We start from the raw sequence: 72,089 nt of genomic DNA, 5'->3' as shown, positions 1-72,089 counted from the left end.
CTCAAATCAAACCCTGAAGTGAATCCTATTAGAAGTTCCGTTGAAGAAAAAATATATAAAATAGAGGAAGGAAAAAAAATCCTGCATCCCTTTGTAATTAAACAGTTCTAATCCAAGGAGAAGGGGGTGGGGTGGGAAAGCAAGTAGGGTAGTAAGAATTAGAGGTTTAACTTCACACTTCTCAGGATTGGATTTCACAGGCATGCTTTATAGTTTTAGTCCTACCAGTCTTTACTGGTAGGTGGTAGTTGACATGCCATAAACTTTAATCCGGAAGAAGGATAGAGCACATGTCACAGGATATAGCATCCTCAAAAGTGTATACATTAATGAAAATGAATTGGATTAACCATCTGTGTTCCCATAACTTCCTAGAGACATTTAACTGATGCATGTTTTAAGCAACATTTAATCATTAGTTTCTTGAAACAAATGTGAGAGGAGTATTGGCTTTCTCCCCATACAGTTTTATTTTTTTAATATAACTTACTGTCAAACTGGCTAACATACAGTGTGTGAAGTGTGCTCTTGGTTTTGGGGGTAGATTCCCATGGTTCATCACTCATATACAACACCCAATACTCTTCCCAACAAGTGCCCTCCTCAATGTCCATCACCCATTTTCCCCTCTCCGACACGGAGGACAGATTCCATATGTTTTCACTCCTATGTGGATCCTGAGAAACATCAGAAGACCATGGGGGAGGGGAAGGAAAAAAAATGGTTAGAGAGGGAGGGAGCCAAACCATAAGAGACTCCTAAAAACTGAGAACAAACTGAGGGTTTGGGGGGGGGGGGGGGAGGATGTGGGTGGGTGATGGGTATTGAGGACGGCACCTGTTGGGATGAGCACTGGGTGTTGTATGGAAACCAATTTGACAATAAATAAATAAATAAATAAACAAATAAATAAATAAATAAATAAATAAATAAATAAATAAATAAATAAAATCATCAAAAAAAATAAAAGAATGAGGACAATTTCTATAAAATGATATGAAGTGATTTCCAGGAGGCACGGTTAAAACAACAACAACAACACTGAACCAAACTGCAAATACAAGACTCATGCTTCTGAGAATAACTTTTTGTATAGTTTTGACTTCTGAAAGCATATTGATGTCTTGTTCAAAAAAAAACATTGAATCAATAAGAATGGGAAGGAAAAAAAATCCCTGAAATTGAAAGCAAACTGAAACAAATAAATCTAATTGTATTTCAAATGAAAAATACAGCCACACTGAAGGGGGAAAAATAAACAACGAATGCAGGTGGTTTATGAACACAGTCTGGCAAAGTCTTTGTTATAGCCCCTCAGTCTGAGGCAGGTTAAGGTTAAGATACCCCGTGAGGAAAAACTGCAAACAAATTCTCCACTTTTTTTTTCAATGTTTATTTATTTTCGAGAAAGAGAGACAGAGCATGAGCAGAGGAGGGGCAAAGAGAGAGGGAGACACAGAATCCGAAGCAGGGTCCAGGCTCTGAGCTGTCAGCACAGAGCCCAATATGGGGCTCGAACTCACAAACTGCAAGATCATGACCTGAGCTGAAGTCGGAGGCTTAACTGACTGAGCCACCCAGGTGCCCCGAAATCCTCCACTTTTTTTTTTGTAGATTTTCTTATGGTAGTGGTGAGGGCAAGACACTACTGAAACAGTTTTGGATGTATTATCCGACTCATCAAAAGACTAAGTATGTTCATATTGTTGAAATACAGGATCCTCATTGTGGAAGGAAGGACATACAAATATTGATTTGGATCCAAAACAGGACTCTGAGGACACCTGAGTGGCTCAGTCGGTTAAGCATCTGGCTCTTGATTTCGGTTCAGGTCATGATCTCACAGTTCAGTGAGATGGGATTCTGTGCTGACAGTGCAGAGCCTGTTCGGGACTTTCTCTCCCTCCCCCACTCTCTCTGCCTCTCCTCTCTCTCTCTCTCTCTCTCTCTCTCTCTCTCAAAATAAATAAACTTTTAAAAAATGCTCAAAAAAGCGTTCTGTGAAATGGTGACCATTCATTCCTTTCTGTTGTCACCTTGAAGAGGTACATTTTGTTGGGCCACTTATGCTTTTCATGGGTCACTTTACATCTATGTCACTGTTCGACTTAGAAAATCTAAAGCTTAAATCGAAACCTACACCTTTCCTGATGCCCCCAGGGCATCTGCCCACCTCACCACACCGTGCCCTAACCATAGCCTCATCCATGTGGAAACCACATTCTAGTAGAAGTAGAGACTTTTCCTCCCCTTTTCCCCTCTCAGCTCTTAAAATGGCAGGGATCTTGGTCCTGCTTGTATCCCCAGTTCCCACTAAAGAATCTAGAACTTGACAAACGTTGGTTCGCTTAAACCGTACTGCGCGTCTTTTGCCGTAAGCCACCAAAATCCTTCTGTGGGATTATAAGTCTGAAATATGAAATTCAGTAGGCAGTAGGTCTACCTCTCAAGAAAAGGAATAATCCTTGCAAATGCCCTTTGGTGAATCTGAGGTGGCACAGTAGAAAATAAGGGAGGGATCTCTAGCCGGTGATGAACTAGCTGCTCTGACTTGTGGGAAATAAACCTCAGGTGCTGTCTTTCAGGGTGACTGAGATTTTCATGGGAGAAAAAGCAGCCAATTATTGGCTGCTTAATTATAAGCACAGTCTTGTTGAGAAACAGAAAAAAGCAGCATATTGAGCTATGTTGACCTAATGTGACAGCTTCCAGGAATATTAAAGCAAATTTTAAACACAAATCAGATTATCTGTAAGTTATTTACTACTGAAACTTGTGTTCTTTGCTGACTAAGGGCACAGCAGCAATGAACTGAACTGCTGGAGTTACTTCCAGCGAAAGACAGAAGACATCTCTTATCCTTGCAAATTCATGCGGAGATGCTCATTTGATTCTGCCACCTGTGAGGGGTTCCTGCCTCCTTCCTTTTCACAAGTTCTGATGTTCTTCCTACTTCTATGAGGTGCTGGCAGCTTTGGGGGGAATGTGATTATAAAAGCACTATCCAATGATACATTTGGTGTCGGAGTCCTTAGCCAGTATTCCAGCTTTGCTAGAGCTTACCACGCAGCATATTCTCCTTCGCACGAGTTGTTCTCACCACCTCCTACCTCGGGGCATAAAATCTACTGCTGGAGCAAATACATTTCAGTTTGGAGGCTTGAGGAGCACGCTCATCATCGTGGCTCCTCTGCAGATTCAGACATACTTTGAGTCTGCCCTCGGCTCCTGCCAACGTCAGTGAATGCTTGAGGTCTCAAGTCACAGACCTTTCCACTCCGGGAGGTTAAAGCCTGTGCATCAGCAGAGAAGAGCAAAAAGAATGTTGAAGAATAGAGAGGAAAGGTAGGCCACTGGAAGAAAAGAGGGGAAGGAGACGTGTCCCAGGAGCTGTCCCTGCCCAAGTCCTCCTGGAGAGGGGACACTTCTGAACTGAGTTTAGGGTTCTTCCAGAAACTATTATCAAATGACAGAATATTCTAAAGCCTAACATCACTTCCACTTTAAGGTCAGCAAGGTATACAGAAGGTATGTACAAGTGTGGTATGAATAACACAGGTTTGAACTACAAGACCCAGTTCAAGAAACCCATGGGGAGGGGAAGGAAAAAAAAAGAGAGAGAGGTTAGAGTGGGAGAGAGCCAAAGCATAAGAGACTCTTAAAAACTGAGAACAAACTGAGGGTTGATGGGGGCTGGGAGGGAGGGGAGGGTGGGTGATGGGTATTGAGGAGGGCACCTTTTGGGATGAGCACTGGGTGTTGAATGGAAACCAATTTGACAATAAACTTCATATATTTAAAAATTAAAAAAAAAATTAAAAAAAAAAAAAAAAAAAAGAAGACCCAGTTCAGGGAATAGGACTCCGACACCTTAGGCCACTCGGCCTTCTTTGCATCTCCTTATCTGCTCATTGTCCTCATCTGCTAAATGGGGACAACACCTGCCAGTGACATTGTAGTGAGCACCGGACAACGATACACATGAAAGAATTCTGGAGACTGATGCACCGAGCAAGGGTAAGTTTTCATTTCAACCATGGGTGGAGGGCTGGTTAACAGACTTCTACTTCAGGGATTCTGAAAACTAAAAAATACACATGACAAGCACAATCAAGATCCCACTGATTTACACTGTTAACTTACATCCACACTCTCATGGATCTATGCATATTTCTACACATCGAATAACAAAATGGGGAGCCTTAAAAGGAACGTGAGCAGTTTTCAAATATTTGAAGGGCTGCCATGTGAAAGAGGGTTTAGATGTATCTAGAGTGGCTCAGAGATAGACCCTCAGACTGGCAGAAAAAAGCTATAGAGAAACAGATTGGGATCAATACATTTCAAATATTTAGGACTGATTGAAAACGGGATGGTTCCCAGTAAGGGAACGAGCTCCCTGATGTTGAAAATGTTGAAGTTGAAAGGAACATAAGTGAACTCATCACATCTGCTTTGTTGGCTTATGTCCCTCCTGTGTCCAGAACAGTGTCTGGCATGAAGAAATCACCCAGATAGATATGTTGCACAAAGGCATGAGCATACCCTGTGATCACTTTGACTCAAAGACTACGATTTTGTGATAGATGTTCAATAATAATTCTCCATTCTGCCTAGTCTATGTCGGTTCAGCAGCTCAGCTGGGAGTTTCAAAAGCCATAATCATTTAAAGATTTTCTTCAGGTCAAATTCACAAACCCAGAAGGGCAGCTCTGTATCTTCAGACAAATGGGTACCAAAAGGCCTGAGCTCATTGTTACACCAAGAGTATGGGATGGAAAACAGATAAAATAATCAGGCCTACACAAATCTACCAACAAAATCAAATGAGATTAAGGAGAGGGAGAGGCTGCTCTTCAGGTACAGTTCCAAGAGACTCTGCAGTCAGGAACATTCTCCTGCCCATCTCTGTATCTCTAATACTCCGCACAGTGTCTGGGACAAAGTAGGCACTTAAAAACCATCTGCTGCATTCAGTTGAACTGGAATTTATATCTGACCATCATTAAACTCTTTGTCATCTCTTTTCACATTAGGTTCTCATTCAGTTCTGTTTATTCATATGCTTATTTTTATTTCATTGTATAATGTCTTTCTCCCCAGCTACATTATGAATACCATGAGGGATGAGGCCTTTTATTTATCGCTGTAGGCCAGTGTAACCTTGATACATTGTATGACACATAGGAGGTGCTCTATTAATATCTGTTGAAGGAACTGAATGAATACTGGAAGTAGATCCCTGAAATAATTGTGTACATGAAAGAATTCTAGAATCACAGAATCTTTCCATTAGAAGAGACCATGGCAATCCTTTCAGTTACTTATTATCAAGTATTCCCATTTAGGCTGAACAATTTAAGAAATGAAACAATTTAATCTATGTAAAGTAACACTTAATGCAATAGTAATTAATATCAAGGATATTTCTTCTTTTTAAAAAAAAATTTAACATTTATTTATTTTTGAGAGACAGAGAGAGCATGAGCAGGGGAGGCGCAGAGAGAGAGGGAGACACAGAATCCGAAGCAGGCTCCAGGCTCCAAGCTATCAGCACAGAGCCCAATGTGGGGCTCAAACTCACAAACCTTGAGATCATGATCTGAGCCAAAGTCAGACTCTTAACCGAGTGAGCCACCCAGGCGCCCCTCAAGGATATTTCTTCTATAATGACGCTCAAAAGTATTCATTAGAGTCCCAGCAAAAACTCAGCTTCAAAGTTCCTTGAGGGAAACATTTGACTCATCTACACTTCCATCCTCAGATTTCAGTCAATCCAGGAGTTGCAGATTAACTAAGTTAGTCCTCTTCTCTGGGCAACATTTTTTGGGTTTCTCTTCTCATTGCCACCTCCACTGGAGGACAGGCTACGCAGGGAAAAGAAACCAAGCCAATCACGGGGCATGAGTTTCGGCAGCTTTTATAAAAGCCACTGGTGAAGCAGTGTTGGTATTTGGTTCCTCTGCGGTTGTCTCTTGGGAGCTTTTCCACTCAGAATCTTATCTCTTCACTCAGAGTGGTTTGTTTTTACCCCCCGAAGGTTCAAATGTCTATTAAGGCAGCGCTACTCAAAGTATGGTCCCTGAATCCGTTTGTTACCAGCAGGTGACAAGTTAAGAACTTACACCAGCTCATAAATCAAAACACTGAAACTTCCTTCATTGGAAAAATATTGCTGCCAAGACAAAAATATTTATCAGGAGAACTAGACTGTGTGTGTAGTGAAATAATTGACTTAAAATCCTGGCAGAAGATCCTTACCTGGTTGCAAATCAGTAACAAATAGCTCAGAGACTGGCACTTTCAATAGTATTATGGTAGGCATCCAATGATGGCTTTTTCCTGGGGTATCTAAAGGACAATAGGAAACTTCAAACCAAAAGGGACAATTCCCTAGGTATGGGTCCTAACACACACATATATTATTTCTAGACCGGGTGAACAGTATTTGAGGTTTGGGAGGGAACCACCGAAATGAGGTATCCTGGCATGACCAAGTCTGGTACACAGTAGGTGCATAAAACAGTATCAACTCATCTTCTCCTACCCCTGCCCCAATCCATTGTTTTTCAAAGGACCACCTGCATTAGAATCACCTAAGGAATTTATTAAACCTGCATGTTGCCAGGTCTCCTGCATTAGAATCTCTGGTTAGGAGACCTAGGAAACCACCTGCTTAACAGGCATCCGAAAGATTTTTTTATGTACACCAAAACCTGGGAACCACTGGATGAAGTCAGCTGAGACTGCAAAAAAAAAGACCTTATTGTTCACACGATTTTACAGCTGCCAAAAAAACAAAAGCCAAAAGTAGGCATTAAGAATTTTTGTCCTTGCCACGTTTTCAGAAAGTATATAACCACAGTGTAGCTGACCAGCTAATGCCAATACTGCTCTATCAATAAACAGGCTTTGCCCTCCAGTCTGTCTGTCATTTACTGTTGAAGCAACCCAGTGTGTGGTGTAGGGAAGGATAAATTCTTCCTCTATCCTTCAAGGTCTTCCAGCTGGACTGAGAATTAAATTTACATGAGACAGATTAACAGAAATAAAAAAAAAAAAAAAAAGCTTTATTGCATGTGTGTGGAGCCCTAATAATGAAATTGAGACCTCAAGAAATGACCAAGGCATGCAGTTTTTATACTTTTTAGACAAAGAGACAATAAATTTGTGAGGAACTGACCTGATAAAGAAAACAGGTGTTTGGGAGCTTTAATTAGTAAGAAATTCTAAGCAGAATTTGGGCTGTAGATTAGTTAAAAAAAAAAAAAAAGTAGCAAGGTTTGTTTCTACAGCTTTCTTGGCTTTAAAGTTCCTGTCTCTGACAATAAGGATGTCTTTTTTACCACTTAGTTCAGGGAGGGTACATTTCATATGGAAAATTGATTTTTGCTTTCAGGGGAACAAAAGAGGATCTAAGGGTCTCTGTATGGACGGTTTCTTAACTTTCATTTAAAGTAATCAATCAATATGCCAAGGTGGCACATTTTGGGGCAGCCTGCCCTTGGCCCCTGTTTAACTGCCATTAACCTCATAGGACTCTTGCCTCTGGGTAGCCCGTTGCTCAGTACAATACTGAATTTTCAATTATGTTGACTTGAGGAACAATGGGTCCTTCGGTTTTGATTTCTGATTTTTTTTTTTTTTAATTTTTTTTTTTCAATGTTTATTTATTTTTGGGACAGAGAGAGACAGAGTTTGAACAGGGGAGGGGCAGAGAGAGAGGGAGACACAGAATCGGAAACAGGCTCCAGGCTCTGAGCCATCAGCCCAGAGCCCGACGCGGGGCTCGAACTCCCAGACCGCGAGATCGTGACCTGGCTGAAGTCGGACGCTTAACCGACTGCGCCACCCAGGCGCCCCTGATTTCTGATTTTAACAGAACTTCCTCATCTTAGAAATAGCCGGGATTTCAATCAACATTTTTCTCAGTGAGGAAATTTCAACATAACGGACTTTCTTCAATTGGCATTTCTCTCACAATCCCGTAACTGACTGGCATGCCAGAGCCTGCTCAAGTAAGCAGGTTCGGGGACGTGGCTAGAAGTTAAATCACCTGGCACTGCAGTGACAATGTAAAATGGGCTATCAGTTTTTAAAATCCCCTCAACTACAGTGCCTTATCAACAACGGTACCTCTAGGGGCGCCTGGGTGGCTCAGTGGGTTAAGCGTCTGACTCTGGATTTCAGCTCAGGTCATGATCTCACGGTTCGTGGGATGGAACCCTGAATCCAGCTCTGTGCCTACAGTGCAGAGCCTGCTTGGGATTCTCTCTCTCTCCCCCTCTCTCTGCCCCTCCCCTGCTCATGCTTTCTCTCTAAATAAATAAATAAACATTTAAAACACAAACAAACCTCTATAAGATGGGCACTAGGCCAAGTGCCATACCGTAAAAATTACATTTGCCTGTTGTGGCATTAATGCTCAGCCAAGCAACTGATCTCAGTACACAGTCAAGTACACCAGAACAGGCATCAAGGGCAGAATCGAAACCACAGGGTGAACACCAAGGAGGCAGAATAGGCACCACAGGTCAGGAATGCTGGGTCTGCCAGTGGAGAGGAGTCGGCTACAGCTTCTTACCTGTTCAGCGGTCTCCACAAGGGTGAATGTTTCACACTGACATGTATGATACCAAACACATGAGAACCGACAGCCTGGGCAAGTGAAGTCTCTGGTTTTTAAAAAGTTGACTCATAATGAAAAAGCTCTCACAAGCTGAAAACATGGTCCATATCAGTTGAATCACACTTTTGAAGAAAGCCATGACCCACTTGTTTATACCGGTCCTTTGGCTATCACTCTTCAGTATCCTTCCCAGAGTAAATGGTGGATCACAAACTGACTCCCAAACACAGAGGGACAAGGAGAGCCTGAAGAAAGGGACAGGCCACTCCAGACTGGTAGGAGGCTGTCTCAATAAGCAAGGGGACTTACTTACGAGGTTTATCTTGGGCAAACAAGAGACAAGTAGATGTTCACACCTGCCCGCCATAATCTTAAGTTTATATAGAGGCCGGCGCTGGGTTCAGTCACATATTTAGTCCAGATGGTCTCAATTACATGTTACGCTTTCATGGCGGCATCCTTGAAAATGGCTCCAGCTGAGGGAATGGCCAACAGGCAGAAGGTATCTTTCAAAGATGGGGAGCAGGTGAGGAGCCTCTGATGGCTTAGATCTAGTTCAGAGATCAACCAGTGGTCATGTCCTTTCGTTGACCTCCTCCAGCAGTAAGAAAAGATAAGATAAAAAGACTGAGATCTATGCCTTCTCACTTCACAAGAGTTATGCCATGCCAGACACAAAGTGGATCAACACTCAGACCAATTATTTCCACTTCTTCCTTATCAGCCCCCACTGTCTTCTACATCTGATGTACTGTAGCTTAGTTTTCCTCCAGTAGAATCTGAATCATCAGAATGAGGAAATTTCAATTTTTCACACACAAACGCCGATAGCTTTGATAGCTAAATGACCGAAGGGGGAAACGGGCTTCCCCTGCCACACCCTATTATGGTTTCAACACTTTCCTACCTCCTAGCCCAAGTAAAAGTTAAATAAAAAGTGTCCCTGCAAATGCTAACTTCATATACACCTAGGAACATACCAGAAATTGGTACCTGAAAAAGATGGCACTCCAAAACTGGTAGGGAATGGGTGAAATAGCAAACAGTGTTTGGGAAACTGGCCAGCCATGTAGGGAGAATTAAAATCTGCATTCCCATAACTCAAGCTCAGAACTAATACCAAAATAAGTGCAGCCTTTTAAAGTATATCATGAAAACCATAAACCATAAATGTTGGTACATTTGATTGCATTAAAGATGACATATGTGAAGGATAAATGCTATATGATTCCACTTATATGACGTATCTAAAATAGTCAAAGTCATAGAAACAGAGATTGGAATGATGGTTGGCAGGGGCTGGAGGGGAGGGGAAAACGAGGAAGTGCTACTCAATGGGTGTAAATTTCAGTTATGCAAGATGAGTAAGTTCTACACATCTGCTGTACAACCCTGTCCTGTAGTAAACGATGCTGTATGTGCACTTAAAAATCTGTTAAGAGGCTAGATCTCATGTTAAGTGTTCTTACCACAATTTGTAAATATCACATATGATAAGACATGTAATATATAATAGGCAAATGGTTAATCTCAAATATGCAAAAAGTTCTTAAATATCAATAAGAATGAACAGCCAATAAAAAAATATTCAAGGGGGACCGCCTGGGTGGCTCAGTCGGTTGGGCGTCCGACTTCGGTTCAGGTCATGATCTCACAGTTTGTGAGTTTGAGCCCCGCATCGGGCTCTGTGCTGATAGCTCGGAGCCTGGAGCCTCTTCAGATTCTGTGTCTCCCCCTTTCTCTGCCCCTCCCCTGCTCATGCTCTGTGTCTATCTCTCAATAATGAATAAATATTAAAAAAAAAAATACTCGAGGAACATGAAATGGAAGTTACACACACACACACACACACACACACACACACACACACGCTCGAGCTCCTGCACAAATGACTAGTAAACAGATGAAAGCCTCATCAACATTAAACAGGAAAGACCTGTCTTTTGCCCATTGGAATTAGCAACGCACTGTCGTCAAAGACGGAAAAACTGTTATGCACTGTGAATGGGAGAGTAACCAGTACAGATTTCTTGCAAAGCAGTTCAGCTACTGCCATGAAAATGGTAAGTAGAGTTATGCTTTTACACAGCTAACCCACTTAGGGGTTTTTATCCGAAGGACAGTTTATGCACCAGAACCTTCACCTCTTTCATTCAGAACATTAAAAATGTGGAAAACAAATTTCAACAGTGCGAGACTGGGTATGTAAAACAATGGTACACGCATTCTCTTGTGTGTGCGGTCATGAAAAATGATGTAGACCTCTATTGGATGTGACGGAAAGATGCCTAAGTGTTTACTGAAGAAAAGCACGTGGTACAGAATTTGATCCTATTTATGTAAAAGTACATTCATATATCTGTGCACATATGTTCATATGTAGAGAAGACCAGAATATTTACCAAACTGCTAACAGTTGTTATCTCTGGGTTCTGGTGTTGCAACTGAACTTACTTGTCTTTGTACTTTATGTATCAGTGGAGTTTTTATTTGTTTTTACAATGACTGTGTGTCATTTTCGCTGAAACGATGGTCTCTTTTTCCAACACGAGGGTGGTTTCGTCACACACATATATCAGAAACAGAATAAAAAGATGCTTTTCTGCTTTTAGAACTGAGCATAGGAAAAATTCTAAACCATTTAAGGTTTGTCTCTAGTTCCCAGATGATGAAATGTCCATCCCATCACCCTGGAACTATCACTCTGAAATGCATGACTGCAAGGTCTGAAGTGGTGGTCGGTCAACTCCTCCCAAAGACAGTGACCATGTTACTGTTCAAATTAGCAACATACAACCCAGACATGAAGCTCGGGCCACCCTTTCATTGCATACCCCAACTTGCCCAACTGATCTTCTGTATTGGCATTGACTAGACGCACCAGGGTACACAGCCGTCTGTGGCTTTTTTGACTGATGGAAATTGCTTCACAAATTTAGAAAGCTGTGAGTACTATCGTATTGACTACAAACTATTCAATGCTGAGCCTCTCAACCCTAGATGTGTTTACATCCTCCTGCCAATTCGAATGTTTACATCCTCACAACTGGATGTGAGGGAGCTTTTCTCAGTCCTACTCAAAATGTAATCTGTGGACTGATGCTGATCTGGTCCACTAACAGTTCACAAATCTGCAAGAGAAAAGCGGTTAAGACTAAACACTTGGACACTTTTTAGCAATTTGAAGTTTTATGCTATCGAATAAAAATAAAGAATTGGGGCTCATGTTTTGTATGTAAAAAATTCATTTCTTCTAGTAATTGATTTTATTTTATGAAAGAATCAGTACATGACAGATTAGAAAAATTTCTAATTTTTACAAAATGGCCCTTCACCTCTGTTTGAGAGGAGTTCTCTTTTATAACTAGTATGTACTAGTATGAATAGGTTAGCATATTAAGTTTCCTACTGCTGCTATAACAAATTACCACTAGTTTAGCAGCCTAAAACAACACATATTTATTATCTCACAGTTCTGTAGCTCGGAAGTCCAGATAGGCTTTGCCTGGTTTCTCTGTTCAGTCTCACAAAATCAAAATCAAAGTGTCAGCCAGCTCTGCTGTCATAAGGAGGCTCTGGAAAGAAGCCACGTCCAAATGCATTCCAATTGTTAGCAAAATCAAGTTCCTTTTAGCTGTAGGACTGAGATCCTCATTTCCTTGCTGGCTGTCGGCTGAGGGCTGCCCTCAGCTGCAGGCCTCTCTGTGGTCCTTGCACACGGATTCCTACATCTCAGAAGCAGCGATAGTATACTGAATTCTCCTCATGTTGGAATCTCTCAACGTCCCCTTTGGCCACACCTGTCTTGCCCCCAGCTGGAGAATGTTCTCTGCTTTTAAGGACTAGCGATAAGATTGGGCCTTGCTATAGACTGAATATTTGTCCCTCCAAAATTCCTACGTTGAAACTTGATACCCAATGTGGATATTATGGGGATGTGGGACCTTTGGGAGACGCTCAGATTATGAGGGTGGAGCCCTGAATGGTATTAGTGCTCTTTTAAGAGACCCCATGGAGTTCCCTAGCCCTTTCCTTCTACCATGTGAGGATATAGTGAGAAGGCATCGCCTATCAACTAGGAAGCACGCTCTCACCAATCACCAAATCTGCCAGTGCCTGGAGATCTTAGACTTCCCAGTCTCCAGAAGTGTGAGAAATAAGTTCCTGTTGCTTATAAGCCACCCAGTCGCTGGTATTTTGTTGTAGAAGCCCAAACAGACTAAAACAAGCCTACAGGGATAATCCAGGATAATCTCCCTATTTTAAGGTCCACAGCCTTAATCACAGCTGCAAAATCCCTTTGCCATACAATGTAACGTACACATTGTTTCCGGGGGTTAGGGTGTGGATAACTGTGAAGGGACTGTTATTCTGTCGAATGGACAGGGTCAGGTGAAGTCCAGGAGTCCTCACATATTTGCTTGTTCGTGTAGGTAAAGCCTAAAGCCAGAGGAACGAAAGCAGTAACAATGGATGACACAGGAGGTGATGTGGAAGTTTGCCGCTGACTGCACCATCAGTGAGAAGGTCAAGAGAAGGAAGGGAAGTGGGGGTGGCTTGCATGGCGGTCCCCCCCCCCCCCCCCCCACGAAACATGTAGGGGAGGCAATACACAGGAAAGCCACCGCGTACACACAAGATTGAAAGACACGAAAAAGAGAAACGGCTGGTTACTGGGGAAGAAACAGAAGTTGTTCATAGTCATCTCCCTCTGAGGCCAGGTCATGAATAACAAAGACCCTCAAATTTCCTCAAAGTGGAAAAGGAAGCTGACAGAGCTAGATTTTTTTTTTTTAAAGGAGAACAGAGACTGCCCTAGAGTCCATCCTGAGAACACTCAGGCGGGTAGGGGCGGTGGGGGGAGAGGGAGGAGGAGGGCATAAAATGCTGGTGCCCCGGGATGCCTGGCTTTATTACCTCAAGTCCCTCCCTTGCCCAGGCCTCTCCTCGGGCTGTCACTTGGGACACCAACTTTTAAATAATTATTTTATCCCTTCACCTTCACCTCTTTGTTTTAAATCAAACTTTAGACAACTGAATTACCAACCTTTTGTTCTTTCCTCATTTTACAGTGCAGACCTCTAAATCTTTAGATTTTCTACTACCACCCAATAAATCACACAAATCTGGTAACTGATTTTTCCACAGGTCTTATCTCACCCGCTTCCTTGTGTTTCAACAGGACAAAAGAGCATGATAGTAATTACAGTACACTTGCCCCCTAGCCTGCTAACATTTACGCCCATGCTCTTAACATTTCTTTAAGCAGAATTCTTTCTGAGTGCCTGGGTGGTTCAATCAGTTAAGCGGCCAACTTCGGCTCAGGTCATGATCTTACAGCTCGAAGGCTTAGGAGTTTGAGCCCCACATTGGACTCTGTGCTGACAGCTCACAGCCTGTGTCTCCCTCTCTCTCTGCCCCTCCCCTGCTCACGTTCTGTATCCCTCTCTCTCTCAAAAATAAATAAACATTTTTAAAAATTTTTAAATAAAATTCTTAGCCAGGCAGAAACAACTCACCAAAATATTTTTTAAAAATTAAAAACTTCAATGTCCTGCTAAGGTTGTTGGGGTTGTACTGTTTGCCTGCCTTCCTTTTTCTTTTTCTTTCTTCCCTCCTTCCCTTTGTTTTCATTGTAACATGTCCCCCTCCCCCCCCTTAATGTGTGGATTTCTAAAATCCCATCTGCTGCAAAGTATGAATATCTATCAGGCTTGGTATCCTAGGTTCTGCTGTAAGGCTGATATCATAGTCAAAATTGGTTATGTTCTTTGTAGAAAGTAGTCGTTTATATGGATTTACTCAACTGTAACAGAAAGAATTCACATGTTAAAGTAGGCTTTTTTTTTCACGCGAAGCAGGTAGGGCTGTAGGGACGGAAGTATCAAGCCTGTAAAAAGAATATTCAAGGGTGAAGTGACGCTTCGGGGAAGCAGTGGGAGGGTGTCCAAGTAGCTACCAGGCAGTTGTTTCAACTCCCACATCCTCCACACCATTACACTGCAGTCATTCTTACCAAGCTGTCACATCCTGTTTCCACTAGATACTGTTTCAATTCCACAGACTTCTTGGCTGTATTTGCCACCGTTGATCACTCTATCCTAGAAACAGTTCATTCCTTGCCTTCCCTGATAAACGTTCCTGTGGTTCTCCTGGGACCACCACTGAGGCAGGGTTTCCCCATGCCAGCCAAGGCACTCTCCTTATCAGGGCCGCAAGCGCCAGAAGCCTTCCCAGCTCCCAGATTCTCCTCACTACCTCAGTCTTAGCTCCAAGCAAGTTAACTCAGCAACCAACCTGCTCTTTCAGGTTCCCAGCGTTAAGTGGTGATGGTTTTTTTTTTTTTTTTTTTCCAACATTTATTTATCCTTGGGACAGAGAGAGACAGAGCATGAACGGGCGAGGGGCAGAGAGAGAGGGAGACACAGATTCAGAAACAGGTTCCAGGCTCCGAGCCATCTGCCCAGAGCCCGACGCGGGGCTCGAACTCACGGACCGCGAGATCGTGACCTGGCTGAAGTCGGACACTTAACCGACTGCGCCACCCAGGCGCCCCAAGTGGTGATGGTTTTAAAATATGTTGATAAACTCTTTGATACTTCTCCCTTCAAGAATGGAGCTGAATTCCCCTCCTCTTGTGGACTGGACTCGGTGACTCATTTCTAACAAAGAGGGTGGCAGAAGTGACAATGAAATGAGAACACAAAAGGGGGACACCTTGGTGGCTCAGTTGGTTAAGCAGCCAACTTTGGCTCAGGTCATGATCTCCCCATCTGGAGCCCCGCATCAGGCTCTGTGCTGACAGCTCAGAGCCTGGAGCCTGCTTCGGAATCTGCATCTCCCTCTCTCTCTATCCCTCTCCTACTCATGCTCTGTCTCTCTCGCTCTCAAAAATAAACAAACATAAAAAAATTTTTAAAAAGAACACAAAAGGCATCGTGGCTTCCAACCCTTGTTCACTTGGATCACTTGCTCTGGGTGAAGCCAGCTGCCATGTCACAAGGATGTTAAAGCAGCCTTGTCAACAGGCCCACGTGGGGAGAAACTGAGGCCTTTGGCCAACAGCCATGTGAGTGAGCCATCTTGTAAGTAGGTCCTCTAACCCTAGTCAAGCCTTCAAATGACTATGGCAGCAAAACCACCTAAACTGCTTCCAAATCACAGACCCACTGAAACTATGAGGTAAGTGTTGTCTGAAAATCACTACATTTTAGGGCCATCTATCATGCAAGTCTAGATAACTGAAACACTAGTATTACCCACAGCCTATGTTATATCCTCTCCAAAATACCAAGCATTGTTTTAAATTCCTGACTAGACCCCAACTAATACAAAATGCCAATCTCTTCTCATCACTGGCTAGCATTCTTTGGAGTATTTTTTTTTTAATTAAAAGCCAAAGTTTTGGACTTTTAATTATAACCTTATCACAACTTTCAATAGTTTTATGGCTCTAATTTAGTCTCTTAATATATGAGCAAGAAAGACTAATAATGATATATGTATAGTTACCTATTCTCTTTATATAATTTTTCTCCTTTCTCCTTCCCCCTCCACCACCCATTGTCCTTCTCTATGTCTCCCTTTCCCCACTAAATAATTCTAGTCAGGATGAGAAAGGAGCTAAGGAAACTGAGATACACTGAAATTTAAAAACTTGTCCAAAATCTTATAGGTAGTAAGTAAGGGAGCCAAGATTCAAACCAGACAGACTGCTTTCAAATTCTGTGCTCATAATCACTATGCTATGCAGTCTCTCAGTGTGTGTGTGTAATGATCACATATTAAGAACATCAAAATAGGTAGAAGTCCTTATATTCACCAGTATGGTTACATAGTCATTGCTGGACTGATTTTTCCTTCCATGGTATCTACACAGTTAATCACATGATATGAACACTGTTAACAGTTAAATATCAACTGTTCTAAGCAATGAACAAAAGCCTGATACATACACACACAAGGACACAAAGGAAAACATGTTTGTGTTTTTTTTTTAAAGAAAGTACTAGATGATTCACACATAAATATCAGAATTCAAGGGAAATATTTGTAGGTAGCTCCATAATATGTAATGTCATGCCCCAGTACGTGATCTACAAATCAGTTCCTTGGAGATGTTTAGTGCAATGATGAACACATCACCGTCTACTGTGTTTACTTAGAAAAGGAAAAAGAAAAAAAAAAATTAATCCGAGTTACACTGAGAGATTTTTATTAACTTAAACTGACATTATTAATTTTGTCTGCCAAGTCCTTAGTGAATATACCTTTTATTTGATATAAACCTACAGGTTCTTATCAATACCACAGGATCATGAAAACATACAGTAATCAGTGTTTTGTAATGGTTAAAACAATGTTCAAATAACAAGTTACTTCACTGAAATACTTAAAAAGAATATTTTGGGGAGTGTTTGAAGGCTCTGTTTATAAATAGTAATTGATATATTTAGATAGGTATTTGGTTCTGAAGATAAACACTTCTTATATAAAACATTGTTTTAATACATTGCTCTACTAATGAGGCTAAATTACATATATTTCTAAAGCTAAAGAATAAAGCTTTATCTTCATATTTATTTTATTCATAGGACTCTTATCAATGAAGAATGTTGTATCTAACAATAAACTGGCATACTGCGAGTGACATTCCATAGAAGTAAAAAAGAAGGTTGCAACAAAAAAAAGAGATCACTGCGTTACACATTCTTTACACAAAGAGCCCACTCTGAACAGAGAATTAAATGCAGAGCAAATGCTTTTAAAAGTTTTTGTGCCGAGCTGGCAATTACAATCTCCACACAATCAAGAGAAAAGGAACAATAATAATACAGAACACAGTATTTTTAACGATTATATCACATTTAAAACCTTCAGCCATCCTCTGGGTTCTCGGATCAGATTGGCAACTGAAATTTCACGTCCACTTGGGCTTGCTTGGCTAAGGTCACTATTTCAGAGAGCTTTACAACCTGAAAGGAAAATACAAAGCATCTTTTATCTCTTCACGAAACCATAAAATGAGAACTACTGATGAATGTGAAATTAATGCACATTAAGTCTTTTTCATTTAAAACATCTGGGCTATTCTGACATTGTTATAAATCACTTCACACTCTTACAAGCATTTGCCACTCTTGAAGGATAGTCAAATCTGACACTATTCACAACTCATGCCTCCGTTCAATACTTACTGATTTTATATATATTCTGATTGAAGATGTATATATATTTTATACATATTCCAATTGAATATATATGTGTGATATATGTATAGAAATTTTTTTTTATTTTTTTTTTTTTTTAAATTTTTTTTTTTTTTTTTCAACGTTTATTTATTTTTCGGACAGAGAGACACAGAGCATGAACGGGGGAGGGGCAGAGAGAGAGGGAGACACAGAATCGGAAACAGGCTCCAGGCTCTGAGCCATCAGCCCAGAGCCCGATGCGGGGCTCGAACTCACGGACCGCGAGATCGTGACCTGGCTGAAGTCGGACGCTTAACCGACTGCGCCACCCAGGCGCCCCTAGAAATTTTTTTTTATTGCTTAAATTTTTTTCTCTTTTAAAGATAGAAACTGTAATTGTCTTAGCTGGATGCCACACAGTGCAAAGCACATCTCAATAAAAATCTGTTTAAATAATATGTACACACCTTAACTTGCAATATTGGGATAGCAGCTTGGGTTTAGGGAGTTAGTTAGTATTTTACTTTTTATCAAGCTGAATTGCAATGTTGTCTCTATAATCTAAGACTAACCAGCTGGTACCATACAAAACATTACACAAAATAAATATGTCAAAAAACAAACAACAAATTCAGCTTCTCTCCTGCCCAAGAGAGTAGTAAAGAGAAGGTTTTGAAGTTAGGCCCCTTGGGTTCAGATCCCATTCCAATACGTATGATGTGATCTTGATGAATAATTTATTTAGCCGCTGTTTCCACATCTATAAAACCAGAAATTATATAACCACATTTGTAATGAGATAATACCTGTAGAGGAAGCTTAGCATTGCATGCACAAAAAGCAATAAATGGCAGCAGCTGCTACTATCATCATCATCACCATATTATCATCTATACTATTATAACCTCCATAATCTCATAGTCAGAAGAAAAACACTAGTCACAAATTAAACCACCTGCTCACTTTTATCTGTCAGGGGTCTATTTAATCAAGATTCTATTGATTCTTCTACTTTCTTTCCATGTCCACAAAGCTTTCTGGAACACCTTCTGTCTACCATTTCTTTGCTCAAAATCTTAAACTCAAGATTACGTGTAAGTCCCTGTGTCACTAAAGTGCAACTGATTTTTATTTACCAGTGAGTACTTTCCCAAAGTATGTCCCAAAGAAGGACAAAAGACCTTTATTATTTTTACAAAATGGTAACATACTAACTTAGCAAATCTCAAAAGCCTATTGCTGATTAAACCATTTAGCCCCAGAGTATTCCGTAAAATGTCCACAAAGGTAGGAAAGAATCAAAGGTTCTCATTTTCAAAACACCTTTATGTCTACTATGGAGTGTGCTTCAAGATAGGTTATTAAGTAAAAAAAGTGAGGTAAAATACATATTACCATCAAATAATGTGAGAAATGTAGACAGACAGATAAACACACACAGATACATACACACACACACACACACACACACACACATATACACACACATTATTTGCTTATCATTTTAAAAATTGGAAGGATGAACTAAAGACCTCTTTTAAAAAGTGGTTATGTGTGGGGAAAGAAGAAACAGGGAATGAGTATAAAAGCTAGATTCTCTGAATATACATTGTTTTATAGTTTTGACTTTAGAACCACGCAATATCTATATAATATAAAACAAAAAATCCTTTAAAAATAAATTAATTATGGGGGCGCCTAGGTGGCGCAGTCGGTTAAGCGTCCGACTTCAGCCAGGTCACTATCTCACGGTCCGGGAGTTCGAGCCCCGCGTCGGGCTCTGGGCTGATGGCTCAGAGCCTGGAGCCAGTTTCCGATTCTGTGTCTCCCTCTCTCTCTGCCCCTCCCCCGTTCATGCTCTGTCTCTCTCTGTCCCAAAAATAAATAAACATTGAAAAAAAAAAAATTTTTAAATAAATTAATTATGGGTGCCTGGGTGGTTCAGTCAGTTAAGCATCCAACTCGACTTCAGCTCAGGTCATGAACCAGTGTTGTGGAATTGAGCCCTGGGCTGACTGAGGCTCAGTGCTGAGCGTGGTGCCTGTTTAAGACTCTCTCTCTCCTGCTCCCTCTATCCCTCCCCACCCCCACCTTCCATGTGCATATATGTGCGCACTCTCTGTCAAATAAATAAATAAATAAATAAATAAATAAAACTTAGATTCTAAAATGAACAGGCTAATATTGCTAATAATGAGTGTTTTAGCTGCATATTAGGAGCACTGGACCCCTTACACCTATCATCCATCTTACGCACTTTGCAAATCTGTCCCTAGATTATCATAGCCTGCTTACCATTTTAGCAGCTTCATCCAAGTCATCACAAGCAAGAATTTTAAGTCCACTGTCTGTTATCAGGGCCTTAGCATCATCAACTCTTGTACCTGGAAATGATTTATGCAAATATAAAGATGTTTTAAATATTTACACAAAATCATTTATAATGTCTGTCACAAGGGGCGCCTGGGTGGCGCAGTCGGTTAAGCGTCCGACTTCAGCCAGGTCACGATCTCACTCACTGTCCGTGAGTTCGAGCCCCGCGTCGGGCTCTGGGCTGATGGCTCAGAGCCTGGAGCCTGTTTCCGATTCTGTGTCTCCCTCTCTCTCTGCCCCTCCCCCGTTCATGCTCTGTCTCTCTCTGTCCCAAAAATAAATAAACGTTGAAAAAAAATTTAAAAAATAAAATGTCTGTCACAATATGAAATTTCAACATAGGAGTACTTCCATTATTTAATATAAATGCTTCTAAAACCAAAGAAAATACTGTAAAAGTCCAGAGTTACCTCATGAAATATCTTGGTTTACCATGTCAATGGTAACTCAGGAAAGTCAGAATTCAAAACAAAGCACAACGAATAAATTATGTGCCAAATTATACCAAGCAAAACTATAAATATTTTTGCCCCAATGTCAGAATTTTTTTTAAACCCACATTTAAAAAAATTCCTATTACATAACATTTTTATTTGAAAGACATAGCTATTTGAAAACTGTATTTTAAATGAACTGAACTCCTTGGAATTAGGAACTTTTAAACAATTCGAGTTCAAGGAACAACTGCAAGATATCTTTTACACTCACCTTGTAACCGTACCACAATTGGTATTTTAATTTCCAAATCCTTTACTGCCATAACAATACCCTGTGCAATAACATCACACCGCATGATTCCTCCAAAAATGTTAACCAGAATAGCCAGTACCTGTGAATAAAATGCTTTTTGTAGATTAAAACTTAAAAACCAAGGAGTAGGTATCCTTCCTTCCCAAGAAAATACTAGTGTCTGTGCCTTAGGATACAAATTAATTCCATGGTAACATTTTCAGATCAAACCATCATACTCTCCGTACTCTCATCACTAAAATTTATGCAGCCTACTACTCACCAGAACTTATTCTCTCCAAGCTGCGTAATTTCAATGCCTGGCTCATATTCTCTAGTCTCCTCCCATATGACAAAGACTTCCGGACTGCATTTACTCGTTTTCTATTAAGCATAGCCATACACCACACCAACAAGACTGCCCCAGATCATGATTTAAGATAATGTCACATGCAAGATCTCCAATTTAGTGTTCACTACCTGACTATCATTCGTTCTTCATTTATCCCCATCAACTCAACCAATTTCTCACACAAAGCAGAACCTCAAAATCACTCAACTTCTCCTGAATACCCACTCCTGGCTACACTTCACATCCAAACCTCAAGGCCCGTTTGGATCAGCATTCTTTCATCATCCCTGATAAGTCTGAATCACTGTTCTTTGATCATTTCCTCCCCCCAAATCTTTTTTATTTCTTAAAGAGTCTTAGTTCAGGAATACCTGGGTGGCTCAGTTGATTGAGTGCCAGACTCTTGGTTTCAGCTGAGGTCACGATCTCACAGTTCATGAGTTCAAGCCCCCCATCGGGCTCGCTGCTGTCAGCATGGAGCCTGCTTCAGATCCCGTGTCCCCTCTCTCTCTACCCCTCTCCCACCCATGCTCTCTCTCTCTCTCTCTCTCTCTCTCTCTCTCTCTCTCTCAAAACATTAGAAAACAAAAAAAAAAAGTCTTCATTCACCTATACCAGAGCTTCCCACTAGTGAGCTACAAGTGATACAAATGGGTTACAGACATACCAAGATATTGTTCCCCTCTACCCTTTGGGCAGCTAGGAAGGTTCTGGGACAGCTACTGCCTCTGGGCCAGTGGTCTCCGACTATAAGCAACCTTCTCTATTTATCGCCTATACCCCTTTGAAATATCATCTTCTGTGAATGACAGGACATTAAAAAGGTTAAAAAACACTGAACAATGCTATCCATTCCTTATCTTTACCACTCTTATTTCTAGACCTTTAAGAAATGAAGAAACAGACTAGAATTCATAATGACCTTGGCATCCTCTTATCTCCCTCCCTCCCACCTCATCCTGCATAGCTTCAATGCATACCACAAGCATCATCTAACACTCTGGACTTAAAGTTATTAGATCTCTACTATGTCACTTTTACCTCCAGTCCATTTCAACTAATTACCACCAAAGCCAAATCCTTGACTTGACCAGAATGAATGTTTCTAGAATATCAGCTATGTAAATCACACTCTGCTTAACCTCCTCTCCTTGTGCCTATTATCTCTAACTCCATCAAAACCCAGTCTTTTCCTCTTAAAGGCCTCTACTCCCTGAACCTTGTTCTAATTCCCAGACTCTCAGCAGATCTGACTTTCTTCACTACCGAGCCCAGAACCTGTGGCTGAGCAGTACAATGATACTGTTAGCTGCATGCTTAATTCCTCCATACCCTACCTCTGTCAAGACCAATATGCCTCTGCCATCCCTTCAAAGAGTGCACCATTGGATGATTTCAACCAATCAGTTTACTCATTCCAACTTCAAGGAAAAGCAAAAAAATGAGAACAACAACAACAACCCTGATACACTAGCATAACCTGAAGGGCGGCACAATCATGACTCTTCATCAGCAACCCTTTCTCTAGTGGTCTGTCTCATACATCTCACTTCCCTCATAAGTCTCCTATCCCACTTCAAGGACTCTAATTTTTTAAAAAAAAATTTTTTTTTCAACGTTTATTTATTCTTGGGACAGAGAGAGACAGAGCATGAACGGGGGAGGGGCAGAGAGAGAGGGAGACACAGAATCGGAAACAGGCTCCAGGCTCTGAGCCATCAGCCCAGAGCCTGACGCGGGGCTCGAACTCCCAGACCGCGAGATCGTGACCTGGCTGAAGTCGGACGCTTAACCGACTGCGCCACCCAGGCGCCCCTAGGACTCTAATTTTTAACATGTGATCTTCCTTTCTCCAATGACACCTCAAGGAGAGAGTTAAAAACTAATCTCATCCCCTAATTACTGTGTTGTATCTCCCCAGGCCTTCACTCTGTTGACTATACTCACTCTCTTCTTCATCCTCAAATCTCTTCTCTCCAGCTAGAAACAGCTCATCTTCCTGGTCTTCTAAACAAACAAGCAAATAAACACACACTAAATAGCTCTCCTCGACCCCACCTCCATTCAACTGCTAACACTATGTTCTTCTGTGCCTTCAGAAAAAGTACCCTGAAAACGTAATCTCACCTGGATGTCTCCATTCCCTCAATTCCTGATCACAGTTCAACCCATTACAACCTGGTCTCTGCCCCCTTCTCCCCTACTGTTCTTGCTAGGGTTCCCAATCATCAGTTCAATCCTTACTCTGCCTGATCACTCCTACAGATGGACACTACTGCCCATCCCTTACTTCTCAAAACCCTCCACCTTGCCCTTGGATGTCACCGCTTTCTCCTGATCAGCAACTATCTGTTGGTTTCTTTTTTTCTCTTTTATTGGGTCTTCCTTCTCTATTCAATCCTTCATGCAGGAGGGTGGGGAGGGGAGGAGAAGGGGAGAAGGTTCCACTCTTGGTTTCCTCATCTCACTCACATGGGTCATGTTACCAACTCCTAACACTTCAACTTTTCTCACAGTGCTGAGGACTGTCAAATATACATCCAACCATTATAGGAAGTATAGTATCCTTACCACTGCCTGCTAGATACAGTCACCACAACCCAAAGTTAACACATTCATTCAGAAACACCTATTTCTCTACTTTGCCTCTGACAGCACAAAAGGTATCACCACCCAATGATTCCCTCCAACCAAGAGTCTTAAAGTTAACCTAACCAACCCTTCTCCATGGCCTCCCAACACAAAAAGGGGGAAAAATGAATTTAATGATTCTATTTCAGAAATGCCTCTAAATCAGGTTTCTTTGCTTTATTCTTACTGACACTGCCTTTGTCCAGGACTTCTTAATATTTTTGAACAAGTAGGTATAACAACCAAATTGATCTCTCCTGACAGTGCCTCTCTTCTCTCCATTTCACCCTATAGTAGCAGAGTTACTTTCTTTTAAACATATATTAATATTACATGTTTAATATAATTATTATATATTATATAACTATAACATATAATATATAATAATTATATAATTATAATTAAATGTATATTAAGTCATATATACAATTAATAAATAAATAGGAAGGGGATGGAGATATATACATACACGCACACACACACATATATATATATGATATATATATGATATATATGGACTAGGGTAAGGGGGTTAAAATCCAAATTCCCTAACTACAGATAACAGAGATCTTTACAGTGTGGTCTCAATTGCCAACATTAATCATTCATTCCAATAATGCTATATTCTTATGCATAAGCATCTTCCCATTCCATAAACACAGTGGTCTTCTTTGGACTCTACATACCTTTGTATTTTCTTCCTCTTGCCTAACTCATTCAATTTCTCAAGACAGCTCAAGGAATCATTCATTCAGTGAAGGCCACCCTGATTCTCCCAGTTACCGGCTCAGTCTTCTGTTCTTCCACAGCACTACACTCACTTTATCACCCCAGTCAGACTATAAATGCCTTGAGCAAAGTAACCATGTATTCCCAAATGCCAAGTACAGTGTCCAACACAAAGAGACATGGTAAGTATACAGCTACTTCAATGCTATCTACATTGTCTCCCTAGGTTCCTGGCCTGTTTCCAACTCCAATGCCCTTCCTGTCAGCCCACAACACTGGAAGTCTTCATATGCTTTATTCTTGTCCCTAGGCCCTAAAAGCCATACCTAGAAAAGTAATTAGAATTTTAGTTCACGTTAGTAAGTATTCAACAGTTAAATAATTAGGTAATACTCTGCTTTTTAGAGTTTATGCCAAAAGAAGCTAAAGAAATATAGTTCTAATAAGATTTGTTTACTTTTTTGAACAGTTATTATACAAGGGAAATACAGCACTTTTATTTCTCATTTTAGTTCAATGCTTTTTGTAAAACTAAATATGGCAAATAATTCTATAGGCTCAAAGAATGGTAAATTAAATTTTTAAAAACAATTCTAGAGTCTAACATCACAAGTAAAATGTACATTGTCAGCATCATCAATAATAAATATTTATCAATGACCTCTGTGTACTAAGCATTATTCCAGCCACTGGAAAAGGAAAGAGTAAGAAATTATCCTTACCAATGAGGAATTCTCAGTTCTAAATTCAGTAAAACTAGTTCTAAGGTAGCCACTATCTTATTTTTCTATTAAGTCTTACAAAACCCACATTGGTCACATAGTAGATATACTTCTTTAAAAAATGATCGATAATATGTCTATCTTTTGGATCATGTTTCACATCTCTTGTGTTCTGATAATCATTTATAAAGTCAGAGTTCTAACTTATGGCATATCTACATATGACAGATTTATGCAAACATTAAAATGAGTGTTTTACAAGCACACCATAGTAAATGGAAAAAGTGGCTCAAAATATGTTAGCCAAAAAATTCAAAATATGTATTTTGAAAGATATATATGAATGAGTGAACTTGATGGCATGTGAATTATATCTTAATAAAGTTTTTTCTATAAAAATATATATGCAAATAAAGTTGTTTCTATAAAAATATATATGCAAACAGGAAGAGAGAGAAAGGAAAATAGGAAGTGTGTGTATGAGAAATTTTGTGTGTGTGTGTGTGTGTGTGTGTGTGTGTGCACGTGCGCATGCGTGTGAAATATACAAGAATTAACAAGTCAAGAAAAAATGATCAAGTCAATAGTAACAAAAATTACCTGTGAATAGAATTTAAAATAATTTTAATTTTCTTGTTTGTAGCTTTGTAGATTTTTGAGATTTCTGGGCTTTTATGGTCAACTAGCATCTCCAGAATTTTTCCACAGGAATGGCTTCTACACCAGATCACTACCATTTATAGTATTACCTAATACCATCTAATATATCTTCATCTTGTTTTCTAAATTAGAGTGGGAATCTTTATCTTTTTTTTCTAGTTAACTTTTATTGCATTGATTTCAGGAGCTTTTTATAAACTAGTGATGTCTTTTTGAATTATAACAGTATACTCTTGTAATGACCACATCTACTAATTAATCAAGTTACTTCTCGTCATTCGAATTTTACCTTTTTATCTGAAGTGATGAGCTTAAATGCTTCTGTTACTTGATGGACTGTAGCACCACCACCAACATCAAGAAAGTTCGCTGGAGTCCCTCCATGAAGTTTTATTATATCCATTGTGGCCATAGCCAAACCAGCACCATTTACTATCAAGAGGGGAAAATGATTTGTATAAGCAACAGACCCAGAGAAAACAAACTAAGCTCAGCCAATCCAACTTTAACATAAAAACACACAGTACCTAGACAGCCTATATTTCCGTCAAGGCCAATGTAGTTCAGATCTGCCTTAGCTGCATCTTTGTCCCTTTCGTCTTCCTGGGTCCAGTCCTGTAAGTCAAAGATTTTCTTCTGACGATAAGCTGAATTAGAATCAAAATTAATCTTTGCATCCATGCACAGCACTGTGAAAGGAAGAAAAAGAAAGTGATCTTAATTTCAAGACAGACACAATAAACTAACCAATAATAGTTCTTAGTTTAGAGGAAAATTAGGTTTTGTTATTTATTGAAAGTATTTCAATTTATGTTCACAATGCATTCAAACTGTTTATTAAAAAAGAATATTTGGGAATTAAAACTGCCCCATCAAAGTTAGTAGTTCCACACCCACCCTAGGCAGATGATAACAGATAAAAGAGAAAAAAAAGTCCACTTCAAAAACACTTAAAATTTGTTTTAAAATTGCCAAAAATTAACCATCCATGCACCTGGCTAACGCCGTCACTTGCACCCTGGACCCCACTCCCTCTCACTTACTCAGACACATTCTTCTGGCAATTCTACCTTTCCTGCATTATAAAGTGCCCCCCCCCCTTTACCTACTGGCTAAATCCCAACAACTTGCAAAAATGCTGTTATTTTTCCCACCTTAAAAAAGAAAGAAAAATATATTTTGCAACCTCTTCCCCCTTACCCTTCACTTCATGTACAGCAAAAGTCCTTGAACAAATTGTCTGTTTAAACCAAGGGTCAGCAAAAAAACAATATGGCCCATGGCCCAGATATGGCCTATGCCTATTTGGTATTGCCTGTAAGCAAAGAATGGGTTTCACATTTTTACATATTTTTAATGGGTTGTGAAGAACAAAGAAGGGAAAAGAAAGAAGGAGAAGAACAAAAATATGAAGAAAAGCACCATTCGTGGCCTACAAAACCTAAAATATTTACATCTGCCAGCCCCTTTGCCTAAACTCATTGTACACATTTTTCTCCTGCAATCCTCCCTTAAACCCATTCTAATCAGGTTTTACTTCCAGCACTCTACCAAAATGACTCATATGAAGGTCAATTCTCCCAACTTCACCTTTCAGTGCTTTATCCCTTCCTCACCCCAATATAACTGCAACATTCTCCTTGCTGTACTTGATAAAAGGCTGAAAGAAGTGATCGGTTTCAGCCCAGAGGCCTGCCCAACATGAGACAAAGTTTCAAGTCCTGCTAAGTTAACTACAAATAACAATAAAAATCAACATTCTTCCAGAGGAAAATAAAAGAATTTCGTCTCTACACCGTATTTTACAAAATGTCCAGTATGCAATTAAAAATTACTGTATCCATGAAAGAAAAATAGGACAATGTGACCAATGGTAAAGAGAAAAAGGAGACAAGAAAAACCAAACCCAACACGATCCAGATTTAAAATCAGAGGACTGTGAAAGTTATTTTAAATATGCTGAAGGATTTAAAAAAAAAAAAAAAAAAAAAAGAGGTTAGAGTGGGAGAGAGCTAAAGCATAAGAGACTGTTAAAAACTGAGAACAAACTGAGGGTTGATGGGCGGTGGGAGGGAGGAGAGGGTGGGTGATGGGTATTGAGGAGGGCACCTTTTGGGATGAGCACTGGGTGCTGTATGGAAACCAATTTGACAATAAATTTCATATATTAATAAATAAATAAGTAAATAAATAAATATGCTTAAGGATTTAAAGAAAAATATGGCCATAATAAAGGACTAGATAGGTACCTCAGTAGCAAATAAAACTATAAAAAAAAAAATCTAGAACTAAAAAGCACAACACCTAAAATGATAAATTCACTGGGTGGGCTTAACAACATATTTATTAGAGATGGGTCAATGGACTTTAAGATAGATAAACAGAAGTTATCCAATCGGGGGGGGGGGGGGGGGGAGTGACCTGTTAAACAGTATCATGTTATCTAACATGTAATACTGAAGTAGAAAGAAGAATGGGGAGGAGAAAGTATTTGAAAGGACAAAAAAAGACATATCAACCTAGATTTCTATGTCCAGTTTGTAGTAATTTGTTACAGCAACCACTGGGAACTAACACAGCTGCCAAAGGACATCAACAGAAACTTTGCAGTCTACTGAGGAAAATGTATGTCCGATAAACATGAAAAATTCTCAACATCACAAATAATCAAAGAATTGAAAAATAAGATACCATGTCCTGATTAGCAGTTTGACAGAGTTTAAAACCAAGATAACAGCCACTTCTGGCACAAGTAGGCATTGAAATGGACACTCTGTAAGTTAGAACAACTTTTCAAGACAACAATCTGGCAAAATACATCTCAAAATGTTATTATCCTGGCCCAATAATCAAACATGTTAAAATATCATTACTCTTCAATCCCAAAATTCTACTTCTAAGAATCTATGCAAAAGCTAATCAAGGCTGCAAAGACAAATAATATACAAATAATATACAAGCCTTTAAAAACTGAAAAATATTTAACATCAAAAATTTTATCATGTAGTCTTAAGTTTAAAAAGGGAAAGATATAAACTGAATAGACAATATGATCCCAATTACAGAACAGGCTGAAATGAACTAAAATATTAAAAAGGATGTTTGTGGCGGGGTGGGGGGGGGATCTGGGTGGCTCAGTCAGCTAAGTATCCAAGTCTTGACCCCGGCTCAGGCCATAAATTTCACGGTTCGTGAGATCAAGCCCTATGTCAGGCTCTGTGCTGACAGTGTGGAGCCTACTTGGGATTTTCTCTCCCTCTCTCTCTGTCCCTCCCTGCTTTCTCTACCTCTCACTCCCAAAATAAATAATAAATAAACTTTAAGGAAAAAAAAAAAAAAAACGATGGTAGGTAATGAGGTTATAGGAAGTTTTTCCAACCTACCTATGTTTCTTGGTACTTTGCAAATTTTCTGTAAATACAATGCCCTTAATCAGAAAAGGAAAAAAAAAAAAAAAAAAAAAAAAAACTCCTTCAAAATATATAGAAATGCATACAAAGAAAAGATAAACTAAAATACAAAGGGAACAAAATTAGTTTTTAAGAGAACAAAGACATTCCCTCACCAACAGAATATGGCTGTAGAATTTCACAGCTGAAAGTAATTCAGGAGTCTTGCTTTCAATGTTATTATTACAGAAGCAAAACAAAACAAAAAAACTTTTATACAAATAATTCTCCTTCACTGAACATTTCATTTTGAAAATGTGCATCAGCCTTTACTCTTTATAAAAAAATTTTTTAGTTTTATAAATGACCTCTATGATCACAAGAGAATTTACTCATTCTTCTTTACACAATCATATAAATGACCAACTAAAAATCCATTTCTATAATAAAGAATGTACCTAATTAAAAGTATACAAGTAAAAGATGATCTACAAATGCTTAAGAGATTAAAATATCCAAAGTGACTTGAAACAAAATCAAGTAATACAGTTAATATAAAGTATCAAGAAAAATTTAGGCTACAATAATGCAACTTATATTTTTAAAATGGCTATACATGGAAGGTGTGATCATTCAGAATCTGATTTTCCTTTATTTTTTTTTTTATTTTTTTTTTCAACGTTTATTTATTTTTGGGACAGAGAGAGACAGAGCATGAACGGGGGAGGGGCAAAGAGAGAGGGAGACACAGAATCGGAAACAGGCTCCAGGCTCTGAGCCATCAGCCCAGAGCCCGACGCGGGGCTCGAACTCACAGACCGCAAGATCGTGACCTGGCTGAAGTCGGACGCTTAACCGACTGCGCCACCCAGGCGCCCCTGATTTTCCTTTAAATACATGCAAAAGAAAAGGTGTCAAAGTGACAAGCTAATCTTACTTCTCTGTTGGATAGAAATATTAAAAGGAAGCAAGTACCAGACTCTACCCTTTGTATAATAAAGACCCATGACAACTCTAAAGTCTGGAACTTGTGGGAGACTAAGAGGGCTAGTTCCTCAAAATTACTGCCATTTACTCACTACCACACTAATTACTCTCATCAGCACTGCCCAAAAGAACTTTCTGCAATAATGGCAATATTCGGTATGTGTGCTATCTGATAAGGTAACTACATGTGGCTACTGAGCAGTTGCAATGTGACTAGTTCGACTGAGGAATATTCTAATAAATTTTAATTGCCACGTGTGGCTGGTAGCCCCCATACTGGACAGTGCAGCTTTAACCTCCCTGTGTGTACATAAATATACATTTTAAGTGTTTGTTTTAATAGGTGTTTATCCTTCATATTTGTTCACATTCAATTTATTATAAAATAAGTTTCTACATAGGAAAGAGTTCACTTCCTTATGAGTTCAACTTCCTTACTGAAGCATATAATTGGTGGATAAATACAGAATCAGTGTTTGATAAAAAGGAAAAGATCCCTTACCGGCTCCATCCGAATCCTCTACCATTGGATTTATTTCTACCATAGTTGCATCATATTTCAGGAAAAGGTTGTAAAGCTTGATCATATTTTCTGCTGCAGAGTCCACAATATTAGGTGGAAATCCCATCTTCTGTGCAAGCTGAAATCAATTTGTCTCTTTATTATATGTATGTTGCGTATGTCCAATCAACATTAAGTTACTGTAAATGAAAACCTTCTAGCTTATCACTTAAATAATAAGTATGAATTGTTTGTAGTCAAACATGAATGACTGGAATAGCAGCCACTACTACTAAATGGTTCAATAAAACTTTTTATTCAAAATTCCCACAAGACAAGTAGTATGGCCATTTTACAAATGAGAAAGATTCAGAGAAGTTAAGTCCTGACTAGACTCCAGTTCCAGTGTTTATTCCATTGCCTTCATATTGCCTCTAAGCCTTATGGCAAACCTAAACTGAAAGAGGCTTATATTTTATTAAAAGACATATAAAAGGTGGACTGACCATCCCAATGGTCCAAATGACGGCAAAAGTATTAAATCACTTGATTTTACCTTTTAAGTAATTTATGAACAGTGTCTACCAAGCAATTAGGACACATTCAGTCAAACCAGTATAACTGCATTCATTCAGAAATCTACTGAGTATCTAATATAAGACAGGCCCAAAAGATACAGTTACTTAAGCTTCTATTCTAATAGAGGGGTGTATAGTCTTGAGCAGAGATTCCTAACTAGATATATACCTGAAGAGCTTTTTAAAAAATACACATACCAAAGTTCCAAACTAGAAGTTCTGGTTTACAAGTCCTACAGTGGACCAAGCCTTTCATAATTTTTGAAGTTCCATAAGCAATTCTGAACCACTGATATAGAATCTACGTGTCTATATATTTATTCTAACTGCTGCAATTGGTCAAGAACACTATGAAGGAGGTTTTCCTCTTTTCTAACTACTATCTAAGGCTGCAATACATTTGAATTTTAATTACAGAAAATCTTAAATTCTTTGAGGGTGAATATGATTTTTGCAAAAAGTCAAATACCAGTAAGTAAAGAGGATAATCAGCCAAAAAAACAATGGCATTTTCAATTAAGACTTATTTCATATAGAGAATAATATGAAATAAATGAGAAATAATTAAATATTATTTCATTAAGAAAGATTTTCACTAGGTTATAATCTACCATTTTAGATCTAAATATTTGAGAATTGCAACAGAATTCTGATCAACCCAGAAAGACATTAATTTGCCAAACACTGTGCTAGGTAGCATTTCTGCTCTTCACTCAAAAAACTATAACCTGAGTAGATTATTCCTTCAAGTGTTATTCGAAATCAAGTATTCTTTCTCATCTAAATTTAACTGTCCAGTCATCATTCTCACATAACTACCTAATGAATCAAGTCTCTCTCTGTCCCCTTTAAACCTTTATGCCATTATCTTGCTTCAATGACTTTACCAAGGTAATTTCGCTATCTCCTTTAAACTTTTGTGCTAGTCAAAAATTCTTGCTCTACTGTACTTCAATATCATAAAGCTTATTTTGACAGAGTTTCCCACTAATACACATTAATTTCATTCAAACTTTAACATTCAAACTTTTCTTTTAAGATGGGTCACTTATTTTTCATATCCAAACTAAACAATTTAATAGCAGTATTCCAACCTTACCAGTCAACTCTCACAGGCTATGGTTTTAAACTTCACGGTTAGGTTTTTTTGGGGGGTTTTTTTTGGGTTTTTTTGGGTTTTTTTTTTTTTTTTGGAGAAGGTGGTGGACAGAAAGTGGGGAAGAAGCACACAAAAAAGGACAGTACAGAAGACTAAAGTATAGGCAAAAATTATTGTTTATGTGCAGACACTAAAAGCCCATAGCTTTCATCAGATTCTCAAAAGTATCCATCAACCACTTCCCTCCAAAAAAAAATCAGATTATAGGAATATATAAGACAGTGTCCCTACCATTCCATACAATTTACAGGAAACAAAGGGGAGATTGGAACACATTAAATGCTACCATGGGTATGTAAAATCCAGGCTATGATAAACAATAAACCATAATCACCCCAGTTGCTTCAACAAACGAAAGAAGGATGAAGAGAGCGAGGGAAAGAAAACCTATAAATTAGAAAAAGACCTATGAGACAATAACCAATAGCAATGAAAGACCTTATATGGATCCCAACTCATACAAATTATAATTCTCATACAAATCTTAAATTCTTTAAGGGTGAATATGATTTTTGCAAAAAGTCAAATACCAATAAGTAGAGGATAATTAGCCTGAGAAATTATATACAAATTATAAAAGAAAAAAAATGAAAAACTTAAGACAAGGGAATTTGAATGAATGGGTAGGTAATGATTATAAAGAATTATTAATTTTACTAGGTATGACAATGGTATAGGGGCTAATTAAAATAATCCTTGCCTTTTAAAGACAAGTATTAAAATAAGGAAAATATTGTAGATACTTCTAAAAAATTTTTTTAACATTTCTTTATTTTTGAGAGACAGAGCATGAGTGGGGGAGGGAAAGAGAGAGAGAGGGAGACACAAAATCTGAAGCAGGCTCCAGGCTCTGAACTGTCAGCACAGAGCCTGATGCGGGGCTTGAACTCACAAACTGTGAGATCATGACCTGAGCAGAAGTTGGATGCTTAACCGACTGAGACATCCAGGCACCCCTACTGTAGATACTTTAAAGGCTTCAATTTCAAACAAGATATTAACATGCATTGACACTAAAAAAGTTTTTTAAAAAAGTTTTGTCAATCACTTAACTTATACAAAGTTAATTCTCTTTCTTTTTTTAAGTATTACAATTATCCAATAAAGCTAGGTAGAAATTCTTCAGAATACAACATACCCGGACAGCTTGTTCCTTTTTAATGCCTTCTACAATATCAATAGGTTCTTTAACTATGGCCTCAGGAGTCTCAGCAGCAACATCTTCAATGTTGACACCACCTTGAGAACTTCCTATTAATACAGGACCCTAGCAAGAGGGGAAACAGCCAAAACATCTAGATTTTATTTTTGGACCCATCAATAAAATTTTAAAACCTATTTATGCACACTATCAGATTTATGTATCTGTCACTCCCCACTCCTATCTTTAAATTTCCTTGAGAATTTATCCTTACATCTCCTGCACAGTACCCCTTTATAAATGTTCAACTGAAATAATGGAAAAGAAGCGAAAAAGTAGAGGAAGACAAGAGCTCACCTGTGAGACAAAAAGATTAAAACTATACACAAAACTTATACCAAATTAAGTTAATATAAATATGTACATATAAAATATAACCTACAAATTTTTCCTAAGAACTGAAGGACAACTATTGTTTAAAGGACATTTTTAAAAATCATTTAAAAAGATACTGATATTTTTAAAAAGTCTAATAAATAAAAGTCAATTTTGTAAGCTCTAGCCTACTGCAAGTCAGTAAAAATTACTTGAAACAATAGTTATGACTATGATCATGAATGATATAAGATAAAAATAATAAATAATTAACTTTTAAGTCTCTTAAAATCAATCAAGAAAAAAACCTTAAAGCAAAATAATCTAATAGATTTGTTAATTTATGCACAAAACTGGAAACATGCAAAAACAAGGAAATGGTAAAACTATACTAATGAAGATTATTTAAGGTATAGGAAAATGATCTCAGTAGTGTTATACAGGAAAAAATGATATAAAACTCTAGATTCTATTCTCAACTGTGTGAGGTTTTTTTTTCCTAGTAGATTTACATTTTTAGAGGTTTTATGTAAATCTTTTTTATTTTTATTTTTTTTATTTTATTTTTTATTTTTAAAAATTTACATCCAGGGGCGCCTGGGTGGCGCAGTCGGTTAAGCGTCCGACTTCAGCCAGGTCACGATCTCGCGGTCCGTGAGTTCGAGCCCCGCGTCGGGCTCTGGGCTGATGGCTCGGAGCCTGGAGCCTGTTTCCGATTCTGTGTCTCCCTCTCTCTCTGCCCCTCCCCCGTTCATGCTCTGTCTCTCTCTGTCCCAAAAATAAATAAACGTTGAAAAAAAAATTAAAAAAAAAAAAAAATTTACATCCAAATTAGTTAGCATGTAGTACAACAATGATTTCAGGAGTAGATTCCTTAGTGTCCCTTACCCATTTAGCCCATCCCCCCCACACACAACCCCTCCAGTAACCCTCAGTTTGTTCTCCATATTTATGAGTCTCTTCTGTTTTGTTCCCCTCCCTGTTTTTATATTATTTTTGTTTCCCTTCCTTTATGTTCATCTGTTTTGTATCTGAAAAGTCCTCATATGAGTGAAGTCATATGATTTTTGTCTTTCTCTAATTTCACTTAGCGTAATACCCTCCAGTTCCATCCATGCAGTTGCAAATGGCATGATTTCATTCTTTTTGATTGCCAAGTAATACTCCATTGTATATATATACCACATCTTCCTTATCCATTCATCCATCGAAGGACATTTGGGCTCTTTCCAAACTTTGGCTATTGTTGATAGTGCTGCTATAAATGGGGGTGCATGTGTCCCTTCAAAACAGCACACCTGTATCCCATGGATAAATGCCTAGTAGTGCAATTGCTAGATCGTAGGGTAGTTCTATTTTTAGTTTTTTGAGGAACCTGCATACTGTTTTCCAAAACTATGTGAAGTTTTTTAACATAAAGTATGTTTAAATGTGCAACCACTCAATAATCACACAAACTGCAAAAAAAGATGGGAAAACATTAAATGGTAAGACTTTTGTTACCCTATGTGTCACTATTCTCCCCCCTCAAATTTTTTTACAATGAACATAGTATTCTTAATCCAGGAGAAAAGAAAGCATGACTTTCATGGGGAAAAAAACAAAAGCAAAAGATTATTTTCACTTTTCTATCCCAGGAACTAGTGTGTTTCAGTAACAAACTCATTTCAAGATTTAAAGTAAAGGATTCATTCACATAAATGTATTCATTACTGTTTGGAGAACAAAACAGTCCTTCAAATCCTCAAAATAAGCAATAGCCAAAGGGGGGAAAAACCTACTACTTTTTATGGGAATTAACTGTTACTTAGGTGAAAAAAAATGATTTAAAAAATAGTACCAGCCTCCATGGAGAAAAACTGGGGGGCTGAGAAACAGGGGTGGGTGGAAGACTGATATTTCCTTGTACATCTTCGCACCCTTTAAATTTTACATTATGTGATTAGATTTCAATATGCATGTGTAATAAAGAATTTGGCTGGCCTTTATCCCCAATGTCTGAAAAGCACCTTTAAACCATCCAGTACAACTTAGAGTTTATGCTAATGAGGTGACTCATGGTAGGCCCAAGTTAATACAAAGGAGATGACTCAGGAAGGCAGAGGCATGCAAAGGACAGAAAGGCAAACAATGTGATTTAGAGGTTTGGAGCTTTGAGCCACATGATATCAGCCCAACCTTCTGGAAGGAAAGGGGTCCTGGAGTTTAAGCTCAACAAAGTGGTCAGTGATTTAATCCACCATACCTATTTACTAAAGCACCCCCAAAAAACTGTGGACATCAGATTCACCAAGATGGTAGAACAGGAAGCCCTAGACTCGTTCTCCCACAGAAACACTAACTTAATATTATATGATCTGAATTTTTTATTCCTTTTTAGGAGAGTCAATCTCTTTATGGGAATGTGCCAGAAACCAGTTAGGAAACTGTAGTACCTTAGGTTCAACTGCAATGAAACAGGTAAAAAAAAAAAAAAAAAAAAAAAAAAAGCCATTTCATTTCATCCAAGTCAGCCCCTCCCCTACATTGATTGACACAGCTTAAGATCAAGAGAAATAGCCCAATGCTGTGCTTCTCCCTTGGGAAGGAAAAGGGAAAGTCGAATATGCATCCAACATTCTTGCTTTTCAGGGGACTATTGAAGGAACTGATTTCTGTCTTACCTAACTTAGAAAACTGACTGGGAAAAGCATATTGTAATTGCCTGCGAGAGCTCAGCAGTTAGGGCACCACCACAGAACATATAACACTGAAGAAAGAAGCCAACATAGCTCTCACAAATTGGGGAAAAGCAGCCAGCTCATGGATTTTTTTTAATAACTCAAGGAACTAGAAAAAGAACAAACTAAGCCCAAAGTTAGCAGAAAGAGAGAAATAATAAAGATTAGAGCAGAAATAAATAAAATAGAACAGAAATAACTGATTAAAATCTGGTTTGTTGAAGAGATCAACAAAATTTACAAACCCTTAGGTAAACTAAGAAAAGAAAAAACACAGTAACAAAAATTAGAAGTGAAAAAGAAGATATTACAAATGGATGCCACAGAAACAAAAAGGATAAGAGACTACTATGAATAATTACATGCCAACCAATTGGATAACCTAGAAGAAATGGATAAATTCCTAGACACATAAAATAGACCAAAAATGAGTACTGAAGAAAAAAAAAATCTGGATATATTACAAGGAGATTAAATGAGTAATTAAAAACTTCCCAACAAAGAAAAGCCCAGTACCAAATGACCTCACTAAAGAATTTCACCAAATATTTAAAGAACTAATAGCAATCCTTCTCAAACTTTTCCAAAAAATTAAAGAGGGAGGAACACTTCCAAACCCATTCAGCGAGGTCAGCATTGATACCAAAACCAGACAAAGATACCACAAGAAAACTACTAACCAACATCCCTGATGAATATTGATGCAAAAACTCTCAACAAAACACTAGTAACCAATTTCAGTAACACACTGACAGGATTATATATCATGAGCAAATGGGATTTATTCCTGGAAAGCAATGATGTTTCAACCTATAGAAATCAAAATAATTCACCACATTAACAGAATCAAGTTCAAAAACTACATGATCATCTCCACTGATGCAGAAAAATCATTTCAAAAACATCAACATCCTTTTATAAAAACACTCAACAAACTAGGAATACAAAGAATTACCTCAACATAATAAAGGCCATATATAAACAACCCACAACCAACATACTCAATGGCAAACAACTGAAAGCTGCCTTCTAAGATCAGGAGAAAGGCAAAGATGCTCATTCTTGTCACTTTATTCACTATGATATTTGGAAGTCCTGGCCAGAGCAATCAGGCAAGAAAAAGAAATAAAAGGTATCCAAACAGGGAAGGAAGAAGTAAAATTACCTCTGTTTACAATGTGGTCTTGGATATAGAAACTCTAAAGAACCTCCAAAAAACTGTTTAAGAACTAATAAATGAAATCAGCAAAGTCACAGGATACAAAATCAACATACAAATATATCTTGCATTTCTATACACTAACAATGAACAATCTGAAAAGGAAATTAAGAAAACGATCCCGGGGCTCCTGGGTGGCTCAGTTAGTTAGGCATCCAACTTCGGCCCAGGTCATGATCTCACAGTTTGTGAGTTCGAGCCCTGTGTCGGGCTCTGTGCTGACAGCTCAGGGCATGGAGCCTGCTTCAGATTCTGTGCCTCCCCCTCTCTCTGCCCCTCACATGCTCATGCTCTGTCTCTTAATAATAAATAAACGTTAAAAAAAATTTTTTTTTAAAGAAAATGATCCCATTTACAATAGCATCAAAAAGAATAAAATAGGATAAATTTAATCAGAAAGATAAAAGACTTGTACAAGGAAAACTGTATCACAGTGCTGAATGAAACTAAACAGGACACAATAAACAGAAAGACACTGACTGGAAGACTTAATATTATTAAAATGTCCAATACTACCCATGGCAATCTACAGATTAAATGCAATCCCTACTAGCACTTTCTCCCAATACGGTATTTTTCCATTGTCCCTTGTTTGAAAAAATAGAAAAAAAAAAGAAAAGAAAGAAACTTAAAATTCATATGAACTCTCTGAGGATCCTGAATAACCAAAATAATCTTGAAAAAGAAAAACAAAGCTGGAGCCTCATAATTCCCAGTTTCAAACACATAACAAAGCTATAGTAATCAAAACAGTATGGTTCTGGCATAAAGACAGACATATAAACCAATGAAACAGAAAACACAGAAATAAATCCTCATATTTGGTCAAACGGTCTCTGACAAATGTGCCACAGCTACACAATGGGGAAAGGATAGTCTCTTCAACAATGGTGTTGGAGAAATTGAATATCCATGTGCAAATTAATGAAGATGATCCTTACTTTACACTATAAACAAAAATTCACTCAAAATGGATTAAAGACCAAAATGGAAGATCTAAAACAGCAAAACTCCTAGAAGAAAACAGGGGGAAGACTTCATGACATTAGATTTGGCAATAATTTCTTGGATAAGACATCAAATCACAAGCAATAAAAGCAGAAAGAGACAAACTGGACTAAATCAAACTCAAAACTTCAACACTGTAAAAGAAACAATCAAGAGAGTGAAAAGGCAACCTACAGAGCGGGAGAATATCTGCAATCCATATGCACGATAAGAGATTAATATTCAGGATATATAAAGAACCACAATTCAATAACTAAAACCCAAACAATCCAATTTAAAAATGTGCAAAGGACTTGAATAGACATTTCTTCAGAGAAGATGCAGATCTTCATCAGCTTATGGTAGCATAACAAAGTACAGTAAACTGGGTGATTTAAACAACAGGCATTTATTTCTCACAGTTCATGGTTCATACTCATACTAATCTCCTTATCAAATGGTTTTTCAGCCACATCCTTCATATTCTTTTCCAAATAGCTTTCTTAGTTTTTGGAGTTTAGGCAGGCTGAGAATTTTCCAAATCTTTAAATTCTGATATCTTTTTGCTTCGCTTAACAATCCCTTGTTCAATTTGTTTCTCTCTTCTCAAAGTTTACTATAAGTAGTCAGAAGGAACCAAGCTGCTTCCTCAATACGATACTTAAAAATCTCCTCAGCTAAACATTCATCCCTCCCAAGTTCTACCTTCCACAAAACGCTAGAACATAAACACAATTCAGCCAAGTTCTTTGCCACATTGTGAGAAGGATCACCTTTTTTCCATCATTCATCATTTCAGTCTGAGACCGCAAAAGAATGATCTTTCCATATCTATATCTACCCATATTTCTACCAACATTCTATTCGTGACTATTTATATATTCTCTAAGAAGATGGAGGTTTTCTCTATAGCTCTTTTCTTTCTGAGTCCTCACCAGAATCACCTTCCAAAGTCCCTCCACAATAACCCCAGCTTTTTCTACCACATACCTCAAGACTCTTTCAGTTTCCATCCATTACCCAGTTCCAAAGCCACTTCAGCATTTTTATCTATTTGTTATAGCAGCATTCCACCTCATAGTCGCAACATGACCTCACATAAACCTAATTACCAAAGGCTCACTTCCATATATCATCACATTAGGGCTTAGGGCTTCAAAATATGAATTGGGGTGGGGGGGATAAACAGTCAGTTCATAACAATATACAAATGGCCAACAAGTATATGAAGGGGTGCTCATTATCAGTAATCATTAAAGAAATGCAAATCAAAACCATAGTGAGATATTACCTCACACCCGTTAGAATAACTTCTGTCAAAAAAAAAAAAAAAAGCATTTAGTGAGGATGTGGAAAAATTGAACTCCTGTGCCCTGTTGGTAGAAATGTACAATAGTAGAACCACTGTGAAAAACAGTATCAAGGTTCCTCAAAAAATTAAACACCATATTACTATATGATCCAGCAATCCCACTTTGAGGTATATATCCAACGGAACTGAAAATGGTATCTCAATAGACATCTGCATACCTACATTAACTGCAACATTATTCACAATAGTCAGGACGAAAAAACCTGAATGTCCATCAAGAGATGAAAAATAAAGAAAATAAGAAAAACTATATATATGCACATACAATGGAATACATTCAGCCTTTAAAAAAATAGAAATCGTGAGGCACTTGGGTGGCTCAGTCAGTTAAGTATCCTGACTCTTGATTTCAGCTCTGGTCATGATCTCAGCAGTTCATGGGACTGAGCCCCACATCAGGCTTGGCACTGACAGCATGAAGCCCACTTGGGATTCTCTCTCTCCTCTCTCTCTGCCCCTTCCCCACTCACACATGTACTCTTTCTTTTTTTTTTTTTTTTAATTTTTTTTTTTTAATCTTTACTTATTTTTGAGAGAGAGACAGCATGTGAGCAGGGGAAGAGCAGAGAGAGAGGGAAATACAGAATCCGAAGCAGGATCCAGGCTCCGAGCTGTCAGCACAGAGCCTGACGTGAGGCTCGAACTCACAAACTGAGATCATGATCTGAGCCGAAGTCGGACACTCAACCGACTGAGCCACCCAGGTGCCCCACATGTGTACTCTTTCAAAATAAACTTGAAAAATATAAAAAATAAAAATAAATAAATAAAATTTTAAAAAGGAAATCCTGACACATGCTGCAACATGGATGAACCTTGAGGACATTACACTAAGTAAAATTAACAAGTCACAAAAAAGACAAATACTGCATGATTCCACTTACATGAGGTTTGACTATATCTACAACAGTCAAACTCTTAAAAACAGAAAGTAGATCTCTAGCCAGCTAGTGGGCATTAAGAGTAACCCAAGGAACCCAAAACTTGAGGCTGGTGTCTGAAGAGAACACAGGCATGTGGAGGACTATACCCTTAACCTGTGAGGTTTGGTCCAATTCTGGGTACTTGGTGTCAGAACTCACTACAACATATACAGCAGACAAATTTTTAATTAAAGAATTAACTGTGCCTTCTCAGCCTCAAGAAAAGTAGTAAGCTTAAGTAAAGAGAAATGTTTGAAATTATACTCTAATTTTTAGTTCTTCTATAAGCTTCAAATGAAAAGGTATTCTTCATATCCTCTCTAGCAAGGCTAGAGCTTTTACAAAGATCTAAAGTGGGAAGGGGGAGGCGACTCATTTATGAAGAGCTTGTTCAACTAACAGCAAACTAACAGCATGCTACTGAAGTAGAACATAGGTAAATTTAACTAATAGATAACCCTAAAATGTAGTTTTTTTTCAACAAAAGAGGTAGAAACCAACAAACATTTAAAATATTTGAACATTTTATTTTAGTTTTACTTTTCTTTAATATATACTGATAAGAGAAATAAAAAGCCACATAAAAGTCTGGGGGAAAAAAGATAATATTAAATCCTCATTAAAGTAATGATTAGGTCTCCAAGAGTTAGCTGTAAGTTGGGGGGCGGCGGGGGGAAGGCTAAAAAAAAAAAACCATATGAAATAACATAAAATAAAGTGAACAGCCCTTCTCTGTACTAATTCCCAACCAATTAGAAAGAAACCCCCAAACTGTAGACAGCTGGTCAGAAGAAAGCTTACAAAAGTAAATATAAATCAGTTAAAATAATGACTATAGTTTTGCATTTGGTCGTGACTGCTGAATGAATGCTGTTTAAGTGATTTGGTTTTAACTTTTAAATTTTAGTAATAAATGTTCAGAATAATTAAATTCTAACAAATAGCTGTAATTTCAAATAAATGAATAATGCTATTTTCTCCTTAACCTAAATTCCTCTTCTCATTAGTACCACAAAAAAAAATTTGCCTTAAAATAGGTCTGAATTTTAAATAAGTCACTTAATAAAATAAAGACCTTTTTTAAAAACAATATAAGTATGCGAAATAAAATTTGGAATTCTTGTGGCACATTTTATATCTATTCCAAGGAAAGTAAAAACAACTTGACATAGTTAAATGTGCCATTCATTTACAGCAGATTCCAATATTTTACTAGAAAAATAAATGAAAATATTTTGCAAATGTGATTTGTTAAATTAGATTTGTCTCAGCCCAAAAGTACCCAACAGGCACTGGGTAAATGCTAAGAAATCTAATTTTTAACAAGTGCCAAAACAGAGGAGCTACTTAAATTGATTTTTTGGCATACCAAATCTGGTAAATATGATATATATCTGCCCAAGCTTCCTGATTTCACACATACTAAAGAAGACCAATAGAGCCTATGACTCACTCCTAAAAACAGATAAGGAACAAAATCAATATTTTATGATCAGTTGACTCCTATACACAGAATTTTAATTCAATCAAAAATGCTCTTCTCTTTTCAGTTTAAATAGCTGATTTTTTGTTATTTAATAGAGATTCCCACAAGAGCTTGTCATAATCCAAAAAGTAACACCAGCCAACTCTTAACACTGGTCTAATATGACAGCATCAAAGAACATCTGACCAAATGGTTTTACTGGTACTATCAAATTTTTAATCTGAATTATTACAACTATGTAATATAAATGAAAACATCTTTCTGAATGAGACTCAAATAATTCTCTAAAAATTCAAGTTCTTAAAATGAATTCAAATTTGGTTCTTTTCCCCAATGCTATATCTTTAATAAAATATAGTCAGTGTATTATATTTAGATCTTTAATAACACATATTCAGTTTGCTATATTTACTCCAATCAAAATGAGGTACTCTGAATGTGCAACGTTATAGGACTCCTATCTCTATAACAAAAAGTAAAAACAAAATAACAAAATGAAAGATGTTGATATAAAACATCAATGGAAAAGAAAACGTAATGAAAATAACTGAATTTATAAGTGTAATTTTTATAAATGTGTAAAATATATTAGGTTATTGTCTAAAATAACTTACAAATCTAAATTCTACCATATAGAGAAACCTATAATGGTAAACATATTACTTACAAATAAAACAATGTCTTTTATCTTATATCCTGAGTGGGTTTTTACTACCATCTAGTGTTATACCTTAAGAAATACTTTCTTGTAAAAATTAAGTTATGAAAGACACTTTATAATATCACTCAAACTTTACCAGAATATGTAATTAACTGTAAGAAAAAAAAAATCACAGTATGGAAAATAGCTTTTTAAAAAGATGTTTTATATACAAAAACTAATTGCATTATTCTTAAAATTTTTGTTGTATTACTCATTGTGTGATTGTGTAATTTAATTTACATCAAATCCTTACTAGGACTTCCAAATACGTACTCAACTTGCCTGGAAAAACAAGGTATACAGCACAAAGATTCAGCCCATTTAGTGTAACTAATGTACTCAAAAAGCCAAATAATTAGAGTATAAAATGATTATCAATGCCCTCTCCATGGCAACGGGTCTATGAAAGGTCTTCTTCTTCCCCGGATGCCTTAAATGCTAGTATTTTAGGTTCCATAAAGAGAGGAGAGCAGAGCTAGGGTTATGCTCCCTAGAATCATATTGTTTGCTAGTGAATGTCACCCTTCAACTTGCCAAATACCAAATCAGCTAGTGAAATAAACCCCAAACTGTAAAAAAACACCAAAAGGTTGAAAAAGAAGATGAAGCCATGGAAACACATTCTTTTAATGGGTTCAGAAACTGTCTTTATTAGATTTTACTCTGCTAGAAATTATTTTCTCAGTCTAGGGAATCTGGAGATGAATCTGAGAGCATTTAAGTTGCTCTTTGCAAATTTACAATTTAGAAGTCCTGTGGATTCTATTTCAGCAAAGTTTTGCCTATAGCTTTTATCACCACAATATTATATATTAAATTTTATGGCATTAACCATGCTTTTTTTTAATGACACAAAAATAAAAATTGTGCTCATGACACATACAAATAGATTATGGATTATACCTTTTTTAATCCTTCCCATAGAAATAGCAATAATCAACTTTTGAAACTGAATGTAATAAAATCATCCTAAAGTATCATGTCTACAATTACTCACTTGAAATGACCTTTCCATTGTTATTGCAAAGTAGTATTCTCTCCGGGGATATCTTCGCTCACAAACCAACACTTGATTGCATATTCTGCCCTTTTCTCCTGTTTGCTTGGTAAACAACTTCTTCCCAATCATTTGTGAGGAAACAGCTTTTGCTTCTTCCGGACTGAAATAAGAAAAAGAACTCAAATTCTTTTCCCCTCCAACTGAGGAAAACAAAAGCACATGACAGCCAAAATTTTATCTCATTTAATATTTAAATTTCAGCATTTTCATCAGTTCAATAATAAGGAGCAATTTTTACAATATATCTTTTTCTTTAATAATGATTTTGCTTTAAAAAAACATGACTTACGAGAAAACTATCTTCACTCCTCCTTTGAGGCCACTCTCAAATGTTCCTTTTCCTCTACCACCAGCTAAAACCTGTGCCTTTATCACAACATCTTTTGAACCTAGAAGAAAAACACTTCTGTTAGATAAGCAGCACGTAACAGCATTCAAGACAGTATTTTGTTATTAAGCACACATATTAAGTGATATTATCAAATGTAGTAGTCTCATTTACCCACAGTGTCAAAAAATGAAGTATTCCACATGTATAAATTTTCTAGATTAGAACATTAAAACATCCATCATCTAAAGATCCACATCTTAAACTAGCCACTCATATGACACCATTCCTTAAAGTACACTGAAAATAATTTTCCTTTTCTATAACACTTTAAGTATCCAGTGCTTTGGAAGATATTAAAAGTACAAAACTGAGACTCATATGTCTTCCCAACATTTCCTTCCCTTTCTATTCACATGTAAAATTGCTATTCTGTGAACATTTGAGTTAAAAATGCTACTTCGCGCAGAAATACACCATGACTTAAGGGTGAGTGCCAATATTGATACCACACTGTTCCTCTAACAGAGAGACCTATTAATATACACATTCTTGAGCTATACTATTATGAGGAGTATTATCAGGAATTAAATTATATTTATCAAAAGATTCAGGGGTGTTATGTTTACAACATTAAAAAAATAAATAATCTTTTAAATAAATACTGTGAATTTTTCTTAACAGGTAGATTGATTTCTCTTCTATCTTCCTCTTTCTAAAGTGCTGAAGGAAATCAGCAAACCAGGTGTTTAGCCTAGGTACCACACTCATCATTCATGATCCAGAGCTATAGCTCTTGGAGGGGCAGTCTCAGTCTCCCTGAGAATGAGGGAGAATTTCAGAACCTGCTCATTTTCCCTCTTACAGCATTTTGCCTATACTAGCAGTGAAACACTAGTATTACATTATGGCAAAATAAGCCTTGAGGTCAGGGTTAGGGACACTTTTATCCTTATTCCTTATAAGCCCAAAGCAGTCTCTGAGATGTAACTACCAATCCATGCCCACACCATGCAGAATGAGAGGGGACTCCCACCTAATCAGATAAAGCAACCAAATCAAAGAGGTAACAAATGCAGTTTGTGATAAAACCAGTAAGAAATGACTTAAAGTTTACACTTAAACTATTACAAAAGAATATTTAGAAAATTAATGATGTAAATGAGTGTACATTTAGAAGCCAGAAGATGGCTCTTTGAGTCAGTCAAGGCAGTATTTAAAAGAACCCTCTTTCTCACACTCCATATCCATTCAGTCAGGAAATCATACTGATTCTATCTTCAAAATTTATCCAGAATCTTGACCACTCCTCATCACCTCATTTGGATCCTGGTCCCAGCCACCATTATATCTCACCTAGATTACCCTTGTCCCTGACAGAGCATTCTCAAAGCAGCAAAGTGAGCACATCACTCCTCTATTTAAAACCTTGCAATGTCCTTTTTACTCAGAGTAAAATTCACACTCCTTACAATGGCCTAAAGGCCCTATAGAATCTCCCAGTACTCTTCCTATAACCTCCTCATTGCTCACTCCACTCCAGCAACACTAGTCTCTGCTGTTTCCAGGCATGTTCCCGCCTACAGGACTTGGCTCTAATGCTCCTGCCACCTGGAATATTGGTCATCCAAGTACAAGAATCCCCTGTTTTTCAAAAGTTCGCATTATATCACTTTGCTTTTACAAAAGACCTACGTCAGTATGTTTTCACTAACCAAAAGAAATCCGAAAATGATTTTCACTTCTATAAGAACAATGTTCAGTGCTTGTTTTGCAGAGCCATCACAGAGGCAGCATGCACCCCAAACAGCAAGAGTGGCCCCACCAAGCTCCTTACCCAGGAACTAAATTCAGTGCCTCAGCATCAAGCCACCATAGCTTTGAACTGTGTCTCTGAGCGTCTGTGCTTTATCTTGACTTATTTTGTGCATCTCTGTTAGCAAGATGTGTTCTGAGGTATCAGAAAAGCCTAGGAGGGGTCGTCTGTTGGGTCTGGGAATGCTTGAAAACATTTCCATATAAATTGTTGGTAGTTGCTCTTTTGCTTTATGCCATTTTGGCTTACAAAATGTTTCACAAGAATGCTCTACCTTCAGATATAAGAAGATACCTATATCCACTTGAGAAAGGTCCTCATTCCCTTCAAGCTTTTTCTTCTTACATATCACTGTCCATGATGCTTACCCTGATCACTCTACTTAATACTACGATCTGCCTGTGACCAATCCCCCTTACCCTGCCCTTTTTTTCCCCATAGAATTCATCACCTTCAAACATAATACATAATTTTCTCATGTTTATCATTCATTGTTTTGCTCGCCCACTAGAATATAGACCAGAAGGGCAAAATCTGGGTTGTGGTTATTGATGTTCTCAAGCTCCTGGGAGGGTTCCTAGCATATATTTTCTGAATGTTGAATAAAAGAACATTTAAAGATGGAACAAATTTGGGGCGCCTGGGTGGCTCAGTCAGTTAAGCATCCAACTTCAGCTCAGGTTCATGATCTCGCAGTTCATGAGTTCAAGCCCTGCATGGGGCTCTCGGTTGTCAGCACAGAGCCTGTTTCTGATCCTCTCTCTCTGCTCCTCCCCCAACTGTGCTCATACTCTCTCAAAAAAAAACATTAAAAAAAAAAATGGAACGAATTCGTAAAAAATCTAGATTTTCCACTGCTCTTTAAAAAACTCAAAACTGGGGGCACCTTGGTGGCTCAGTCAGGTAAGCGACTGACTTTGGCTCAGGTCATGATCTCACAATTTTTGAGTTCAAGCCCCACATCAGGCTCTGTGCTGACAGCTCGGAGCCTAGGGCCTGCTTCAGATTCTGTGTCTCCCTCTCTCTCTCTGCCCCTCCCCTGCTCATGCTCTGTCTCTCATAAAATGAATACAACTTAAAAAATAAAAAAATAAAAAACTGAGAACTGGAAATACTGGGCCCTGCAACTAAAGCTGATTAGAAGTGCCTTGTTTACACAGATAGACCCTTTTCTATCTGCCACAGTCCCCACCATTCCCAAGTGAAAACAATTTAATATTAGATAAAAAACTAGAGAAAACTTAAGAAATTTCCTTAAAACTAACAATAATTTTCCTACGGGAAGACAACAGGTAGGCTCAGGGACAAAGGCAAATTACAGAGTTCATGCCCAAACTAAAAGAAGCAGCTACTAGTCATTTTACCTTTTTCTGGTTACCTGCCAAGTCCTGGTTTTCTGGTACTTTAGAAATATTCATTTATATCCAAAGAGGATAAATGTAATCCCAACAGTGTAAATATCATGTAAAAATGGTCAAGAGTTAAACTGATGCTTTGCTGGGCTAAATTCAAATATTCACACATTAAACTGAGGATTTAAAATATTGACCTATTTGAGTAGTAAAGCTCTACTTTTTCAAAAATATTTTATAAGACAGAAGACTCTTCCCCCAAGTGCCAACTTCCTTTCTTCCTTGGGGGAAGAGCCTTCTGTGTTATAAAATTTATAAGAATGTAAATTCCTTAAGGGCAGAGATGATTCTTCAAAAGTTCCTTTTATAAAAGCCTTTCACAACAAAAGAAAAGCCAAAAAAAGTTAATGAATGCAGTTTCATCAATTATCAAGAGAAAGAGAAGGATTACAAGAGACATCTGAGGACAATTGATTGAAACAAGATTTTATTCAATTCCATTAATTCATTTAAAAAGTACATCTATATACCAGTTACTGTGCTGGAATTGTAGACACAACAATGATCAAAAGGGACCTACCCTGCCCTTAGAGAGCTTACAGTCTTTATTAGATTTGGCCCTTTGCTCTAGTCAGACAAGAGCTTTTATGGATTCCAAGATTTATTTAAAATATATTCACTATCCCTGCTAGCTTCAGTTATTCACAAACGTTTTAAGCATTCTTCTATATAGTCATCCAATAAAACACTAGGAAGAAGAAAAAAGAAGGCAAAGGGCTATTGTCTGCCATTAGAAGTTTCCCTCCAGGCTGGCATTCATCAATTGGCAACCTTTGTACATGTTTATTCAACCAGACAGAAATTCCATCTTAATTATACTAGAATCCTAAACACTAGGACTAAGACATGGAGTGACTGAATAAATTAAAAAACAAGACTCATGCATGCTGCAAGAGACTCACTTTTAGATGGAAGGAAACAGAGTGAAAGTGAAAGGATGAAAAAAGATATTCCACACAAACAGAAACCAAAAGAAAGCCAGAGTAGCTATACTTATTTCAGACAAAATTAACTTCATAACAAAGACTATAATAAGAGACAAGAGTGTTAAATAATGATAGAGGCGTCAATCCAACAAGATGATATATCATTTGTAAATATTTATGCACCCAACATAGAAGCACCTAAATATATAAAGCAAATCTTAACAGACCAAAGGGGGAAAGAGACAGTAATAGAATAGTAGTAGGGGACTTTAACACTCACTTACATCAATGGATAGATCATCCAGACAGAAAATCAAAAAGCAAACATAGGCCTTAACTAACAAATTCAATCATGGTCTAAATATATATATATATATAATATATATATATACATACATATTTAAATATATATGAATATATATATTGAATGACATCCCATCCAAAATCAACAATATATATTTTTCTCAAGTGCATATGGAACATACTCCAGGACAGATGATATGATAAATCACAAAACAAGTCTTAATAATTTAAGAGGACTGAAATCATATCAAGCATCTTTTCCAAACACAGTGGTATGAAACTAGAAACCAATTAAAGAAAGAAAACTGAAAAATTCACAAATACGTGGAGATTAAACAACATGCTACCAATGGGTCAAAGAAAAAAATCAAAAAAGAAATTAAAAAATATATTGAGACAAACAAAATGGAAATACACCAAAATTTATGGGATGCAGAAAGAGCAGTTTGAATTCACAGTAATAAATGCCTATTTTAAGAAACAAGAAAAGTCTCAAACAAATTAACTATGCACCTCAAGGAACTAAGAAAGAACAAAGCCCAAAGTTAGTAGAAGGAAGGAAATAATGAGGTTAGAACAGAAATAAAGGAAAAACAATGGAAAAGATCAATGAAAATAAGAGCTGCTTCTTCAAAATGACAAACTTTCAGCTAGGCTCACCAAAAAAAGAAAAAAGAGTGGACTCAAATAAATAAAATCAGACAAAAAGATATTACAACTGATAACTCAGAAATGCAAAACATAAGAGACTATTATGAGCAATTAATGACAACGAACTGGACAACCAAGAAGAAATGAATTCCTAGAAACATATGACCTACCAAGACTAGATCATGAACAAACAGAAAATCTGAACAGATTACTGGTAAGGATATTGAATCAGTAATCAAAAACCTTCCAATAAATTAAAGTCTAGGACCAGATGGCTTTATTGGTGAATTCTACCAACATTAAAAAAAGAATAGCAATCCTTCTCAAACTCTTTGAAAAAAAAAAAAAAAATAGAAGAGAACATTTGCAGTTCACTTTACAGGGACAGAATTACCCTGATACCCAAACCAGACAAGGATGCCAAAGGGAAAGAAAATTACAGGGTAATAACCCTGATCAACACACATGCAAACATCCTCAACAAAATATTAGGAAACTGCATGCAACAACACATTAAAAGAATCAATACCATAAAAAAAAAAAAAATCATATACCAACATCAAATAGGATTTATTCCAGGAATCAAAGGCTACTTAAATATCCACAAATCAGTGAATGTGATATTAACAAAATGAAGGGTAAAAAATCATATGATCATCTTAGGGGCGCCTGGGTGGCGCAGTCGGTTAAGCGTCCAACTTCAGCCAGGTCACGATCTCGCGGTCCGTGAGTTCGAGCCCCGCGTCAGGCTCTGGGTTGATGGCTCAGAGCCTGGAGCCTGTTTCCGATTCTGTGTCTCCCTCTCTCTCTGCCCCTCCCCCATTCATGCTCTGTCTCTCTCTGTCCCAAAAATAAATAAACGTTGAAAAAAAAAAAAAAATCATATGATCATCTCAAAAAATGCAGAAAAAGCATATGGCAAAATTCAGCATCCAATTATGTAAAAAACTCCACAAAGCAGGTAGAGAAGGAACATATTTCAACATAATAAAGGCCATATATGATAAGCCCACAGTTAAGATCTTATTCAACAGTGAAAATTTGAAAGCTTTGGCCCTAAGATCACCAAGACAAGGATGTCCACTCTTGCCACTTTAATTCAATATAGTTCTACCCACAGCAATTAGGCAAGAAAAAGAAATAAAAAGCATCCAAATTAAAAAGGAAGAAGTAAAACTCTCACTGTTTGCATTTAACATAGTGTTATATACAGAAAACCCTAAAGACTCCATCAAAAAACTATTAGAACTAGGGGCACCTGGGTGGCTCAGTCAGTTAAGCATGAGTTCAAGCTCTGTGGCCTGCTCTGTGCTGACAGCTCAGAGCCTAGAGCCTGCTTCAGATTCTGTCTCCCTCCCTCCCTCCCCCCCCCTGCCCCGTCCCTCCCCAACTTGTGCTTTCTCCCTCTCAAAAATAAAAAAATAAAATAAAATAAAAATTATTAGAATAAATGAATTCACTAATGCTGCAGGATATAAAATCAATACAAAAATTGATTACATTTATATACATTCATAACTATCAGAGAAATTTTTTAAAAATCCCATTTACAACTGCCTCAAAAAGAACAAAATTACCTACGAATAAATTTAACCAACGAGGTAAAAGACCTGTACACTGAACTATAAGGCACTGATTAAAGAAACTGAAGAAGACACAAACAAATGGAAAGATATTCTGGACTGTTATAATACAGTTAAAATGTCCACAGCAATCTAAAGATTCAATGCAATCCCTATCAAAATTCTAATGGCATTTTTCACAGAAATAGAAAAAACAATTCTAAAATTTGTATGGAACCACAAAAACAATGCCAAGTAGCCAAAGCAAACTTGCAAAAGAAGAAAAAAGCTGAAGGCATCACACTCCCGTATTTCAAACTATATTACAAAGCTAAAGTAATCAAAATAGTATAGTACTGACATACAAGTAGACACATAAAACAATAGAACAAAACTGGGAGGCCAGAAATAATCCATGTATATATGGTTAATTTATCAAAAAGAAACCCAAGAATATACAATGGGGAAAGGACAGTCTCTTCAATAAATGGTGTTGGAAAACCTGGACAGCCATGTGCACAAGCATGAAACTTAACCACTATTTTATACCATACACAAAAATTAACTTGAAGTGCTTTAAAGATGTGAACATAAGACTTAAAAAACCATAAAACTCCTATTAGAAAACATAGGCGACAAGATCTTTGACAAAGGTCTTGGTGATGATTTTTTTAATGTGACACCAAAAGTAAAAGCAACAAAAGCAAAAATAAATAAGCAGGACTATATCAAATTGAAACACTTCTGCACAGCAAAGGAAACCTTTAACAAAATAAAAAGGCAACCTACTGAATGGGAGAAAATATTTGCAAACCATATATCTGATAAGGAGTTAATACCCAAAACATAAAGAACTCATAAAACTCAACTGTGAAAAAGAATCTGGTTAAACAAGCAGAAAATATGAACACACATTTTTTCAAAGACATACAGATGGCCAATAAACACACAAAAAGATGCTCAAAATCACTATTCATCAGGAATATGCAAATCAAAACCACAATGAGCTATCATCTCACACCTGTTAGAATGGCTATTAAAAAAAAAACAAGGAATAACAAGTGTTGGTGAGGATGGAAGAAAAGGGAATGCTCATGCACTGTTGGAAATATAAATTGGTGCAGCCACTAGGGAAAATAGTAAAGGCATTCCTCAAAAAAAATTAAAAATAGAACTACCAGGGGCGCCTGGGTGGCTCAGTCAGTTAAACGCCTGACTTTGGCTCAGGTTGTGATCTCTCAGCTCATGAATTCGAGCCCGACGTCCAGCTCTGTACTGACAGCTCAGAGCCTGGAGCCTGTTTCAGATTCTGTGTCTCCTTCCCCTCATTCCTCTGCTTGTTCCTCTCTCTCTCTCAAAAATAAATAAATAAACATTTTAAAAAATGAAATAATCTAAAAAAAAAAAAAAAAAAAAAAAAGAACTACTATATGATCCAGCAATTCCACTTCTGGGTATTTACCTGAAGAAAACACTAACTTGAAAAAATACATGTACCCCATGTTGATTGCAGCACTATTTACAATAACCAAGATATGGAAACAATCGAAGTATCCATTGATTGATAAATGGGTAAAGAAATTATGGTATATGCATGTACGTATGTGTGTGTACTCAGCCATAAAAAAGAATGAAATTTTCCCATTTCCAACAACATGAATAGACCTGAAGGGCTAAGTGAAATAAGTCAAAGAAAGACATTCCATATGAACACTCTTATATATTAAATTAGAAAAAAAACAAAAACAAAACAAAACAAAAACCTAAGCTCATAGATACATAGAACAAATTGGCAGCTGCCAGAGGCAGTGGGTGGGGGAGAAAAAAATGGATGAAAGGGGTGAAAATTAAAGAAAAAAAGAAAACAAATGGGACCTAAGACCCATTTCAAACTTCTAACCTCATTAAATGTAAGAATAAATTTATGTTTAAGCAATTAAAAAATGAATTATCAATGAAATCAATTAAAGTATACTCTAAAAATGGTCAACAAAATATGCAACAAAAAGACTAGTCAGACAACATAAATTTCACTAGGTTGAACAATTTTCTTTTTAAAATTTTTTTTTCAACGTTTTTTTATTTATTTTTGGGACAGAGAGAGACAGAGCATGAACGGGGGAGGGGCAGAGAGAGAGGGAGACACAGAATCGGAAACAGGCTCCAGGCTCTGAGCCATCAGCCCAGAGCCTAATGTGGGGCTCGAACTCACAGACCGCGAGATCGTGACCTGGCTGAAGTCGGACGCTTAACCGACTGCGCCACCCAGGCGCCCCATAGGTTGAACAATTTTCAAGCAGCAAAATAATTACATTGTAATCTCAAACATAGAAAGCCCATTCAGATGCAATTCTATTTACAGTAATAGGGGAACTAATATGTATTTGTATTTGAGCTATGTACTAGGGTTTCTGCTCTTAAAAGTCTATGAAGCACAGCTTTTTTTTTTAAACATTTATTTATTTTCAAGAGACAGACACAGTGTGAATGGGGAGCTGCAGAGAGAGAGGGAGACAGAATCTGAAGCAGTCTTCAGGCTCTGAGCTAATAGCTCAAGCCTGACGTGGGGCTTGAACCCACTAATGGTGAGATCACGACCTGAGCTGAAGTCGGGCACTCAACCGACTGAGCCACCCAGGCACCCCTATGAAGCACAGCTTTTATAGTTCCTCTGAAAATTAGAACAAAAGGGAGAAACTTCCCAAGCCTAAAAGATATTATTCTTGGCAATACAGAACCATGAAATTAATGAGCTGTCTACCAAAGGCCTATCATTAAAAAAGGATATGAGAAAACCAGTCTACAAACAAACTAGAATTAGATTTCCTTCCAGCCACTCTTCCATCCCCAACTTCAATTATTCACAACAGGCAAAACTTGCCTCCAGAACAGGTGTTTCCAGCTTTTCTCATATCATGATATACAAAGAAAATTATAGAACTTGAAGGGAACACTGGGGAAAGAGGCCAGGGCTATTTCAGGAGGAGTCACCAGCTTTAAGGCTCAGTGGCCCCAGTCCCCATATCACCCACAGAACTAAGGGGAAGCAAGTTTAGCCCACCTGTAATGCATTTGTATTTCTCTATATTGGTTGGTGATTTAAGAGCTTTTTAATAAATGGAATTAATACTCTGAATTTTTCAGTAATGCAAAAAACAAAGTAGCCAAAATCAGCATTAGGAATTGCTAGCTAGATAGACAGAACCAGGTGTATTTCTAAGGCAATTAGATCCCATAGTCAATACCTTTTGATATTAATGACTCCCAACAAAAGACAAAACTGCCCTCAACATCTTCATAGTAGTTACCAAACATATCTTTAAAAAGTAGCATTTCTGATCCTCTAAATTTAAAAGTCCTCATTAGTCACTAATCCCACTTCCACACTGTAATCATCATCTGCAGTGTTATTTGACAAAAACATACTTTCTAGACAAACAAGACACCTTCTGTTCCAATGGGCTCATAATCAGAGCTGCCTACCTGCTCCTTATTTCATAGAAGTCCTGGTCCCAGAGACCTTGCCAGGTCTCATAGTATATCAATACTCATAGTATATCCTACATATATTAACTATTTTTTCTTCTTTTAATCATTTAAGCGCCATTAAAGATTTTTACAAGGAATAAAGAAATCAAGAAACTGGCATCCAAATAAATCCTACTTGTTTTATGAAAAAGTTTCTACACAGATTTTTTTTTTCTGACAAAACAACAAACTTTGACTAAATGAGAAAATATATGGAGAAGACAGAAAAACCAGTTATAATAATTTGGAAATAGAAAAATATAGCTTTTACTGACCTCATTATATATAAAACAGGCCTTACCAACACTGGCATGAAAAACATTTTATGGTTCAGCATTATTACAAATGAATGAATTGGTAAACAAAAAATCATCTCTCAAGAGATCAGACTAACAAAATTAAAAGAACGAAGTCAAACCGGCCTAAGTGTCATCCTTGAGAAGGGAACAGCAGAATAAGAAAACCTTATACTTTCTCAACTGCATTTCAAAGTCTTCCCTCCTACTTAGCTGGGTCTTCTTTAGAAATTAAAGTTTAGGTCATATAGATAAGATCAATTCTCAAGGGAGTAGTTATTAGAAAGAAGTCTTTCCAAGAAATATTACAGAAATACAAAGTACAATCACAAGTTTTCTTTAAACTTGACCTTTAAGAGCCTCTAATATACACTGTTTTGAGGGTAAAATTGAGGCACATTTTTTATCATGCACAAGTTCAAAGTACAGGTCACCATTAATTAACAAAAATTTCACCAAAATTAATACCATTTTACACAAGGCTTTCAATAAATAAAAAGAAGTTTGCGTATAATCTGAATAAAAAGTATTTTTTTCTGATTAACAAAAAATTAAACTATAAAAAATCATGTTTCCAGGTCAACTTGTCAAAAACATAGCTTTAATATAGGATATATTTCTGAACTTGTCCATGCCCCCACTTTTGAAAGAAAAACCCATTCTAGAAACAAGTACAAAATGAGTAAACTTTAAAATTTTTAAACATTTTTAAATGCTCCATAGCCTTCTTAAAAAAACTAATAAAACAAAGTCTTCATCAAAGCACATTTAGAGCTATATTAATCAAGTATACATACAGGAGAGATTGTGCTAATCTCCATAAAATTGCTGGGATCTTAAATACCACTAAAAATAAAATGCAGTGTACAGCTAGTACATGACTATTATGGCCCCATAATAAATCATTAAAAATGTAAAGTGAAGGATTTCTTCTAAAGTCAAAATTTATTTTTTAATAAAGAGATTAATATAAATTAACAGAATTCACATTAACAAAAACTATTAAGGTTTCTCTTATCAATAAAAGAATCTATTAATGAACATGCACAAATATTTAGTTCATTTAAAATATAACAACAGTTATTGATTACCCACGTGCCAGGTACTCTCCTAAGAGTCTGGAATATATCAGTGGACAAAAGAAGACAAAGAAACCCTGCTCTCATGGAGCTTACAGTCTAGCGCTCAGCTTCTTTTTCCCTCCCTTTGGTTCCATACTTTTCCCATCAAACCATATAAACAGCTAAGATTTCCTTCACCATTTCCTTGAAGAATCATCACAAGCACCAATCTTTTCAGCTTCAGAATATTAAGCAGAACTTCCTTCCTCATAATTATATTCCAACTAAAAACAAGACTTTAGATTCCTAATGCCAATGTAATTGATTCTTAAGTTACTAGCACTATGGGAGCTCATAATAATCTCATAATAATTTTAGAATGCCAACAATCATAAAGTTCCATCTTCTCTTTTAAGTAAATAAAATTTATTTAAAAAAAATAAAATAAAAACTGTAAGTTGCTATAAACCAAAAGTTCACATCTTATCAGAGTGCCCATGTCAAAGTGGCAAAAGTTTTTCTTAAGTTAGTACCTAATTTTTTGGCAACTGCATAAGCTTCATCTGGTGACTTTGCCACATGTCCTTTGGGAATGGAGACACCAGCTTCTTGCAACAATTCCATACTCATGTATTCATGTAGTGAGAGATTCCTTTTTTGCTGCTGCTGTATTTGGAGTCCATGGTTATTAAACAATCCAGAACTTCCCAGAACCTAGAGATATTGGAGACATATTATACATGATAGATATTTGGAAGTTATTATTAAAAACACCTTCTCAAAATACGTTTTTATATAGAATATTTGGTTCTTCATAACTATAATAAAACTGTTACATTAAATCATCAAAGTATAATATTCAGGCTACCTAAATTATAACCTAAGAGCTAACCTACCTGCTAAATATCAAACATTACCCTTTAGTTTTAACTATTTCCTCATCATGTCTAGTCCTTATCTTTTATTTGAGCTTTACCACCATATCTCTAATGACCTACAGATTTCTACCTCAGTGCCAAATTCAGCATATCTAAAACTAACCTCATCCTTCCCTTTCTTGTCTCCACCATTCTTTAAGCACCTAACAAATTGCTTGGCACTAGATAGGCAGTAGTTGAATGATCTAGTACCATTACTCTTTCATACACTCGAGACTCAAAACCCTGGTTTCACCTGTAGTGGTCACTGTAGTGTGCTGCTCAGATTCTCCTTTCAGAGCCCCAACTGCTGGGAGTGTTGGCTGCTGATAGCTCTCAGCTGAGTTCTTTCATTAGCACTTCCTTGCCCAAAGTCACACCTTCACATTGCAGCCTACATCCATGACTGGTCAATGGAGGTTAAGGTAAGGATATAAAGCCCTAGCACCTCGCCCCAATTTGGGATAATTCTGAAGGACCATCTTAGTTCCAGATCTCCCACAGGAAAGGCAAAGGCTCCTACTGCAACCACATGACAGTTCTACTTCTCCCTCTACTCAACCCTCCTGCCTTCACTCTCCCACAGGGGTAGATCCAGATGTCACTCTCCAGTTGACTTCCTCCATGAAACTCTTAATTTCACAGCCTGCAAATATCATTCAAATTCCTCAATCCTACCAACCTTATATGGCAATATGTAGAACAAATTAAGTGCTATGAAAGCTCTGAAAGAGTGAATTGAAATTACACATTTAATTATCACCCATACATTTCCATTCTCTATTCACAGAAGGCAGAATACTGAAATATGGTTCATATGAAACACACAATATCTTAAGAATTGAAGTTAAAGGAATTGTATATAAACAGTCTACTTCTTAAAGGGGATTCATGAACTATTTGCATCAAAATGCAAATGTACCTGGGATGTGTCTAAAACTGCCGATTCTGGGGCCCCACTCACATCCAAAAAGTCAGAATCTCTGGAATGCGCCTCAGGAAAGCTGCATTCATAACAAGTCATTCCCCTGATAGTTAAGCACCCTACAGTTTGAGAACCAGTAGTCTAAAAAGCCAATCACATCTAGTAACCACTTATTTCTGATTCATCTGGTAAGCCAAAATCCTGGAAAACATTTCACCAGGGTAGCTCAACTCCCTGATTTAGTGTCACTTCAATATTAAAACCCAGCAACATCCCAAACTGCTCAGCACACATCGACTTTCTGAAATCCCATTCCTGGCTATAAAGGCAACAGAAATTAGTGTTCAGTCTACCAAAAGGCAAATATATATTCAGGGACACCTGGGTGGCTCAGTTGGTTAAGCGTCCGACTCTTGATTTCGGCTCAGGTCATGATCTGATTCATGAGATACAGCCGTGCCTGGGGCTTTTGCACAAGAGCCTGCTTGGGATTTTCTTTTTCTCTCTCTCTGTCCCTCCCCTACCCACACTGGCGCTGTGGTGCTCATGCACACTCTCTCAAAATAAATATTTTAAAAACTTAAAAAAAAAAAGAAAGCTCATAGCAGCCTTATTCATAATAAATAAAAAATGAAAATGACCCAAATGCCCATCAATAAGATAATAAAATGTTATATTCATATACTAGGATACTACAGTGCAATTTTTTTTTTTTTTAAAAACCTATTGCTCACAATACAGGGCAGTAATCTCAAAAACACAACTTTGAGGAAAAGAAACCACACACAAGAACACATACTTGTATTTTTTATATAGTTCAAAACCAGTCAAAATTGGTGATAGAATTAGTGGTCACCTTCTGTTAGGGAGTATTAATAGGGAGAGAGGACATGGGTGTTTTGGAGGGCTGCAAATATGACATACCATGATCAGAATGGTGGCTACACAGATGTATACATACATAAAAATTAATCTAGCTACCCAAATTGTACACTTTATATAAATTATACCTCAAAATAATAAAAATAAGGGGGAAAGGGAGTTTTTACCACAGCTTGGTAAATTAGTTATACAAACATTTTTTGAATGCCTATATACCAGCCCTGTGCTAGGGATGCTAAAAGAATAAAGCCAACTTGGCGTCAGCTGCAGAATTCATGTAGTATATATGAACATATAAATGAACAACTATAGCACATATAACAGCATTAACAGACTCATTAGGCAGCACCTAATTAACTGAACAGACTAGAAAAAATGCTACAGAGGTGATCTCAGTTTAAAAAAAAAAAAAAAAACCTAACAGCTATAAGGAACACTTTGGGAACAACTGGGGAAATCTGAATCTAAATTTCCTAAGTATGATAACTATAGGTTTCCTAAGTATATAATAACTATATTGTGGTTATTTAGGAGAATGTCCTCATTTTTAAAAGGCATATGCTAAAACATCTAGGGATAAAGTGGCATGCTACCTGCTACTTACTCTCAAATGGTTGAGCAAAAATAGACGGAATGGAATTTTATACACACACACACACACACACACACACACACACACACAGGAATACAATTTTATAAAGATGAAGCAAATGTGGCAAAATGTTACATTTAGGTGAAGGCAATTACGTGCTCACTGTACTACTGCTGGCACATTTCTATCAGTTTGAAATTTTTCCCAAAAAAGTTCAAGGTAAACCAGTGAGTGAACACAAAGCTCTGAGTATATTTTTACAGTTTCTTTCAAGTACCTATAGTCACAAAGAATCAGTAGTATTCATAAAGTAATGCTGATTGCTTTTATACTACCTTAAAGGTTTTTTAATATCTACGGTATTGATAATCCTTTCCTTGCACCACTAGAAGTTATGACTTGAAATATCAGTTTTTAATTTCACTGGCAATACAAATCCCTGCATAATCACGAGGATTCCCACATTTAAGTCTTTGTCTTTCCTGACATCATCACTCAGAAGACTCCTACTGCCAAAAGGCCACCAATTCCTGGCTAAATTCCTAACCCACCACCCATTCAATGATTTACCTAGTTTAAATAATATGTATTCAAAAGTGGGTAAATGTAGTTACTGGGGAATGTGATTCACGACAACTAAGAAAATATCTTAAATTAGTTCATCTGCTTATAACCTGAACTATTTTATCAGAAATATACTGATAAGGAAGATACAGAAACTAGAAGGGGTCAGAGAATTAAAACTTTTTTTTTTTAATTTTTTTTTTTTAACGTTTATTTATTTTTGAGACACAGAGAGACAGAGCATGAACAGGGGAGGGGCAGAGAGAGAGGGAGACACAGAATCCGAAACAGGCTCCAGGCTCCGAGCTGTCAGCACAGAGTCCGACGCGGTGCTCGAACTCATGGACCGCGAGATCGTGACCTGGCTGAAGTCGGACGCTTAACCGACTGCGCCACCCAGGCGCCCCGAGAATTAAAACGTTTAAGAGCATTAGCTAAACTCAGTGTGTGACGGTGAACAAGTTTTCTAGGACGCTGAACCTCTGTGTTCTCATCTACAAAAGCAAGGGGTTAGACTAAGGGCCTTCCAAATTCTAAATCTGTATTATTTAATGTGAGAGTGGAAGAAAAGAGATATTAAGACAACATGCTAGGCATCTCCATATGGAGAGACAAAAGCTTTTAAAACAATTTCCAAAAGGATAAAAATTATGACGAAAACATATTTGTTCACCAAATCCTCATTTTCTGAAAACTAGACAGCACTTTCTAAGACTCATAAGAAGGAAGTTCAAGGCCAAAAAAAATCACTTCTCTTATTAAGAAGCATACTCATAGCATTTACCATCTCCAAGTTTTAAGTATGAACAGCTTCCAAAAAGAATAAAAGTCTAAATCAATTTATTTTTGTCATGTCTAAGGACTTTATTTCTGAACATAATCTAAAACCCCGAAATTGACTTATGAAACCAATCACGCCCTTTCACAAGTCTGTATCAACTTTGGAAAACACAGGCCAAGTTTTTCCGAAAAAAGCGAAGAAAAAAGTGAAGAGCAGATTCAAGCACACAAGCTTTGGAGCCAGCCAGTCTGGAATTAGGCCTTAGCTTTGACCTTACCTGCTTCCCGACCTGGCCCCAATTACTTGTTCTCTTAGCCACAGTTTCATCAATGATGAGTATATTAATGACGCCCTTAGAGCGTTGCTTAAAAGCCTAACGAGACGTAAAATGCTTATTTATTTAGCACAGTACCTGGAAACGGTAAACACTCCAAAACAAAACACCAACGAAACAAAAACCCGTGCTTATTATGCTATACTCTCTACAGAAATGAAGTGATCCAAAAGATAACTGTCTTCCCCAGTTGGTAAGCTAACAAACATCATCTTATTCCCACGGTTAACACCAACAGTACACAACTCCTTGGGAGAGGTGGGAAACTTCTTGCCTCGTCCCAAAAAAGGCCAGTCAGCAAGCTGGTCCTGTGAAGTCATTCCCACCTATGACAGCTCCCAAGGGACACGAAAGTACATGTGAAGGGCATTTCCCCCTCCCCATAGAAGGGCCGCAGAAGCCTCGGCCCACCTTGCGGGGCACAGAAAAAGGAGCAGAAACTGCCCAGGCACCTCCACCTCCACTTGGAAGCGCCCTCCACCTGCCTCCCTGCGGCCCCTCGGCAACTGGGTGAGCAGCCGCAGCCAGATGGCCCGGGAGCAGAGCAGCGCAAACATGGGCCCGCTCTCTGTCACGGCAGGCAGCACTCCAGGGCACGCCGCCCGCGGGCCCGGCTGGGCACCCCACGTCACGCAATGTCACCTACTGCGAAGTGACCCCGAGCCGGGCCTCAGATCCCCTCACACCTCGCCCACAGGAACCAGGTCTCCCACCTCGCCCTTTCTCCTGCCGGCCCTCCAAGCGAGAGCCGGCTGGGCCGCAATACCTGGGCGGCGGCCCGCAGCGCCGGCCGGGACCCGCAGCTTCTAAGGGCGGCTGTGGCCAATAGCCGGCTGTAGAACATGGAGGCCGCCATTTCTGAGCCCGACCCCGTCCCCTCGGCGCCGTGCGCAGGCGCAGAGGCGCAAGGCGGCCGGCGACCCAGCTGCTTGCGACGCGCACTCCACCCCTCGCCCCACCCTTCGCGGGCGGGACCTCGGTTAACTCTGCAGATGCGGACTTTCTTAGCAGGGATTACCAGCTCAAGCAAAGTTGGGCTTGGCGGGCACGGAGCAAACTTTGACCCTTAGAAGTCAGCACCGCAGCCTTAATAGCCAACCTGTGGCCAGAAGGCAACCTGAACACTTCCTAGTAAAGTGGTAAGATGTGGTATTGGACAGACGACCATCGCCACCATCTGTGAGATCTTAACTTCTCTGGGCCTTAGTTACCTTATCTGTAGGATGGGGTTCATTTAAAAAATAAGTACTCTATGTCTGCGTTCATAGAGCAGTGTGGGGGGGGGGGGGGGGAGGCGATTCTGCCTTCAAAAAAAAAAAAAATCAGTCACTACTTACCAATCCAGATGGCACACCAGCATCACCTGGGAAGCTTTAGAAAATTTCCTTCACCAGGCCCATCTGAGGAGTAGAGTCTTATGTGTATCTCTTATGTGTATCTCTTAATGAGATACACACATTGACAATTGAAAACCCTGATGACGTGTGCCCCATCAAGAATTGACCATTGGACGGATGACTGGGCGCTGGTTCACTGGATATCTAGCTATAAAATGTGTCAAAGTTTTCAGTGTAAGATGCTAACCCAGGAATGGATGGGTGTGGCTGACAAGTATCATACAGACTCTGGCACCTGCTTCTGAAGTGCAGTGGCGCAATGCACCGAACAGCGATGTATAAAGAAAAAAGTGAATCCGAAACAAGCAGCCTCTCGGCTTATGGAATGGAAAGGGGCTTTTTGCAGCCCCCAGAATCTCTGAGCTTTTAAAGGCAAGACATTCTCAAGGACTTTTTCATTTCATTGGCACTCATGAAGGACTGTCCTCAAGGCTCCTTTCATCACTAAAAGACACCATGTGCAGTTAGAAACAGGGAAGGGAAAAACAGACACTGGTAGTTCAAATGTCTCTTCTTCCACCCTTCTACTGCCCATCATTGCCAATCAAATAAAATCTGGGGAATGATCTGGGGCGCTTGGGAGGCTCAGTCTCTTAAATGTCCTACTCTTGATTTCGGCCCAGGTCATGATCTCACGTTTCATGAGATAGAGCCCCCAGTTGGGTTCTGTGCTGACAGCCCAGAGCCTGTTTAGGATTCTCTTTCTCCCTCTCTCTGTCCCTCCCCTACTTGCACTCTCCCTCTCTCTCTCTCTCTCTCTCAAAATACATAAATCAATAAACATTTTTTTTTTTAATCTGGATAATCTGTCTAAAAAGCTGTGGCTGGGACCTACCAGTTTCTGTTAGGAACACATATCCCATCAGCTATGAATAGGATGTACTTATTTTCAAGCCATTTCTATTTAACTGCTAGTAACACAGAAGCTGAGCTACCAGATCAAACCAACCATCTGAGTCTAAGGCCGCTTATTTAAAGGGTAAACTCAGAATAAGGTCCCATGGGTAAAGACAGAACAAGTCCATGAACTTAAATAAGATGTAAGGCTAGAATTCTTCTAGGAGCCTTACTGGCTTCACACCCTTCCAGTCCACGTCACAGGTGATCCATTAAACATGTCTCCTGGTGTGTCTTTTTCAATACTAGCCTAAAAACAGGCAAAGCAGCAGCAAAAATATGGGATAAGCCGAGGAATGAGAAAGAGAACATGCAGATCTTGTGGGGCCGGCTCCTTTGGAAGCCTAAGCAAGGGGGCAGAGGTGCACTCCTTCCTCAGCACTCCTTGACTGTGACCAGAGCTCTGTATGTCTTCATACCTCACTAAAAGAATTCAGTGAGGTGAAATGATGGGACTCCTACCTGCTAACCTTGTTTTGTTTTTAGACAATCAGCCTTAAAAAATGAAATTGCTTTACTAAGAAACTACTTTTTCCACAGCAAAAACTTTTGTAATTCTTATCTGCAAGGATCTCAGAAACCAGTAGTAGGCGGAATGTAGAAGGTAGAACATGTTAAGGTGGAGGGTAGAGCAAGAGTATATGAGGAAGAAGGGAAAAAGGAATTATTCTTCACATACAATGGCCTGTAGTCTCCCACTGTGTCTATTTCTGCCTTCTACTTGGAGATTAAGGACTGAGGTGGTGTGCAGGGAAAGCAAGGGGATGTCCTAAGGAAGAGAAGACTTTAATTTTTTCACAGTCCTTTAAAATAATTAAAGTTTTTTACCCTGCACATTTTATTGCCCAGAGCAAGGCCTATTGGTTAGGTGATGGGGGTTAAGGAGTGCACTTGATGAGCACCGAGTTGAATTACTAAATTGTACACCTGAAACTAATATAACACTGTATGTTAACTAACTAGAATTAAAATAAAAACTTAAAAAAAAATCTTTAACTCAACAAATAACTTTGCAGTATGTGAGTCAAATGTAAATAGAGCTATAGAAGAAAGAGCTGACTTAGATAGGCACTGCCTATCAGTGTTAACACTAACTAGATTTAAGAGACTCTAGATATACAGCCAATTAGTGAGTGCAGACTTATCGACACAGATGAGAAAAGTGGCTGTCGCGTGTGACTTTGAAAATTCAATGGATAAAATGGAGGCTAATTCAAACTTAGAAACAAATATGAAAATTCAACGAGTCACAGAAAAGACGCTTGGTTTGTATTGTAAGTCACGAAAAGAAGGAGGAAAGTTTGAAATGTAGTTCAAATTACTCTTGCTAAATTTTTTTGACAGAGAAATGAAATGTGAAATTCTCAAAAGAAATAATAAACTTTCCTATTGTTAACTATGGAATTAATAGAATTACAAAGTGCTACAGAAACAACTTCCAATATATTTGCTTACCCTGAACTTCTACTGAGGGCTGAGTGAATAATAGCTATTTACTGAACACTTGGTTTTTGCCAGATCCTTACATTTTTTTTCTATCCTTTATGGTGCCATAAGACATTTTCAGAATTCTCTGATTTCCATCTTATTTTATTTTACCCATCCAACCTCTGCCACAGAAACAGTTACCAGATCTATATAGGTTCTTGAACTAAAGTTTAGGGGGGGAAGAAAGATGAGTAACCAAGTATGCGACAGCTGTATGTTTACACAGGATTTCTCTTGGTTCTCTTAAAGCCTCAGAAATAATAGTAGAAACACTTATCTAGACCAACCTAGAACGGCAGTGGCAAAGGGCAAAGAGAAATACATCTTCTTAGTAATCCTCACAATCCTGCATTTTACAGAAGGAAAAACAGAGGCTCAGAAGCAGTGAGTAATTTGCCCAGAGTCACGGCTTTTACCAGCACAAAATCGGAACCCAATTCTGTATTGACCAGATGAGAATTTGAGATAATAACTGAGATTCGTATCATCTTATCATTTTATTTAACCTTTTACCTTTTACTCCACTTAGTTAATAGTATTCACCACCTAAAGGAAAGAATGATGGTACAGATCATCAGAGGACGGGTTTTGAGATGTAAATGCAAGCGCTTGGAATTGCAAGGGACTGAACTTCAAGTTTCAAAAGCCAGAACCAAGAAGGGCTCTAGGAAAGTTGATGCTTTAGAACTGGAATTATCTTGTCCCTAAAGAAGATAGAGAGAGGAAAGTGGGAGGGAAGCAAGGAACAGTGGTGGTTCCTTGACGAGGTCCCCTATGTTTTGCACTCTCCAAGGCCACTGTCTCCAGGATGAAGGGTAATTCCACCCCCAAAGAGATTTGGGGATCTAAAACAAGGAGTATTGGAAGGAGACACAAAATCCCTTGAGCACAGTGGCTGCACAGGTGTGGAATCCTCTGGCAGGCCAGTATACCCCTTTAGATGGAGCTGAATCCCATTCTTAGGATAGGTACCCATCCTACCAAAGCTGGGGAAGCCTGCCAAGGCTTGCAGAACCCTCAAGAGCTATGTAGACCAGCATTGAGAGACGACAGGTAGAAACATGGAAGGATAGATTTGTAAAGAACAATGACACAGAGCATATGGGAAGAGGGATGTGACAATAAATGTCAGTTAGATAACCATACCAAAGGCTAGATGTTCCCTGTTCATCTGTCACTGCATATATATCTCCTGGATCGAAGAAGGCAGGAGGGGGATAGATCCCGATTTAACAGAGATTAAGATTCTGGCACTTGAGGTAATAAGGTTAATGATGAGAATTCAACTTCAGATATAGAAAAATAGTCATATTTCTCCCACACATGAAAATATGAAATGAACGTGGTACCACTGCTCCACTGCTCCATTGTTGAGGTAGAAGAAGATTCTTTTGTCCTGCCCCAGCCTTGTCATACTTCCATTTTGAGGCTCTGAGAGGACATTGACTTGAAGAGTCTCCTGAACCAGTCTCAACTTTGGCTGCATCCAAGAATCACCTGGAGAACTTTTAAAAATACCTTTGCTTAGGCCCCACCACCAAAGAGTCTAATTCAATTGTCTGGAGTGGGACCTAGAGTGGTATTCTATAAGAGTTCCCCTAATGTTTCTAATAAGCACCCAGTAATGACAATCATTCCTGTCTTGCTCCTTCTGCCACTATCCTCTCTGTCTCACTGGAGAACTCAGTAAGGAAAAAGGCAACCACTATGGGTGAGCACTGGATTTAACATCAGTAGACTTGGATTAAACTCTAGTTCTGCCACATGCTAGTTGTATGGTCTTTTTTTCTTTTTTAAGTTCATTTATTTATTTTGAGACAGATGGCGAGAGACAAAATCCCAAGCAGTCTCCTTGCTGTGAGCACAGAGCCTGATGTAGGGCTCAAACTCACAAACTGTGAGATCATGACCTGAAACTGGAGTCTAGCTCTCTACCAACTGAACCACCCAGGCACCCCTAGCTATATGGTCTAAAGCAAGTCGCATATTCTGAGTCCCAGGTTTTCTGAGTCCCAGGTTCCATGTTTGTAAAAATAAGTGTGTTCATCTTCAACAGCTGTTGTAACAAATTGCCACAAACTTGATGGTTTTAAAACAACATAAATCTATTCTCTCTCAGTTCTGGAAGCCGTAAGTCCAAAATCATTATCACTGGGCTGAATTCAAGGTGTCAACACTCCTTCTTTAGGGGAAAATCTGCTCCTTGCCTTTTCCAGGTGGCTCCTGGTACTCCTTAGCCTGTGGCTACTTCACTCAAATCTCTACCTCCTTCTCTTCTGTGTCAAATCTTTCCATTTATAAAGATATGTGTACATTTAGAGCCTACTATAATCCATGATAATCTTCCCAACTCAAGATCCTTAGTTTAATCACGAAGAGAGAGAAAGACTCGTTTTAAGGAATTAGCTCATGGAATTAGGAAGCCTGACAAATCTAAAATCTGCAGGATGAACTGTCAGGCTAGAAACCCAGGGAAAAGCTGATGTTGCAGTCCAAGTCCAAAGGCCATCAGGCTGGAGACACAGGAAGAGATGCTGTTTCCTTCAAATCTGAAGCCAATCAGGCTGGAAATTCTTTCTTTCGGGAGAGGCCAGTCTTTTGTTCTATGTGGGTCTTCAACCGATTGGGTGAGGCCCACCCATGTCATAGCAATCTGTTTTACTAAAAAGTTCAATGTTTTAATGTAAATCTCATACAAAAACACCTTCATAGAAATGCCCACCATAATGTTTGACCAAATATCTGGGCACCATGGCCCAGCCAAATTGACACATGAAATTAACCATCACAGATATAAATACGTGTGTTTGCATGTTCTGTCCACCAGGGAGGCCTGGGAGCAGCAACACCCAATAACAATATGCACTAAAGGTATTAAAGGTTCCAAAGGTACTTTTAGCAGTGGCACAGTAATTGTGAAGAATCAATACCTAGTAAATTTAATAAAATGAAAGCTGTTGGGAAAACAGATAACATGCAAATCACCAGGTATTAGCGACTTACTATTGATACTTATCACAAAACACCATCTATATTATATTAGAGGAAAATTCAAGGCTGCAAGAAAGCTTGCTACTATAATGGGAGGAAGACACATTTTAGGAAATCAGCATGGCAAGCTACTAAAGTAGAGGTAACTCTTATTGTCTAATTGTCTCAGAGGGATATTACTTTGAAACTAGATGAGAAACTTTTAAACATAATTGTCCCTTACCTGAAGCATCTACAAGGATATATGCTTTATTTCAACACAACTAAGAACTAGAAATGTGTATTTGTCTGCTTTAGCTAGACTATGCTGCAGTAACAAACAGCCCCCAACATCTCAATGGCTTACAACAGTAGTTTATTTCTCATTCATGTTCCATGTCAGGGGTTTCACGTTGGCTGCAACTCTGCTCCATATTTCTTCTCATTCTAGGACCCAGATTGAAGGAACAATTCCCATCTGGATATGGCATTCTTACAGCAGACAAAAATGTTGACCTTGTGGGAAATAGCAATGGCTCTTAAAGCTTCTGCTAAGAGCTGGCATATTGTAATCTCTCTCTCATTAAAGGAAGTGAAATGGCTAAACCTAATAATAAGCCAGAGACTTATATTCCTTCCAAGGATGTGCCACAAATCACATGGCAATGGGTAGGGATATGCAATAATTTTTTGTAGGGAAGGGGGTCAGTGAATATTTGGGAATAATAATGCAATCTATCACAAAGTGCATTCACTTACTGAGCAATTACTATGGTGATAAGCACTGGAAAAATGCAGTGAAGACGAAAGACATTGTATCCTTAGTTGCTTAGGGGATAACTACCAGAGAATGCCTGCTATGGGGCATACACTACACTAGATCTTCTACTTATGGTGTCCCATTTAAGTCTTTTCATAACCCTCTAAGCTATTATAAATACTCATCACTCTCATTTTAAGAGAAAACTGTGGTTGACTAATGGATCCAAGATCTCTGTGATAGTTTGTAAAAATGGCCACAAATTCTTCTGCTCCCTGCATCCATACTTTGCAATGGAACATGGCAGATCTTCCCATCAAGAAACAGAAACTATTGCTCCACTCTTAAATCTGAGTTGGCCACGTGACTTGCTTCGGCCAATGAGACATTAACAAATGTGACAAGCAGAGGTGTGCACACTGGGGCTTGCCTTTTTGCTGTTCCTGAATCGTGCCACTATAAGAACAAGTCCAGGCTACTCTGACCTGCCCTGCCCTTAAGGATAGTTGTAAATAGAGAGGCAAGAGGTGAGTGAAACGTCAGTTTTTCTTTTCTGTGATCTTCAGCCTGGAAAAGGAAGGCTCATAGATGAGCAAGGGCAGTATTGAAGGCAGAAGAAGATTCTTTTGTTCTGCCCCAGCCTTGTCACCCTTCCATTTTGAGGCTCTGAGAGGATATCGCCTCTTAGAGAGTCTCCTGAAGCAGAACACACTTGGTAACATGGTATAATCAGGCAGAGGTTGGCTAATAGCCAACTTTGGTTGTTATGTGGGGACTCCACATTTCCTGCCTGCCAGATCCCTAGGCACATGTTAAGCCTACATAGATTCAAGGAAACTGTCTTCCAAAAGTGTTACAAGCCACCTATATCAACTTCATACATCTGGACATCTTAAGCAAAAATAAGGAGGAGAAAGGTGACTGAAAGGCCAAGAGAGACTGAATGTGATTTAGGGGGCCTGACTAAATTATTAGACTGGACTCTTTTGAACCAGATTGAATATTTAATGAATTCTCTACAGACCCATATCCCAACTAATGACAAAGAATTTGGGGAGAAAATTGGAAGGAGGGAAGGAAGGAAGGGAGAAGGAAGAGAGAAAGAGAGTCATTATTTTTGTACATCTGAGTTATGATGTGAATTAAATTGTGATTCTGCTATAATGCATACAATGCCATACTACATAAAACCATAAGGTGGGTTCTTGAGTTATTTACAACTCTGAATATCAAACACGGATCAGGCTGCGAGGGAAACAGTCCTCTCCTGGTAAAGTCCTGGAATCCAGCAGGGGAAGGGCCCTTGTGTGTCTGGCTACCTACCCTTCGGCTGGGAATCTGGATAAACTAGGAAGGAGATGTGGCAATAAGAAGCTGTGTTAGGTTCTCACACTTCAATAACTACTAGTATACCCTGTTCAACGAGGAGTAGGGAACTCTCCAAAAGGGAATTGTGGATTCTCTAGAAAAGACTTAAGTATCAACTAAGTGGGTTGATTTACACTTGTTTTGTGTGATTCATAAACATATGAATGGTGTCTTTTTCCCGTCATAACTATTTGTATTTCATGTGGATCATGCCACTGTTTTACATACAGCATAAATGTATCAGGGAAAACTGTTTTCTAGTTTGCTCAAATACATTGAAACTATTTTGTTATACCGATAATTGACGTGAAATGTTGCGGTTTGGGAGCTAATAATGGTCAAGAAAGAATTCTTGAGAACTCTTTGGTGAAAAATGGTGGTTTTATTAAAACATGGGGACAAGACTTATGAGCAGAAAGAGCTGCACCGAAGTTGTGAAAAGTGGCTGATTATATACTTTCAAGTTGGGAGGAGGAATTTGGAAGAAGGGTTTCTAGGACCATGAGGGGCTAGCTGCTGTTGGGGAAAGGTCGTTTTCTACTGTCTAGTAAAACCTTAGTCATGAGACCCTTCAGATATGTATCAGTGGGCCATATGTTTGAAGGATAATTGCTAACATGTATCTTGGGAGGGTAAGGGGCAGAGATAAAGGAAGTTTCCAAAGGGATTATCACACGTTTAAGTAAACTTACAGGAACCTGGAGGTCAGGCTAAGGTCAAGCTAAGGTTCCCTTTTGCCTCTCTCTAGCAATTTATTAACATCGAAGCAATTGAATTCCCAGAGGAAGGTTACCCTGCCTGTCCCACATACTTGTCAATGGGCTATAAGTTATAAGAAAATCTAATTTTTTTTCTTTTGCTGTTGGTTCTCCACATCAGTAATGAGGAGAGAAGCTTCTGTTTAAGTATTCGTCTATAGGGCACTTACAGGTGAGTCACTGCTCTGAGTCCCCAGGACACCAAGATCGAAGACATTCTCCTTGACCTTAGTGCTTCTCTGGGCTGATGCTATTCTTTTTTCACATCTTTACAAGATTCTTCAAAGTGTAGGCAAGACCAGGCTGTGACATACAACCAGACTTTATTGAAGGCTTCAGGATGGTAAAATGAAATTATAAACCCAAAAGAGAAAACTTTAAACTGGCTACTAAATGTGACTTCTGAATATCACAGGCTGTCCTCACCTACCACTCCTTTAGCCCCTGACTTCCTACTACATGTTAGGAGTGGCCTACTCTCCTTAACAGGAATGCGTGACCTAGAACATACCCACCCCTCCCCTTCCCCCAGCTCAGGCTCCAGACTAAGACTAGCTCCCAGGAAACACCACAATCTTCAGAAAACAGCTCCACACACAAGGATGACAACTTTTGACATTGGTAAATAGAGCAGTTTAGCTCTGTGCTGCCTTGAACCTCTGCACCGCTGAATTGCAACTCAACTTTTTCTTTCCGCAAGTTCATATTGCATTTTTCTTTTTTGGTTTCTTTTTTTAAAGTCAGATTTATTGAGGTGTAATATACATATAGTAAAATTCATTTTAGTGCATAGTTCTATGAGTTTTAACAAACACATGGTCAGGTTACTGCTGCCACAATCAAAATATAGAACAGTTCCTTCATCCACAAACATCCCTTGTGCCCTTATAGTCAGCCCCTTCACAAGCTCAGCCCCAGGCAAAACTGACCTGTTTGCTATGTCTGTAGTTCCATTT

At 38.2% G+C, this 72,089-nt stretch overlaps 1 protein-coding gene across 1 annotated transcript; it reads right to left on the bottom strand.

The window, feature by feature from the left end:
- Positions 1–16,821: 16,821 nt before the first annotated feature.
- SUCLA2 (succinate-CoA ligase ADP-forming subunit beta) lies at positions 16,822–62,388 on the bottom strand. Its single transcript, XM_047869703.1, has 11 exons — positions 62,262–62,388; positions 57,034–57,214; positions 44,907–45,006; positions 44,555–44,717; positions 33,770–33,898; positions 30,895–31,033; positions 26,544–26,705; positions 26,306–26,448; positions 20,902–21,022; positions 20,116–20,204; positions 16,822–17,604 (listed from the first exon to the last, which is right to left on the bottom strand). Exons 1-11 carry the CDS (start codon positions 62,349–62,351, stop codon positions 17,530–17,532), a joined length of 1,392 nt encoding a protein of 463 aa, XP_047725659.1. The 5' UTR covers positions 62,352–62,388; the 3' UTR covers positions 16,822–17,529.
- Between the last annotated feature and the right edge of the window lie 9,701 nt (positions 62,389–72,089).

The sequence above is a fragment of the Prionailurus viverrinus genome, chromosome A1 (genome assembly GCF_022837055.1).
Source record: "Prionailurus viverrinus isolate Anna chromosome A1, UM_Priviv_1.0, whole genome shotgun sequence".
Lineage (NCBI taxonomy): Eukaryota > Metazoa > Chordata > Mammalia > Carnivora > Felidae > Prionailurus > Prionailurus viverrinus.
Note: the sequence above shows the minus strand (reverse complement) of the source record. Positions and strands in the feature narration are given on the sequence as shown.

Coding starts and splice junctions, on each gene's coding strand:
- SUCLA2 (XM_047869703.1), bottom strand. CDS start 62,351: ATGGCGGCCTCCATGTTCTACAGCCGGCTATTGGCCACAGCCGCCCTT. Junction 26,706..30,894: donor AGAGGATTCGGATGGAGCCG/GTAAGGGATCTT, acceptor TTCCTTTCACAG/TGCTGTGCATGGATGCAAAG. Junction 20,205..20,901: donor AATTGTGGTACGGTTACAAG/GTGAGTGTAAAA, acceptor AATCATTTCCAG/GTACAAGAGTTGATGATGCT.